Consider the following 61057-nt stretch of genomic DNA (forward strand, 5'->3'; position numbering starts at 1 on the left):
TATGCTTATTAGCTTTTTATTTTCTCGTTGCTTTTAGCGCTTCAGTTTTTTTCATTAAGCTATTTCAACTTGATATCTTCTAGAAAGCCACGTAAAAATGACCAGGAGGTCTTAACACCATTTCTTCTCATTTCTGTTTTCTTTTTTCAGTATGAAGATATAATGGTTGGTGTATGTGGTGGTCTTAACTTGTTTTAACTTTGATATTGAAAAGTTGTGCCAACAATGGCCCTGGGTGATGTCGAGGATGCTGTGAAGTAGACCTTTCAGTGACTGGTTTTAATCCATTCAAGGTGTTTCTAGTGTATTACTTCCCTCTTTCAAGTATGTAGATAAATTAGGATAAAGAGATCAGCTTATATAGTATATTTCTGTGAGAGGTCCTGAGATATAGCAGTGCATACCTATCATTTATACTTCTTTGCTGGCAATCAGCATGAGCATGTTCCCCTATTTGTCCCTGTTATGCTCTCTTCTCCTCTCTTCCTGAACGTGGACACTTGCATGAGAAATCATATGTCACTTTCTTCCGACCAATATATATTTGTTGAGCAAGGTTCCAATCACTTGAATTACAGTGGTTGGTATCCCTTAGTGTTTGACTGGTACATTGGCGATTGAAAGAACACTATTAGAAGCAGAACATGAGCTGTCGAATAATATGCCCATTATATTTTTCAGGTGAGCAACTATTGCGCAGATCACCTGCATGACCTTTTAGCACAAGAATGGAAAGAAGCTGTAGATGAAGATGGTTGGAAGCATAGGTGGGAGACAGCAATTTTAAGGGCTTATGAGAGGGCTGATGATGCTTTCAAAGATGGCCCAGATACTCCTGGTTCAACAGCTGTCGTCGTTGTTTTATCTGCTTGCCAGATCATTGTTGGCAACTGTGGGGATTCCAGGGCTGTGCTGTGTCGCGGGGATGAAGCTATTCCTTTGACCGTTGACCACAAGGTCCTTGGTGACTGCCTAATTTTGATTCTCAATTTTCATCTCCCCTTTTACATTTGATTGTTGCTGGTACATGTCATAAAATCTTGCTACTGGTCATTCATTGTAATTTGCATGCAACAATATATGTTTTTGGTTCCTACTCATGCATTCATGTAGCGAGACTTTTAAGTAGTCTTTATGCACTTGCAGAATGGAACTTTATCATAGTTGGTCACATGTAGAGTGATATGTTAATGGATCTGTGTCATTCATGAACTTTCATCTCAGTTCCAAATAGTCACTTTGGAGTCTGTTTTATAGACATGGACTCATTAAAAAGGTCTAAATGTGGTCTAAAATTTGTTCCGTAGCATTAATAAATAGTGCAATGCAAGTTTTTGGGCAAATATACTGACCAACTATATTATGGAGTAAGTTCTCTTTGCTAACCTGTGGGGTTGCTGTGCGTTCACTGTGGTTTCAGCCGACATTAGTTGGTTAACATTTCGTGAACTCGGTTTTTGAGGTCTTGGAATCATAGGGACCTAGAGAAATATAATAGGTTTGTTTTAACGTGAAATTGACACTTGAACTTAGATTCCCCAAGAAGAGATTGCATTTGTTGGTCTGAAGATGTGATAGAAGGAGTTGATAGGTAGTCATAAGTTTGCCTCTTCTTTTTCAAGCCTTTATCCCCTAAATTAGCCGCCGCCAAGTAAAACCTTAAAGTGCACCAAGTGATGACAAGTAAGAACGATCCGATAACCAGAAAGGTGAATGGAGGAGCAGGGAAAGTCCATGGTTAGACCGGTGAGCCTGCACATTCTTCACTGAAATAGTTGGCTAAATCAGAAGAAAGCATTCTAGTATAATTTATTTTGGGTTGGCTTGAAGAAGATGGAAAATCTAGGTAAACTGAGGATGAAGGTGTAGGGTATCTGGATGGAGTTCGCATATTCTCTGGTTTATTTTTAATTTAATGATTGTTTATGGGTGGTCAATAGTAAAAACCATGGGTAGAATGGTGCGACTTTTGCAGTGCTAATTGGCAAGTCAAACAAAATCCAATATTATGATTGCCTTTTCCTAAACTTGCCTGATATTTTTATTTTCCTCCTCAACTACTTGTCTGTGGCTCCTCTTCTTTCTCTGTTTGTCTCTTTTCGCTCCTATGTTTTCTTGAGCTTCTCTTCCTCTTCTTCAAGCATTTTTCATTATTCGGTTTGGGCAGAAGCTGTTGTCACAATGGAGGAACGAGAGGTTGGTATATGAATCAAGTACCTGGTGCATTGCCTCTCTGAGTATAGAAGAGAAAGGCTTTGTGTAAAAAGTATTGATCCATGTGCCCTTGATAGTTTTACATTTTGCCCTACTCCTATTACATTGGTTTTGGTCTTCATTGTAGAACATAGCCTACATAAGTTATGGCTGGACATTGTAGCAATAGTTCGTGAAACCTAAGCATGGAGATTTTGCAGTTTGACGTTAGGCGAGGTTTTTCTTGTATTTTTGTAGAATTATAAGCCATGTATTAGTTCATTAGCACAGGTGTTACTGCTTGGTCTTAGTTTTCTCCTTGGGAAATCTCTATTTGTCTGTAGTTGGACAATCGTTAGTGCAGGCATACTCCTATCTCATGTTACACATTCCGAGAATTGTCCCCTGTCGATATTCCTTATGAGCCACATTTTGCGGTAAATAATGCCATCTAAAATTCAATGGGAAGAGTGGAGGAATAACTTAGACATCATTACTTTAACAGAAAGGAGAAGGTAATTTGAGAAAGCTTGAGTTGTTCACCATTTATGCCAATACATTTTCAATTGCTGTTGCTTTTATGTATGTATTCCTGACTCAGCTAATCTGTGCATCTCTCTATTCAGTAAGCCGCTATTTCATTTTTGTGAACTCGTTGACCAGTTTTCTCTACATTTACTAGACTACTCATTTCAGTGCTCCCTGGATGGATTTGTTAGAATCATCGGTTCACTTGGTATAGATTTTGCTCTATTTGTGTTTGCAGCCTAATAGGGAAGATGAGGTGAAGAGGATCACCAATGCAGGAGGCAAAGTTCTGTACACTGACTGTGAGAGAGTAGAGGGAGTTCTTTCTATGACAAGAGCAATCGGTAGGTGCATCTCTCATAGCGTCTGTTTATCATTTCCAGACTATCAGCTGGAGAAATTTATATGTTGACCTGTATCGTCGATTTATTTTCTTCGTTTTTTAATATGTCTGGTCATCCAAGTGATGTGGCTGAAGCATATGTGGTAATTAATTTGGAGGCCGGAGTTTGTTTTGATCTTCTTACCTTATCTGGAAGTCTGTTCAGACTCTAATATATTTTATTTCGATATAGTGAGTTGTCTGTGCAAATCCCAAAAGGGGATTCTTTTTGGGTCAGCAGAAAATCATCGAGATGTTATCTTCTCCCTCCTGCCCACCACACCCCCCAAAAAAAAAAAATAGAGATAGAGAGAGAAAGAGAGAAATAACATAGTGGTCTGTCAAGTAACCTTCCCTTTGCAACAGGAAACATATGAAGCAAGCTAATTCATATCAAAGGATGAATGGTCGGTGCAGGCATTATTATTATCCTCTTTTTACTTAAGAGATATTTTCTGACAACTTTTTAATTTAATGCCTCTCTGATGAGATATGGATTGTCGGTGCCATCGCCACCCCAAGCAGCTGAGCTTGTCTGAGTTTGTAGAAGCATTAAAAATGTGGTGGAGTCATTTGGAGCTAGCTTTCCCCAGCCATCTAGTACATCTCCAATTATTCGGAACTTAATTTGAAACAAAGTTCCTAGGATGTCCTAATAACTTACGAAATAGGAAGTGTTTATCCTCGTGTGGATCCTATTTCAGTAGGAAATTGATGAGTGGATCCACAGATACGTCTTGCTTTTACTGCTACATTGGGAGTTACTTCATGGATTGCTTGACATAAAACGGATAATATCCCCCTAAAGTTTGAAGATGGATTTTCTTTATAGTGAACCTCTTGAAAATTTTCAATGAGGTATTTAGAGCTTAATTGGAAAATGCCTATTATTTTTCTTATAATCATTTTTATTTTCCACTTATCCAATTGATCTACGAGTAATACTGTACTTTATCATTACACTGAGCATATCTACTTGACACGTGAAATTTTTTAGGTGATCACTTTCTGAAACCCTGGGTAATCTCAGTACCTGAGGTTACTTTCATGGCTCGATCTGAGGAGGATGAATTTCTTATTATGGCAAGCGATGGCCTGTGGGATGTCATGACTAGTGAGGAGGCAGTTAAATTTGCAAGTCTGGTGCACAGCAGGCTGCAAAAGTGGGCAACGATGGGTTATGATGGTCCTGCAAAGATCATTGCTAAAGGTCTTCTTGCAAGTGCTATTAAGAAAGGGAGTTGCGACAACATTTCTGTTATTTTTATCGACCTCAGTATGCCCAGGAGAAGGAAGAAGCCACACAAAGAACCAGAAGCAAGTCAAGCTTGAGTAAAATAAGAATCACATGCTCCTCAGATGCTTTGTTTAATAACAATAGAACTATTATCTTTACAAGCTGTTGCTGCAGAAACATGTGGTTCCTTTTATGTCCTAGTTAATAATGCAGTGCTAACTGACCGAGGAGCTTGCTTGTTAAACATGAAGACAATTCCATTTATGTTTTGTTGGATGCATTTCTCGAATTCCTTTAGGTCTCCTCCGCCCTCTTTGAAACCCGGGGTCTAGGGTTCTGCCCACCGTTTCCGTGTTTCTGTAGAAAGATTTATCCGGCCAGAGCTTATTGAGGAAAGGTGGATTCCCTCCAAAGAGGAGCATGATGAGCAATATAGCTGCTAAAACTGCTGCTTATCTTGACAAAGCATTCCCAAATTCCTTTTTCAATTCCATGTTATGTGGTTGCGGCCTTCAAAGTTAATTCATTTGAGAGCAACCCAAGACTTGTGCTTGATGTTTTGCTTTTGTACGTGATTAATTTTGCTCAGGGAAGCGTATATAATACATCAGGATTCGTTCAAGAGTGTACTAGTCAGCAGTCGCTACTCAAGAAGCATTATGCTCTCTCTCCCTCTACAAGCATGGATCTTTTACTCTTTAGGCACGCAGAGAACCTCGAGAATGAGTTAGCTCATGAACAGATTTTTGGCCATGTAAATATTTCTGCTGGAAAACAAGAGGCTTTCAAAGCTTGGTGTAGCCTTTTAGAAATTGTGATGTGGGGACAATAAATTTCAGATTGCTATATTACTCACAAAATTAGGTCTCTACTTTTGCGTTCGTAGGAAATGGAAAATTCCAAAAGGGTGGTGTCCCCAAAAAGATACTGCTATGAACCTCAGAACTATTAAAGCACATTTCGCACGCAATTTCTCAACTCTGGGGATCCTTTTTAGATTCTCGGTGTTCGGTTAAAAGTCAATTTCACCAAAGAAAAGGAGTTTCACCTCCTACAAGGGCACCTGTAGCCAATCCCCTCCCTATGGAATAGCCTCTACAAATGCGTTCTTTATTTTTAATGTACCGGTGACCATACAGCTCGTATCTCCAATTTTCTACTTATCTTTGTCTTCTCCAGGGAGAGGAAATATCTGTTGAAAATTTTATACCCTGGTAATCCCGAGATGCAAATGATAATCGAAATTGAGTCTTTTAAAGACTTGCTTAGATCCGATTCGTAAGAGATGAAAAATTTCAAAAGGGTGGCGTTCCCAAAAAGATATTGCTATGAATGTCAGACCTATAGTAGCAAATTTCGTACACAATTCCTCACCCCGCACATGGTTCAACAAGAACACTGACCTCTTCTTCCTCGAGAAGGGAGATGGTCCTGAAGACACAAGGAAGGGAAGAAAGTTAAAACCTCTGAATTCTACTTTAACTTGGGAAATTACACTGACGCTTCACTTTGCCTTTCTCATTTTTTCTTTTGTTTTTCCCTCCTCAAGTTCATTTCGCGGAACTTCACTCCTAGGCCTTTTTCAGTCTGCGTCAGCTCATCCTAAATCCACACAGTCAATGGGGTTTCAGCATAAATACAGCTATAACTAAACACATGACTCGTAACTCCTTAAATGAATGGGTTATTTATAACAGTTCAAGGAAATCGTTGGGTGTCAAGTTCAACGTCAGCCTTGCTTGTTCCATGTCAATCCTTCACGAAACTGAAGTTTTTTTCTCCCTTTTTTTGGTTTACCTCGGGCCCAAGTTCTCTATTGCTAACTAACTACAGCGGCTATTTATGTTCACATTACTCTTTTATGGTAGAGATGTATGTGCTGCGAGGATCTTGTCTTTATCCCCCATATGGATAAAACTTTAGCAGAGCAAGCAAAAAAGCTGCTCATAGTGGGGAGTGGATGCAAAATTCTTTGCAATTATGTGTACCAACCATTGGATGCTTGCATACAGGATGAGCACAATTGATGCTGCAAAGAGGGGAATATCTACAAAAAAACGACAAACAAGAAAGCAACCTTAAATAATTTCACTTCTGCATCAATGCCCACAGGTTTGTTTGGATTGTTACAATTATTTATTCGCATGTTGAGCACATTCCTGGTGAAAGGAGAGGAGCAAAAGTGGCGATCTTTTTTCGAGAAGGTCCATAAGCAGCTAGTAACAGCATATCACCAGCTCTTTTAATTATGTAACCCCAGCCTTCTTTTCCCTAGAAGTATGTGACACGTGAAAGCCCATTTCACTTTCTTGTCAAAGAATCTCCTACCTAGTCTTTCTTCTTTTATGAAGGAAAAATATCATTCTGGGTTAGAAACCATTCTATGTTTTAATTTGTGACTAAACTGTGCTAGAACTTGAGTAAATACACTAACTGTAGCCACCATCTCTTTGAAGTTGGCTATTACACCAGAGATCAGACTTCGCGCAACTCTTGAGAATATGGCAAGGAAAATTTGGTGGATTGTGTAAGTATTTTGTGCAAATACTTGTCCTTCCTTTCGGTTATAATTATTATCTAGGTTAAAAGTTGAAAACTTGACCTAGTACAGGGTTTCCAAATTATTTGATTGACCTTTTGTTCAATCTTCTCACCGAAGCCCCTTAATGGGAAATAGAAGCAAATTACAGTTGTAGGCTCGATAAAATTATGCAAGATTCAAAGCAGAGTGAATGGGGTCACCAAGAATCAGAACCAAATGGTTTTTGTCGATAACGATTTGTGTTTATGTGCCCTGAAACACATCGTCTCCTCTATAAACCTTTCGATCCCCATTTGTAACACCCCTAGCCAATGGTGTTGGTGTGTTTTGCTTCATGCTGGGAAAAAGTGGTGCAGGCTGAAACCCAATGTCACCTGGTGCTGCACCAAAAAAAGGTGTATATCATTTGTAATTGCTGAGATTTACAGCATAAACGACCACCACGAACGTCAGCATGATTCTTGCTTAATACAGAAAAAAGGCGCAAAAGATCTCCTGCAACTCGGAGTCCCTGGAAATCTAATGTGCAGGTTGTAGCTTTTGGCTTAAAGGAGCAAGAGATGTGCTTTGCATAATGTCAGTTTCAGAATGAACTGAAAAAGCCGGAGGTTCGATTCTTGAGCAAAGAATTTGGACAGATTTGATCATATGATATTTGGCTTATTGAAGCTGTTGCAGCTGACCTCGCTTGATCATGGTGAGGGTTGCTGGACCTTGCGCTTAGCCCATCAACTGCCCCCTTCTCTCCCTTCCCCTCCTCCCCTAGGGTTTTTGCTGTTTGGTTCTTTTCATCACATCAATGATGATGTGGCAGTCATGTCGGTGTTTTATACATGTTTTAAATCAATAATCAGTATGAACAATAAAAAAAATATTCATATTTCAGGGACATGATTAGCCAAAAAGTTCCAATCGGCTTGATTATTATTCAGCAAAAGATCAAGTACTAATGTTGTCTTTATTCCGATTCGATCGATGATAAGGACTGAAGACATGATGAGAGATATATTGAATACTTTGCAGCTTCATGACTCATAAGACCCAATTACAAATCTGAGATGAACAAAATTCTGCGGATAATGAAGCAGCCTCTTCTTCTTGAGCAAAGGTCAAGGATAAACAGGACCCAATTACTTTGAAATGATTGCGAAAAAGACTATATATAATTTGCAATGATTGTGAGCTGATGCAATTTCAGCACATCAATGCAGTAGCCCCTGTTCCAAGCCAAACAGAGATGATCGGCTCTCCAGGTTGGGATTCTTATCAACATAGGAGACAGTGATGGGAGGGAGGGGGGAGAGGGGAAAGAATGACAATCTGTGCGCCACAAGAAAACACAGGAGGAGAGAAAAAACATATTCTGATCCCACTCACACACACACATTCTCAGCCCCTTTAACTCTCCTTTTTAACAAAGCTAACAGATGTGACCACGCACTCACCAGAGAGAGGGAGAGCTGCAAAATTCACCATTACTAGAGACTCCTCTCACTCTCTTCAGTGTGCCAGAGGAATAAAGGAAGATTCTCTTCCTGGACACATCTGTTTCCTTTGTCTAGAATCTATGCAGAGATGGCAGTTAAGGGGAAGTTTAGGGAGAATGGGACAGAGACAGACTTAGACATGACAAGGATCACTGACCTCAGCTGGTTGTGCTCAATCATTGGTGGGATTTTGTTTTCCTTCCCATCTAAGTGATATTGTCCTCTTTTGGCCACTTGATGATTCTCCAACATTGCAGTTGTTCTCCACAAGCAAGAATGGCCGTAGGTTATTGTTTTCCTTGACATGAAAAGTGCGAGCTCTGTTCTTCTGAAGTTGTGTAAACTGTGGGATCAAAAGTCTGATTCTGCAAAAAGCACACAATTATACTCAAGCAGCGATTTTGAGCTGCAAATCCAATAGTAACCAGCTTAGTGGCAGGTGGGGTTGTGCTTCCATCTTGAACGCATCACATCTTTATTCTATTTGAACCACACGGTGATTAAAGGAAGCAAAAACCCTTTTTTTCCGTTCTAAAATTAGCCGTCGGTAGGAACGTGAACATCATTTCAAATCAATCGCGTACAACCCATTTCTTAGGTGGATGATTCCTCCATAAATAATTCACAACCAATGCCGTCGGGCATTCGGCACGAGAGGAAATTTTTATAATGTGAAAAGAACAGAACGGGGAGAGAAGCTCTCTCTCAAACGGGGTAGTACTTCACACTAAGGTTTGTAATTGTATTACCGGCGTATAGAAACCAAAGTTGCGAAGAAAACGAAAGCGAATGGACGAGAGAAGGCACGTGCAAAGCCAAGATCAACATCGAGTCGTCAATGAGCGAATGATGTGGGCGGAGAGAAAAACAGAAAGGAGTTGACTTTGGGCTACTGGGAGTGTGAGAGCTTGAGGTCTGCAATTGCAGAACAATGGCAAGATCAGGACATGTCAATCTCCTTGCTCAGATGTAAGACTCAATTTCACATCGGTGGGGGATGGGCTGTCGGGAAAGGAAGGTCACAGTCAGTGCAGGACTAGTTACAACATTCCGTGGGCATTGGCTAAGGAATTGTATTCTTCATTCTTTTGTTTCTTTCTATGCTGCTAAAGATCGAGCATCCCTTGTACTTTTGTTCTCATTTCTATTTGAGAATAAAGACACGTAAAAGAAAACCGCATCGGGTGTATACTAAAACCGGAAAACATCGGTCCTCGGTGTTTCCATTTCCTTCAGGAATACGGAGCTCTTCTTTTGAGGCTTTACCTTGTTAAAAATGTCGACCAAGCTAGGCCGAAGTCGATCGTCTCCGGCAGGGCATCATATAGTCGACCGTCATCCGCTCGTCGGGGCTCGCCGACATCGATGGAAGACGGGGCGAAACGGAGTGTGAATAGTGGTGCTGGAGAGGGGGGTCTTTTGAAGAAAACGGGGAGGGAAAGGGGGTAGAAATGAAAGAAGACCAAATCGCTCGTACATCAATTCCATCCGGATCAAATACTTCTCACTTCCATTAACAATATCTGAACTACTTCTCACTTCCATTAACAATATCTGAACTATCACATCATGATTTTTATCATTTTTAAGTGTAAAGTAAATCGTTTTCATTGGTCTCATTGGAGGGAAAAGCTCAACTTGGAGTGCTTTTCGCTAAAAGAAGGGAACAATTATTTATATTATTGGCATAAACTTTTGGTACACAGCCCCATCCATCATCTTTGATTTGGATAACTAACCCGATCAACGACGATAATAATGGGTTCCGTAAAATGAAAGAGTTAAAGTCGTATACTTTTTGACAATGAAAAGAGTGAAATATGACCGTTATAACCTAGTCATTTATCTTTCACATGGTTAATACCACAAAAAGTCGTGACAATCGGTATGTCCATGCCACATTTATCATAAATCATTTTTCATGTCGCAAAAAATTCAAAACCGGCATACCCGTGTCACATTTATTCCAAACTAAATTTTGCGTTGCAAAAAATCTCGAACCATTGCACCTGTGCCATATTGATTCCAAAATGATTTTTGTATCACAGAATCTACTAAAATTCCTAATTTTCCTTCAAGATTTTGGTAGATGTGCGGCATAGGTACCAAATTTTGGTGGCTTTAACCCTCTTTCATGCTAGGGATTATTAAAACCATCCCCTCTTTTCACTGTCTCTATCACAAAAAAAACTAAAACAAAACAACAACAAAAATGTTCCTTTCCTCAGTACAGAGAATGGAGGAAAGCTTGAAAAAAGAAAATTGCATGTCCCCTAGCTCAGGCTGCCAACTCACATTAGAGAGCATCCTTTGCAAGTTGACGATGGAAGTGTTTCATTATTGTACTCACATCCCTCTCTTTTTTTCCTTTCTTTCTTTTGCAACTAGAAGATAGATATTTTCAGGGACACGTGGAATTCTGTCTTGTTCACTGAATGAATCATAGAGCCACCAATTCGACCGATGAGGAAAAAAGAAGTTGCTTCCCTTGAAAGGATGGAGTGTTAATTGCTTCATATGGTTAAAAGATCATCATGAAGTATATCATATGTTATATGATGCAGTTCTCTCTTCTTTGCTAATCTGATGCAGTAGCACTTTGGTGATTTGATCTGCTACCACTTAATTCATATGTTACAAGCCACCCGAATAGCATATGCCAAATTGATAGGGGGCATAGGAATATTTGCATAGTATCTTAAAGTATTTGATTAATCTCCCTCTCTTCTTTTCTCCTTTGCTTCAAAATGGTAATAGGAGTCCTGCAATACATCTTGTGCAAGCTTTTGCAAGAACACCCAAGAAAATCTTTCAGCCCACAAATATGGACCTTAATAATGCACCATGTGAAACGGCAGGTGCAACTCCAATCCTTATAAACAAGAGTTATTCTCGAGACTTTTCTCATGTTCTCCCCCTTTACAATGTTTTCCTGTCACTCGTCCTCTCGCAAGACGAAAACACGTATGATAAGCAAAAGCAAGTTGATGTGATATTTTATATTTGCAGACAGAATCAGAAAGCCCTCCATTACATGTCCTTTGCTGGGATACCCAAATTCTATGCTTTTTCTCCTTCACAGTGACATGTCCCCATTCATTAGCTCTCTCTCCCTCTCTCTCCTTCACAGGGACATGTCCATTGCTTGGATTCCCAAATTCTTTACTATAAAAACCTTCATAAACCTCACAGCATTGCATGGTCAATCAAGCCTCTACTGAACACACTAGCTTGCACGTACAACTGTAGTCACACCATTGCATACCATCCTTCTCTCCATCTCCTGTTAGCTTTTACCCAAAAACTTAGACACCTCCTTCTCTTGCACTTCCTGAAGTTCTCTCGCCGATGGAGAGGAATAATCACCTGCCCCGACAAGTTGCTCTAATGAGGCAATCCCTTTTTGATCAGGTTCATTAGATTCATTGTCTCGTTAAACAATGAAGGTGTTGGATTTCAAATAGATCTCCTCATAATAATCGTCTCTTTCCTTTATTCTTGCATGTAATAGCCTTTTACCAATGACAAGTGAAAAGAAAATTGCAAAAAGGGTGGATTGGTTTTTGTTGTTCATTGTTGAGGATACAACTCTCGCTTGCATATCAACAAATAAGACTCTTCATCAGTCCCTTCTACTTGGAAGCAAAAAAACACTTTGCACTCCTTTTTGTTTTACTTGCCTTTAAACATGTAGATGGGGAATCAATGCATATCACGGTTCTTCAAAAACTCGGTGCAGTTAGAGTTCTTTAGGTATACAGAAACTAAACGCATACTTTGCAATCACAACACAGGGATATCTTGACGAACAATTTGTTCAGTTGGAGGAGCTGCAAGACGATGCCAACCCTAATTTTGTTGAGGAAGTCGTGACATTGTATTACCGTGATTCAGCTCGACTAGTCGCCAGCATTGAGCAAGCATTGTGAGTGACAAGCCAACTTTTTCTCCTTTTGGTTTCTTCTTTTAGTTATTTTGCCTTTGTAGCTAGGTGTATGCCTTACATCCCCAAATTAGTTATTCCATTTTGGCCTTACTTCATTCAGGGACAAGAGCCCTCTTGATTTCAACAAGTTGGATAGCTACATGCATCAGTTCAAAGGAAGCAGCTCAAGGTATATACATACATACAACATACTGACTTTGTATAGCTACTGATTTTTCAATCTTTAAGCAAAAGTTCCATGAGAAAAGCAATAAAAGCATATTATGTAGGAAAGGAATCGTAAGGTATATTCACAGCTTTCTAATTCTTCTTTTTCTTGTCTATTTATTGTGATTCGTTACAGCATTGGAGGCAGAAAAGTCAAAGCTGAGTGCTCGCAGTTTAGGGAATATTGCAGGACAGGAAATGGAGAAGGGTAACCCACAATTCCATGAACACCTCTCGAACTTCTTGAATTTTGCTTCATAGGGTGTTTGCTTACGTTCCGAGACATTTCGTTAAATAGACACACACGGTCACCTATCACGAAACGATATATATGTACTATCGAAACCGTATAAAGTAGCGATACTCTATAAACACCGATATTTGCATACATACTAATGTTATCCCATTAATAGGTTTCTTTAATGATTTGTCAAGAGATTGTGGTTTTAACTCATTACCCAAAAAAAATCAGATGCATTAGGACTTTCCAGCAAGTGAAGAGGGAATATGCAACGTTGAGGAAGAAACTCGAGGCCTACTTTCAGGTGCTTTAACTGGTCTAATTTCATTTAATTTGTCGTTTCATCTACGAGATAAACCATTTTTTTCAATTTAAAATTTCCTTAAAATGCATGACTTTTTGCATTTTATTCCACAGTTGGCAAGACAAGCAGGGCCCAGAGAGGCAGCTTCTCGCTCCACATAGAAAAAACAGAGAATCTGCTAAATAATGGCTTTTGCTACGGACTTAGCTTTAGAAGAATAATCTGCCGAAAATAGTAAGCAACGGCTCGTGAAGGCTGCAACGTATGAGCGCGAGCGAGCGAGCGAGTGGTGAGCTGGTGTCTGCTTGCACCAGAAAACTCAGAAGAAGATCTTACTAGGGTTTCTATGCTTTTCAAAATTCACAGAAGTGACTTTGTAATCTTAAGTTGAGTGGCTTGTAATATATATATGAGAAAAAGATATTAGCTCTTTCTTGACTATATGATCACCCATCCAATAAGTTTTCCTCAATGTGTGATTCAATTAACCCACGGGATGAATACGCGCGACCACAAACAAGTCGAGCTTTCTTGCAACTAAAATGGCGAAGTCGAGAAACTGCAACTCTGTCCCCTCTTGGGGGCACACTTATTGTCCAGTATGTGGCTAAACAATATTGTCAATTGAATCTAGAGATATCCATTCTTAAATCAGAGTTTCAGGATAATTGAGGAACTTGTATGGAAAAAATTATCAGTTGACGCTCTAATGAAGAGAATCCAAGCTGGTAGGTTATCATCTTTGTAACGTCCTTATCTTATCTCGGGGTTATTAATTTGACATTACAAGCTTGTCGCCGTCCCATTTCTTTTTTTTCGTATTAATAAGCACATGCGAAAACGTGTATAAACAAATTCCCAAACATAATAACAACTGGAAATTAGGGAAAGCATAACAGGCAAAACACATTATTGCCATTTTACTTAGACATATTTTACAAGCCCTTTTTTCCACGGGCCGTTCCACGTGCAAATTATTTCACAAGCGAAGGCCAAGGTTAATCCTAGCTCCTCTATGTCATCCTCCATCTTACGGACCTGAAAAGGAAAAAACAACGGGGGATGAGTCGGGGAGACTCAATGAGTAAATTCACTAATACTCGTGCAGAATGATGCCTCGCCATTGTACTAACACATACAAATATTTTCCCCACCTTATGTCGATGGCAAATCAATAGCAAAGACTTTGACCTTGCCCTTGCTATGTTCACATGGAAACTCACCTTTAGCCGGTCACATAAATTCGGCTTATCAATAAACACACATACCGGCACATATATAGAATTCATTTATTACATACGGCACACATATAAGATTCATTTATCGTCATCCTGGCTCAACCGGAGCATCCCAACTCAACCGAGGCATCCAACTTCATGCTAGGCATTTGGGCTCAACCGAGACATCCCGGCTCAACTAAGGCATCCTAGCTCAACTAGGGCATCCCAGCACTAGTTTACCGAGGCATCCGAGCTCAACCCAAGCATCCTAGCTCAACTAGGGCATCCCGGCGTTAGTTTACCGAGGCATCGCCGCCAATGCTATGTGACAACTGTCACGCCCCGTACCCCACGAAGCGCGATCATCTCACCTAAGGTCGTAATGGTGCGACGTCCCCAGGTTACGTCACCGACCCAGCATCCAACGCACAGAGACCAATGCACATGCGGAAAGCAACGTATATATATATTATATATACACCCGTACAATAAACAAGACAACCAAGGATAGCACAGCACTGGAATTTAGCAGGAGTAAAAACATTTTACATTATTGCAGAAATTTATACAATATCCATTACAAGAAAAGCAACTAGAAGACAAACTGAGCAACGGCCATTGAACAAAAAGGATGGTGGCCCGGGGATACTAAACTAAGGCGGGGCTTGGTCAAAAATGGTGCGACGTGCATAGACATAGTCTTCTCGATGAACTGGGGAATCCCAAAACGGATTGGCGCATCTGCCATCCTCACTGCCGGGGATTTGAAAAGTCGGTTTCCAACAACCGTGAGATGAATCTCAGCAAGTAAATAACCCATAAACCTAAACTAGGCTAACATGCACCTCCTGACAGGCGAATGAAACACGCATAATAGTACAACATGAACATCACAATAATTGACCTAGGCTCGTGGCCCAGATCATTCATACTACGACCCTGCAGGTTAGACATTTTCTAACAATATTCACGTGCAATTCACCGAATATGCACACGGCTAACATACTCGGCACACAATTGCTATTTTCATGAATAAAATAATTATTCCGACCCGAAGGCCAACAGGTATATCGACCCGAAGGCCACGACCCGAAGGTCAACAAATATATCGACCCGAAGGCCACACCCGAAGGCCAACAAATATATCGACCCGAAGGCCACGACCCGAAGGCCAACAAATATATAGACCCGAAGGCCACGACCCGAAGGTCAACAAATATATCGACCCGAAGGCCAACAAATATATCGACCCGAAGGCCAACAAATATTCACATCAGGTACGTGCACTTTCGCACTCACAATTCCAGCCATATCAAAGCACATTATGCGAAATCGCATATAATGGCATTCAAGTCAATTATAAACATACAATTCACTAACGCCAATATGTGCCCAAGTATAATTCGTCATAACTCGACCAATTCAATACATTGTTGGCACGCCCAATTCATTCCGTTTTAGCCCATTGAAACTTGGCATTCAATACATGATTTAAACCCGAGACCAATTTATATAATTCAAGTCCGCCATTAACCAATCAATTTCGGCTACTATACCAACAACAGGGACTCACACAATTTAACCCAAACAAGTCCCATTTAGCCATTGGATCACCCAAATTAAGCAACCACAACAAGAATCCAATTAATCCCAACTTAAACAATTTTAATCCAAATTCGGTTCTGGTGTGAACAGTATCAGAACAGCCCACATTTGGGCATTAAATCACATCTAAATCATCCTGCTAGGCTCCAATTAAACCCCACAATTATTCAATACACATTCATCTATGGATAGACCATAATCGCGTCTAATTAAACCCTAATTCACCCATTTAAAGTGCAAATTAAACTAATTTGGATTTAGGGATTTAATACTCGCCTAAACCGATTCGAGTCGACGAGAACGAGCGGACAATCGCCGGTGGACGGCAAGATCGGCGGCGGCGTTCCGACGGCGACAACTCACGGCGGCGTACGGACAGCGCGTACGGACGGCGACGTACGGACGACGTACGGATAGAGACGTACGGACGGCTGAGGCGTCACGGCGACAGTAGCTCGGCTGGACGGTGCTTCGGCGGTGGCTGGTCGGTCTTCACGGCAGCGATGGGAGGAAACGGTGATGAAGAAAATGAAAGGAAGAAAGGAGAAGGAGGAGGAAATGGCGTGGAAGGAATGAACGGGGGAGGAGAATGGCCGGAGGAGAGAGAGAAAGGGGTCAAAGTTGGGTCAAATATCCCTTAGTGGATTACACATGTCATCATCCTAGCCCCCTTGACCATTTTACCCTTGATCCAATGGTATTAATTCATCTCAATCCAATAATTTAGGGGCATAATGGTAATTTAATAAATCCTAACAATTATCCACTTAATAAATCCTCAATTATTGCCCAAAAATTGATCCAAAATTAGGAATGGGGAAATTAGGGCACATGGGCATTTTCGTAATTTTCCGGTCCCGAGTCGAAATTCCATTTTTCGACCGTACCGACCCCAAATATGGTTGGCCACTCAAAAATGATGTCGGCCTCGCAAAATAATCACTTACGCTCTCGAAAATTGGGAATAAAGTCTTGAGGGGCAAAAGGGTAATTTTTCGCTTCCGGGTCGAAATTCCATTTTTCGACCGTACACACTCCAAATATGCGTGGCCACCCTAAAATGGCATCGGCCTCGAAAATCGACGTCGGAGTCCAGAGGGGCAAAATCGTAATTTTTCCGATTTCGGCCGGAATTCCGATTTTTGACTGTACTAGCCCCAAATGTATGTGGCCACACCAAAATGACATCGGCCACGAAAAATAGTCGCGTACGACTTCAGAAACCAACGTCAAGGTTTGGAGGGGTAAAATCGTAATTTTTCACTTCCGGACCGAAATTCCATTTTTCGACCATACCCACTCTAAACATGCGTGGCCACTCTAAAATGACATTGGCCTTGCAAAATAGTCGTAAACGTCCACGAAATTTCGACATCGAAATTCTGGTCCAATTTCGCGATCAAATTCGCTCATTTTAAAATTTTAGGGCCTCTCACTAACGAGCGGCTGTTTAGGGGTTACGCGTATCGACCTAGGGTTGTCCGAGTCGTGATGGCCTCGATTTTCGGGAGGACGCGAGGAGTTATCACTAGTGCCGGAGGTCGCGATAGTTCGGATTCGTTCTCCACGTGTACTCTCGGTCGTGCGGAATCACCCGCGATCCGATCGTACGTCGTTGGCTAAATCGAATCCGTCACTTTCCTAAGATCTGCCCACATTGGCCCAAAATATTTCCTCGGCGATTCTCGAAATCGGTGCCCAATTCGCGATTGGATTCCCGGTCCACGTACCGTTTTTCCTATTCAGTCATTCCCATTGGGTTAGTATCCCATGAGTGATCAGCTCTGGACAAGACTTACTAAAATTAAATGAGAATTAATATACACTTTATTGGTCCCGGAAACAGGTCGAAATTCGGGATGTTACAACAACGGTCTTCTTCTTTTATTTAGTGATCACACATCACGGGTCACACAAGCCAATTTATTATCTTGATTTCATTAGTCCTGCAATTAAGCCCAAAGGCGTGCCGTGCTTGTGTAATCACGATCTCTAGAATATTCGCCTAACATGTGAGTCGCAGTCGAGGGCACGTGGTACGGTCCGCCATGCCGAGCGCCGGCTCGGAGCCAAACTTGGCCTAGATCCACACATCCCAATGTAAACCCGCACCAAGCTAAACTCGTCCAGTGACGCCACAACATGAGTACGAGACCATACGACACCCCGTTTCGTGACTCGTACGTCCCTTGACTTACGATTATGAAGCAAAACAAGAAGCATTCATACAAACATCGAGCATCACAGACATGGTCACTACTCGAGTCAAACTCGTAACACCACGTCCTATCCGCTTATAAATCAACAAACATGGATGAGAACATCAAGCATGGTAACAAGCGATACGTGCAACATCGAGACAAACAACAACACGCAAGTCTCAACAAAGGCTTGGGTGAGAACTCAAGCCAACAACACATCATAACTTCCTATCCAGAGATTAGGGAATCCACTTACATGCCGCGTTACAATCACGTAACACACCGCCCTATCCAAGTGTTAGGGAATTCACTCACATATAATCACAAGAAAACGTCTACGGCGGTCGGCGGTGGCAAATGGCAAGAGAGAGAGAAATGTTTGGCGTGAGGGTGAGAGATGAGAGAGAGGCGAGGAAGTGGTGTGTGGTAACTAAGGGGGGCAACTAAGCCTATTTATAGGCAAGCCAACTTGTTCCCCAAGCTTAATCATGAAGAAAAGACAAATGACATAATGAAATAGTCCCTAAAGTCAAGTGCCATCATGATTATGATCTAGAAAATCTTGATCATTAATGACATTAATGGAGGAGAGCCAAAATGAAATGATGAAACAATCTAGCAAATCTTAACAATTAATAGCTCTCTCTCTCTTCCCTCCTCTCTCTCGGCTCTCTCTCGGCTCCCCCTTCTTGGCTGACTTTCTCATTTGTTTTTAGCTCATTATTGGTGACAATGAGTCACCATGCTCCACTAATGAGGGTGGACAATTCAGCTATTAAGCAATTATGTAGAGGGACACCTAAACATGACTCAATAATGCTGGCTTCAACAAGAAGAATTGGCCCTCGACTTGGCCAATTTCATTTTCATATCTCCCTCCTTCGTGTAACCTCCAATCAAAGCTTATAGCTCATTTGAAAACTCAGAATGGGCACATTAAATCACCGGAAGACATCAAGTCAAGATTCCAATGTTCTCATATAGAAAATGATGAATATTTGAAATCTGATAAAACTGGTAGTTTTTGCACTGTTCTAGAAATCGGGCTTAAAAACATAATAAATGAACTCCGAAAATTCCCAAATTTGAATATGTCATAAAAAAGACCTTAATAAACATTTTCCATTGAGAACATAAACTCTGAATCTTTCTGTAAACACAGCTTTTAGTAGCTCAAGATAGACTAAAATCGGTTTGCCGGAACAGAATTTTTGCTTCTAAAAGTAAGCTCTTTTCATAATACAAATAATTTTCATAATACAAATCATATCCAAAAATTACCAAATTTATATATGTTATAGAGAAAGAAGTTCTCAACAAATTTTGTGAAGGAAGTTTATTCAAAATCGACCCAGAAAAGTTTGTAGAAAATCGAGAAAGTGTGAACATCACAGAAATACCCATTCTGGGCAATTTTACATGGTCTAAAATTAGGCTATCGTACTACTCATATCAAGTCCAAAAATTATGAGATTAAAGTATGTAAAACTTCAAGATGTTTGGAGAAACTTTTAAGAGGGAAGTGTTTAGAAATTCGGATCACAAAAGTCTCCTAAAAAATAACAAAACAAAAAGAGTACAGAGGATTCGAATCTGGGTTTTCCATAACAAGAGTAAAATTGGCTCTGATTAGAAAACCACCAAATTTAAATCGTAACCATTTCTCAGGGACTGAAATTGAGGATGTTACAATCTTACTCACAGACTCGAACACGAACGCCATGCAAAAAGAACATCAAAGAAGCAGCTTCGACGATTTGGATTTCCCATACGTATATAAGGAAATTCGTCAGCAACAACTGCATTAAACACGAGACGAAGTTAAATTGCCAGAAATAGAGGAACCCTAACTCGTTTGCCATATGAGGTAAGAGCAAGGTACATTACTAGAGCCTTACATTCTTAGGTTGAAACTATTCGAGATAGATTTTCTTGAACCTTCCATATATATAATCTCGGTTCACTGCATTTTATATCATGAACGTTGCAATTCGGTTCTATTGAAAGCTCAAAACAATATGAATCTGGTAAATAGAAACTCGGTACTCTTTGTTAACTCCATCAAACAAGCGATTCACAATTTTTTCGTTCCTCGAAATTAATCAGCATCTAGGTAGATGATGCAAGACACCTTCCTTACCACATCAACAATAACAACAGCTATAACTATTTAAAGGACACTTTTCAATCTTAAAAAGGTTGACTATATGAAAAATCGGTGTATAGACTCTTGATGGGCTTTTGACTTGGGCCTATTGGAGTCGGACCATCCTTTTTCTTTTGTCCCTTTCTTTTCTATTTTTCGCATTTCCGGAACCGCGGTGCAGGAAATTCCAGTGGGCCTTGTGCGGCCCGTTATGCCAAATTTCAAATTCCTGATAGGCCATTTGATGATTTCCATTGTGGCATGGGTAGCCCCTTCAAACAAAGTTTCATTGTCCTCTGCACTGTCCAAATTACCAAGCGTGTAGCAACCTTTAACCCCTTTTTCCTCTTTTTCTTTTCCTATTTTTACATTGTTACTACATTTTTTTACGAGCTTAAAATCGGCGCCGTTACGTTAGGAACAGCTACTGTTGCCACCCGATTGATTGAGTTTTTCGGGGATGGGTTTATGAAATGACTAAGGGCGTGTTTGTCTTGAGGAAAATTTCATGATAAAAGAAAATGCCTTCTGAGAAATAATTTCGCAGGAAAATGTTTTGCTCTTTTCGGGTTAGGGAATTTACTTTCCCAACTTTAAACAAGCATATTTTAGTTGACCGTAAATGGTTTTTCTCTGACCGATCATTTTCGCCAAATCAAATGCGTGAAGATTCAGAAAACTAATTCGCAAAAACATTCTGTCACTCAAATAAACACACCCTAAGGTGATAATGGCCGATGAATTTGTTGAAGCATTGCTTTTCTGAATTGCATATTTGAACCTCTCTTCTAGCTATGGTGAGACTTAAACCTGGCCTGCTGATGGGTAGGCCCACGAGTGGCCCAAAGTGACTTGCCTATCCTTCTCCTCTCCCCACACAGAGTTCAAGACTGATAGCTATGGGAAGTCACGAGCCGCAAAATCTCGGCCCCACGAGGCTCGCGCGAACCCAACGAGCTCTCATTTCTTCCACGACGGTGATCATAGAGACCACGCCTCGATATGGCAGCGATTCAATCCCTCCAGCACGTGATTCATACGGTCTTAAACAAGTGCCTCCGGTAGATTCATGTTTCTTGAAGATAAGAGTCGATGCAATGCCATTCTGTATGCCGCGCATTGTATTTTAATACTGCTCGTACATCTGCACGACCTCTAAATAACGCCATTCACGAGTGTTTCCCCTCGTCATGTATGAAGCTTTAGTATAGATTTAGACTTATCTCGCAATCATTAGCCCGCGATTACGAAACCACTTCACTATCGTGCACCTCTCAACATGTTTGATTCTCGTTACAAATATTTAGGTTATGCTCGACAGATACCGTCCTTACCGTGTTTCTCTGTTGCCTACAGTTATTTTTCCATTTTCTTTCTCTTCTTTTTCCTTTTCTATTTATAATCGAAATTCCGAAAACCAGTTGTACAAGAGAACAATGCTATTTAACGACAAGGATCTAGGCCTGGTCAATGAAACAATTCCCTTCAAGTAGCAGTAGTAGATCCCCCCCTCTTTGTCCCCACCCCCCAAAAAACAAAAGTTTTGGATAAAGAAATTGGGAAAGTGAAAGCTTACACGATTTGCCAAAATGAGAAGATATATAAAAATAAAAATAAAAAAAAAAACAAATAATAAAAAGAGAGAGAACAGTACATGCGAGCAAAATAGACACACACACAGCAGTCGCCGCTGCTCTCGAACATCTCCGGCATGTCCAAATTCGGGAGCCGGACCAAAATCTAAGCGCTCGTCTCTCTCCGCCGTTCATATAAATACAGAGCTGATGATGCTGATGATGATGCTGATGGTGGTGGTGGTGGTTCAGTGAGTTCAGTCGCTGACGAGAAGTTGGTCGTTGTCGTCAGTCGAGAGCTCGTCGCTCGTCGCTCTGCTCTGCTCCTTCCTCTCTGTGCACATGGCGTTCAACGTTTGATCTTCAACTGGCGTCGCGGATTGATTCGAGCGAGGGCTTCTTGGAGGGAGGAGGAACCGGATTCACCGATCCAATCGAGGCTTTTGGGAGTACTTGGGTCGAGGAACCTGGGCGTCCCGAGATGAGTTCTCGATTCGAGATTTTGGAGTTCGCCTCTCGGTGTTGAGCCTCTGGAATTCGAAGCTTGGATGAGGTAGGGTTTTGGTTGGAAGGCCGCCTTGCCTGAGTTTCGCGGCCTCCTCTCTTCTCTCGGTCGTCCGTCGGAGGCGGAATCGGTCTTGGTTGGGGTTTTTGGTTTCGGCCGCGGTTTTAGGGTTTAGGTGGGGAGAGGATAGCCGTTTGGGAAATCTGTTGTTCGTTCGTTCGAGCTTTTTGGTTTGGCCCTAATCGAAACGTTGCTCTCTCCCCGGATTTCTTTCCTGATCTTCGGACCTCGGAGTCGGAGCTTCGGTAGTAGTGTGTGCTCTGTGGTGAGATTCCTCTCTTCTAGGGTTTTTCTTTGATCGGATTGAATCTCGGCCATGGCCTCTTACAGGCCGTTTCCCCCGCCATCCTCATTTGGTCCGCCGCCGAGCCAAAACCCACTCCCGCCGCCGCCGCCGCCGCCGCCGCAGCCAATTTCGCAGCCACAGGCGGGTGCGCAGTATTCGCAGAATTGGGGTTACGGCGGCAGTGGAGGTGGTAGCGACGTGCCTATGCCATCGGCTGCTTCCGCTGCATTCCCTCAAAACTACAGCCAAATGCACCCGAATTCTAGTTATCCCCACCAACCTTACAATCCTTCAAGACCTCAACACCCCCCTCCTCCCCATTATCCGTACCAGCCGCCTCCGCCACCTCCACCGCCAGATTCTTCATATCCTCCGCCCCCACCTCCGCCACCTCCACAGAATTCAGCAAGCTTACAGCCTTCTCCACAACCACAACAGCCTCCGATGTATTACCCATCATCTTCGCAATACACTCAGTATAATCCTGCATCAATGCAGTCATTGCAGCCACCACCGCCTCCGCCTCCCCCATCATCTCCTCCTACTTCTGCAATTCCACCGCCACCGCCACCCCCAAGTTCGCCTCCTCCTCCTCCTCCTCCTCAGAGTAAAGAAAGTTCAGGCTCTGATAGGAAATCCCTGGAGCGCGATAAAGGTGCTTCGAGAGAACGTGAACCTGGTAAATATGATCGTGGATTTTCCGTTAAACCGCATAAACTCCCCGCCCCGATGGTGAAAAAACCGAATGGGAATTCGGGGAGGGTGGAGACTGAAGAAGAGAGGAGGTTGAGAAAGAAGAAGGAGTATGAGAAGCAAAAGCAGGAGGAGAGGCACAGGCAGCAGATGAAGGAGTCACAAAATTCGATATTACAGAAGACCCACATGATGTCTTCAGGGAAGGGACACGGGTCAATTGTCGGTTCTAGAATGGGGGATAGGAAAGCAACGCCATTCTTGACGGGTGAGAGGACTGAGAATAGATTGAAGAAGCCAACCACTTTCGTGTGCAAGTTGAAGTAAGTGTTTTTGTGTATACATTTATTTCAGCCTGTGTTGCTTGCTAAGATAATGCTGGCTGCATGTGTAGAGACTTTTCTTTTTGCCTAACATTCGTAATGCCATAAGCAAGTTTGCTGTTACCACCGCATCTCCCACTACGAGATTTGATGTTTTTGCCAGTACAAGATTGCAAATTAGTAGCTAATTTTGTGGTGGCTATGTGTATAAATCTTCTCATGAGTTTTGGGTGGCAGTGCACGATTCTGACCAACTTTGTATTTATATGGTGTCCTTTGTTGTATCTGTCTGGATTCTGCTGCACGTGATTTAATTGTCCTTTGTGCCCATCCTATTTGAATAAATTTCAATAGTAAATCAGCTCTTGTAGATTTTTCAAATTATGGCATCCTCAAATTGAAGACATTGCTTAAATGATGCAGGTACACAGATGAATACCTTGGTAAAGTAGATATGTGTAGTTGCAAGTCTAGTGAGGGTGTACATACTGATTATGATGACTAAGATTTCTCTTTAAGGTCTTAACATGTTTCTCGTGCTATCGAATTTAATTAAAGGGGGATATGTGACCATAAACGGAGAGCATCAGCATCAAGTCAGAAGGCATAATGGGGGGATGAATATGAATGTATCTTTTGCAGAATGTTGACTTGGTAATTTATATTATATATGTATAGGCAGACTTTTTATAACTATATGAAGTATTAAATCATAAGTTTTGTTTTAATTTTTGAGGCCACAATCCATATTCCGGATTTTCTTTTTGTTTGGATTAGTGATAACTACTCTATGCCTTTTCCTATCCTTTATTTGGAAATCATACCATGAAGTGGCCATGCCTTTTTAGATGACCTTCTCTTGTGTAAGGATATGTTCTTTGGCAAATGTTCATGCATTCTAATCACTGAATTAGCTAAAATGATGCATGATTTGTGAGATTAGAAATGCAACTTACCGAGTCCTAATAGCATTTTGAAAACTAAAAGATATAGCATTATCATATTTGTTTCCAGTTTATGTAATGACAAAGACTGATATTGTTTTGCAAATTCTGGCTGAAAACTTCTCTTGTACTTTGTCGGTTTCAATATTTTCATCTGAACAGTTCGATTATTGTAGATAAGGAGCGACGATTTATTGATGGCCTAATGATGACAAATAGTATCTTCAGCTTACCCTTAATTTGCTTTCTGTTTTTCGAAGATTTCGAAATGAGCTTCCAGATCCAAGTGCTCAACCAAAACTTATGGCTTTCAAGAAAGACAAGGATCGGTATGTAACATCATTGTGCTGCTGAAATCGATTTTTTCCCTGGGTGCATTTATGAGTAATTTTGCCTTAATGTCACTAAGCTAATTACACCTGCTCTTTCAAGAGTATTGCATGTCTCATAATGTGCGATATAGTTGAATTTGGGAAATTAGTAGGAAAGTGGGGAAAGAATTACAGAAAGAGCATTCATTCATTAAGGCTTTATAAACCATTCAGAGGATCGGTATAGAAGTGCAAAAGGTTGTAGTTATACAATGATTTCTGTGATATTACTCCATCAAGATTCGTGACAGTAGTTGGATGGTCAAGGTAATCCCAACAGAAGACTGAAATTTCACTTTTTGGATCATTATCGTTACAGTTTTTGAAGAAAAAGAAATTGGAGCTTTACATGATGCATGATCTTATTTGAAGATAAACCCTGCTATTTTTTCCTTTTTGCAGATTTGCTAAATACACCATCACATCTTTGGAGAAAAGTTGGAAGCCCGAACTTCATGTTGAGCCTGATCTTGGCATACCCCTCGACCTGCTGGACCTGAATATATACAAGTATTTTCCCAGCCTCACTAATATCTTAAATGGTGTCACAATTGTCTCATATCATCAGTCATCTGATTTCCTTTCACTTTTTTACTAGTCCTCCAAGTATTCGCAAACCCCTTGATCCAGAGGACGAAGAATTACTGCGTGATGATGATGTGGTGACACCAATAAAGAAGGATGGGATAAGAAGGAAAGAACGACCTACTGATAAAGGTGTTTCTTGGCTAGTTAAAACTCAGTACATATCTCCTCTCAGTTTGGATTCAGCGAAACAGGTGGATGGCCTTACTGATATGAACTTTTTTTCAGCAAATATTGGTTTGGTTTAGTTATTGTTAATTGCATTGCAATTGCAGTCTTTAACTGAGAAACAAGCAAAAGAATTGCGTGAAATGAAGGGAGGTCGCAACATTTTGGAGAATCTCAATGACAGGTTTTCTCTTCTGATCATTTATCAGGAAATATCCTTATCGTAGGATTGTTTGTCGTTTTCTTTTTGCTAAAGGAGCAATCTAATTCCAGGGAAAGACGAATTAAGGAAATCGAGGCATCATTTGAGGCAGCTAAGTCAGCCCCTATTCATGCAACCAATAAGAACTTATATCCAGTTGAAGTTCTGCCTCTTTTACCCGATTTCGATCGGTATGTACTCAATCTATGCTTGTATTATGGCTCATAAGAAGGAATCAGTCTTGATAGCTTCTCTTGCATGAGACTTGATCTGCTATGGAAAACCTGTTTTTTTCTTAATTCATCATCTGATGTGTATGCATGTACTGATTCGTCGAACATGAGGGGTTGCTTTATGTTGCATGTAAAATGGGTTGATATAGAATTGTCTGGGCCGAACACCAAACGTTTTCAGCCAATGGTAAGTAATCTGTAGTTGGGGCCAATGGTCAGTTCATTGACTAGGCATTAGCAGAGACTGCTTGGATTTAAATTTTCACTGGAGGCATCGTATGATTACTACCAGTCCACGATGAAAAATGTTGCTGCTAACTGATTTCATATTACATGAGAGTGACGATGACCATTTAGCGTTGTCTGTTACACTTGATGCAGGTACAATGATCAATTTATTGTTGCATCATTTGATAATGATCCCACAGCTGATTCAGAAATCTACAATAAGTTGGAACAATCTGCCCGTGATGAATATGAAGCAAAGGTGAGTTGTAGGTCCTCTTGCACAAATGGTCAGGAATAGTTCTGTTTAGTAGATGTTGTCATGGGAAAAAGGTTAAGAATATTTTTCAGTTAATATGTTGCTTGGAGTATTTTACTCCACTAGAAAAACATGTTAAAGCGCGATAATTACTGGGTAAAAGTACTCTGCTGTTTTCCTTTAGTCTCTCTTTTCTGGTTTCCTGGGACGTTTAGCCCTTCTTCTACCCGAGTTTTTTTTTTTTCATTTTAAATTGTGTGCAATATCCAATTACTTGAGGGGTAAGCAACATATCATCATGTCCATTTCAGGCTATCATGAAAAGTTATGAGGCCGTAGGCTCTGATCCATCGAAGCCGGAGAAATTCTTAGCCTACATGGTCCCATCTGCAGATGAGGTAGACTCGTGTAATTGCTTCTGTTTCTGGCTATCAGTAAATACCATTTAACCGTGGTGGATGTTTATGCTAGTCACAATGAGTGGTCTTATTTATTTTTTGATGGCAGATATCGAAGGATATGTATGATGAGGACGAAGAAATTGGCTACTCTTGGCTTCGGGAATACCATTGGGATTTTGTATGTGAGAGAACCTACTGTGATGCTTGATGGTACATCTTGCAATATCTGTTATTAAACATACAATCTCCCACCTTGTGTGCAACAGGTTAGAGGCGGCAATGACGCAGAGGAGCCCAGCACATACCTAGTGTCATTTGATGAGGGTGAAGCACGCTATGTGGTAAATATCGACATGCTTTTTCTTTGGTTTTTAGGATTTAGACCATATTTTAGTAGCTTCATTTATTGTCGTCACAATTCAGCCTCTTCCCAAAAAGCTGAATTTGAGGAGAAAGAGAGCAGAGGGAAGATCCAATGATGAAGTCGAACATTTTGCAAGACCTGCCAGTGTTACTGTGAGGCGCAGACCAACACCTGCTACTATCGAGTTGAAAGAACCAGGGGTATAGCCACAAGTGATTTTTATGCTGTCAGTTCTTTGATGTTTGATTTTCGGTAAACATGGTCCTGGTCTGGTGTCCTACAGGTCTACTCAAATTCAAAGAGGAGTGCTTCTACTTCTAACTTAGGGGCTTTAGAAGACGATGAAGATGATCTTGGATCACCTGAGAGGGTCACACAGGACGAGCATATGGAACGATCTAGTGGAGCGGAAGATGACATGTCTGAGTGAGCAGGTTACCTGGTGGAAGTAACGGTCCAGCGTTGGAATGTGCAGTTATAGCACCCTGCTCTATACAGAGTTTGTACTGAGGTTGCTTTTTCGTTAAGATAGGTTTTTCCTTCATCACCTTAACGCTAGAGGGAAGCTGTGCAAAAAGATAAAGATACAATAATGTGATGTTGCAATTGTAGTTAGCAAATGCCAATCTTCATAATGGCAAATGGTTCTCCCTTTCATCTTCATTTCTCAGTGCTCCCATTTTTTTTTTGGGCGAGAATCGATCGCCTGGTCCAGAGTTTCAAGCCTTTCTAGGCCCGTTCCACATGAAAATTGGTAGGATCAGCTAGCTTTAAGGACCCGAGATCGTTTAGAATGTTTGGAGGAGTAATTTGCTGTTGGGCTTGAGATCAGCTCAGTTTCTTACCGAAAGTCCGATCTGGGCTAGGCCTTGCGTTGCCGTAATTCCCCCACATTGGGGCCCAAATGTGAGCTACATCTCTAGCGGTCCTTTTTCCTGTTTTAGTTTCCCGGTTCTTGTAGTATTGGTAATCGTAGAGCTTAGAAGAAGGAAATAGCCAAACTTAGACTTTTAACTTCAGATGGTAAATTTCAGGTACTCCATCTCTGAAGTCCCCATAAAAGAGCACCCGATGCATCTGAAAGATTCAAGCTATCTAAGTAGAGGTTAAAGCTGTTGTCGAATATTACAATGATGCTCGTTGTTTGGGGAATAAATGAGAAAGAAAATCAAATAACTACACATGCTAATTAAAGAATGTCCGGGTGAATATTTACATTTCTTGCCAATTATCAATAAGGGGGTGTGTATCTAGTTGGAAAAATTTAGGAAAACTTATGGTCAGCATCGAACTCCCCGAAACTAAGTTGCTGCAGGTGATGACCTGCGACAGTCGAAACACAAACAGAACGGGGGAGTTAAAAACCTCATGTAGCAAATATCATTGATACCAATGTCTCACTAGACAAGTAGGTAAAAAGACACGGACCAGGCTTGCCGACATCTGACGGCTTGTAGTCGCACAGGCCTCTTTGGATCATCAAGTGCCCTTGATACAGCTTGCAATACCTAGAGAAAACAGACATGGTCTCAGATTAATATGTACATACTCATTGGATGGGGACATACACAAGAAGCAAGCATAACCTACTTGTGTTCTCAAGGGGTAAATCCTAGAATGGGGCAGCATTGACATGGCAACGAGACATTGAAGTGCTGTCTCTCGAACAAGCTACGCATGCAGAAGATATATAGGAGTTATGAGTAGCAAAAGGTCAGTAAAGAACACTAGATGCTTTATCATAATTACTTGTGCACAGGGAAATGGAAACAGTACAGACAAACGTGTCTAGGTGCAGAAGCATGCAAGGAGGCTGTTTCTGATCCCAAGTGGGTAAGCTCACTGATATGAGAAGGCTCGACCTCGCAAGAAGTAATAAGAAAGTACTTGCACCAATACAGAGAATGATGTTGAATACAGTACTAGTGACGATACAATCACCTAAGAGCCAAAGGTTACAACAGAGAAGTGTCACTGCGGCAATTGCTAACTCAATGTTCAGTCTTCTAAGCATCACAACTAGCTGAAAATGTCTCTAGCAAGAATTCAACAACATGCGTATCCAATGTCTGAGGACTACAACTAGATTATGTTAGTATCTCCCTGGATTCTCGAATAACTTTTTTTTCTTGATTTTAAGTGACTGGATCTACTTTCGGTGTATGAGCTTATACCCCCTCATGCTATGTCCTCACCAACCTATGAAACGTGTCTAGACTGAAATTTTCCCTCTGTTTTTCTACTCGCATTTTGATGTAGAGAGAGAATAGTGATACTTTAAGGTACGGCCGCTGCCTGAGTTGTCCCTACTGAACAGGATGACCCTCAGGTTCCAAAACCTTTGCTTTATTACTTTAGAAACAAACACCTATTGCTAAGGAGGAACAAAATGTTCAAGGGTGAGTCAGAAGTGACCTCACCCATCCTGCCCTGCTGTTACATGCGATTAAAAAAGACAGAGTGCAGCTGCATGCACAGAGAACAGGCAGTGGAGCTGATTATTAACACATGCAAGGCAAGCAGAACATTAGTGTGATCATTTGGCAGTCGCTAACTTTGAAGACTGTAGGATGGCTAGACGAACACGTCGAAACCTTTGCGCATTGCTGGGAGTCATCTTGACAGAAAGAAAATAAAATACAGGATCTAATGGGCCAAAAGCAAATTCCAGCATTAAATATTTCTAACTTTGGGGAAGAATCACGAACCATCATATGGGGATAGCTAACCATCCTGGTGAGGCAATTAATAATGATATGTGCATTCTCAATGACAACCTCCTGGCCTGCAATGCAAAAGTTTAGAATTTCAATCCTAGGCAATATTTGAGCAGCTAGTGACACAAAAGACAGGCTTAAGGACATGGTATACATGATGATAATCATAAACAGGGATAAATCTTGTTCTAAACCGCCGCACCATCCAATAACCAACCCCCATCTGGATCAAGATGATCCAGACATAACATCTTTTTTTTTTCATCTCAAAGTTGGCTTCAGCAATCGAATGCAGAAGCACAACAAGAAAAGACATCTCTAGTCTGTCATAGGTATTTCATAGCATCCGTAGCATCAATCTTCTGCCAGTGCCCTTTTCTCACAGTACAATCAAAATCTGTGTCACTCACTTAGTAGCTATTCAATTCACCTATCCCACTACACGGACACCAAGGAATGCACCCATTTTTCTTTATTGTAAAAACCTAGAAATGGATATGTAACAACTGGGGACACAAACCTAATTAAGTCACTCAACTTTGTTTTTTTGCTTTTCTTTTTTCTTTTAGATCAGGACGCTGAAGAGATGATTTGAGATATTGGAGGATAAACTATTGACAGGGAGACATCTCAATAAAAACAGCATCATGATCCATGAATTTAAACTAAGTTTTACCACCCAAGAAAAAAGCTATAGTAACAGGCTCGCATAAATAACACCAATAATCTGGCATGCACAGGAACTGTTTCGCCTAATTATTACTACTAAAAACATACAAGGACAATCTACAAAACCAGGGAAGTAAAAGCACACTTCACAACACTCTTCACCAATCACTCCAGACGAACACGATGGGTGAAGCTATTCTTCTACTCAGGGCAATCATGACATCTAAAGAAGTAAGAACTTCGCCATACCAGTCACTAAAGTCTAGTTAATGATATGAACAGTCTTACATGAATCAGTACAAAATCCAGAATGTGAACAAGTTTCCCAATCAACAATATTCATCCTGTAATACATATACATGATATTGAATATGACATTCAAATTACACAATCAACCTATTGTCTACAAGTATTTCCCATTAGTTATATGCCCACAGAAGGAATCGGGAATCGGGACTTCCTGAATTTACAATTCCCAGAGAATGAAAGAGCAAACGAGAGCACATTGTCAGAACTCAATAAATAGATAGAGTAGGTTTCACTTACTGCTTTTGTCTGTCAATATTCCAGACAGGAGCAACAGAAGACTGTACATCGTATCTTTGTCCTGATTATCCTTGCTGAACATCAGTAAGGCATCTAGAATAACTGGAGTGAGCTACCAAAGGAAGAAACATGTTCTTGCTTCAGATTGTCAGATTGTATATTCTAATAGTAATAGCATTTGGAATAAATATTATATGCACAGATCTCATAAGAAATAACTAGAGCTCTGAGGTTCTGGATATAAACCTTTTTTGCTTCTCCCAGGACAGCAACTAGGGGAGTCTCGGACATTATGTATGCTAGAGCCCGACAAAGAACAGATCTGTATTAGGAAAAAGTTTCACTTTCAGCATATAATTATCATAGACTGTCTCAATAATAAAGAGTGCCTCAGCCAGTTTAATCAAATGAATTGACCGAATGATAAAAGGCAAGACCATGATAATAGTCAGAAATATATTACGCTTCACAACAAAACCAATAATAGGACAAGGTAATATGAATAGTAACATGGCAGCAGTCCTGTAGCAATTCAATGATGCTCAATACACATTTCACAGGGACCTGAAAGGGTGTCCTACATGCAGAAGTGTAGGAGGCTCTGCTACACGTTCAAAAAAAGTAAAGCAGGTGACATGGCTCGAACAAGTACATATTGAGCCACAGATCTCTCCAGAATAATACAAACATGGTGAGGACAAGGCCACATTATGGCCATCTGTAACTTCAAGCTTTTCTGTGCATACAGACCCTGGAAGATTCGTGAACCTTGTCTAACTAGAAGCTATGGCACTGAAAGAAAGCACATGGAAGGGCCTCCACTATTTCGATAACAATGGAGGGCTGCCAGAAGAATTACAAAATTGGAAAATGAGAATACTTTAGGGGGAATTGAGAAGGGTAATCGTACCTTTTGAACAATGAATCAGATTTAATGATCAATGCTCGAAGTATGGGCATCATAGTCGAGAAAAACCGTTGCTTGTAGAGAGGTCGTATAATTGCATGGTATCTTCGACTTAAACAAACTTCTGAATCACTCATCATGACATGAAATGCATCTGTCGCATATTTCATGACAGAAGAAGATACATCCTGCTCGCAATTTTCCTGTCCAGAATCTTGTCTCAAGTGCCTTCCATCTTTGGATGACAAACACTCTAAAAGTATCATAACAATATCTTTAACCTTTTCATGGCCACACATCAGCAAACCTTTTCCTATCCATGCTAATCCAACAATGGCATTGATTTGAAGCGGTGTACTGTTTGAAGCACCAAAACACAAATCAGTTAAATTCATTGTGCTTTTATCGCCTATACCCGTAGAGATCCCAAGAGCACTATCTGCATGGCTAATACTCTTGTTGAAAATTATATCCATTGCCTCTTCCAAAGGACGATCATCCAAAGTACTTTGGCCATTGGACTTGGAACCGAATTTGTTCACCAAAGAGCCCAGTGCTTGTGCTGATGGAAGATGCCCCTTGAGGAGCATTTCCATGAATAGCAATAGTGTAGCTCTCACATCAGGAAGGTGAGTCTGGGGATGTATTGCCATTATTACAGATGAAAATAGAGAGAGAACCCATCTGTCTCTAAAAGATAGTTTTAGCTCGTGAGATATATCCAACCCTCTCATATCAATGGGATTAACAGCAGATTCATTCCATGAAAAGAAATGGCATGATGAAACAACTGCATAAGCCTTCTCGACAATTACATTCTGGCTTGTCTCTGAGCAATTTGAAACGGCAAACTTCATAGCTTTCGTGGTTGCCTCAAAAATATCCTAAAGAAATGCAGCAGATTAGTCTCAATTTTGCAACAAAATTTCTCAAGTGTACAGCAGCCGCAGTCAACAGTCTGGCATTCGGAAGATACTTGCAGATGCTTTTGCTTTGAGAACTTTTTAAGAAAACAAGCCAGAGGGGAAAAGATTGCAAATTAAGAAAACAATATTCAACTTACCTTTTCTTCCAACCTTGTGCTGCAATGCTTGCAGCATTCTATTTGTTTCCATATATTGATCACAAACTGCTGAAGAACTTCATCAAAACCTTCTGAGTTGTTAGTCCTGAAATCAACAGGACTCCATTGTGGGCATCAGAAAGTACATAAGGTGCTAAAGGAAAGAGGTGACTGAAGCCATGCTCAGGTCAGCAGTTTAACTCATGGAAGCAGTATAAAGGAACTGATAAGTATCAACCACCAACAAATCAATTTGGTAAAGGAAACCATACTTTTATCTAAGGGAAGGAGAGTAGAAGAGAAGGAGGCAGTAGACAGACAGTTTGATCCATTCAAACAGAGTAGGAATATTTGACAACACTAAAAACTTTTAAAAGGGACAGGAATTCTAACAGATGGAGAAACATCATGAAGTAGCATATGTAGAGAGTACGTTGTGTACCACGGAAGAACTTTATTGGTGTAGCATTCCAAAAGCTGGACTGTGTCTTCAGCTGGCCCCGTATCTCCATTGACCTACCCAAACAGAATGTTCAATTAACTTAAAGTTTACTTGGTAGGCGAGCATTTCACCATCAAGTGGAAGATACAAACAACAGTAGAGAGAGACACTTCTTTAGTTGCAAGAGTATTTGGATTCCAACCCTGATGAATACATTAGACTTTTCCAGATGCTCAGTCTAATATGACTATGACTATTAGCAGAAAACCACAATCTACAGCAGTCCATGTTCTTAGCATCGACAACTACCCAATCAGTAGACACGTACCCATTCCTTCAAGGAGAAAAATTTAAGACCTTTTTTATTCAAGAATCGTCTGTGTGCCAAATGATGATCAGATGAATACTCACATAAAGATCTGATAGATGAGTGAATATGGCTTCTTCTAGTCTGGGAACAACTTTTAGCATATAGTTTCTTCCACTCATGCCAACCTCAGAAATGGCCTCCAGTTTGCGAGAGTAAGGCATCATACATTCAGCTGCAGCCAGTAATGAACCAATCTTCTCAACAACAACCATATAGGATATCTCTTTCTTGGACTCATGGTATTTCTCTATGTATGAGCCAACATTGACAAGTGCCTTCAAAGCCAAGTTCCATGAAAGAGTGCTCTGGAAATTCTCAGTGATAATTGAGAGGAGTGCTGTCAAAATGTGCTCCAATAAGGACTCCGGTATGGGTACAAAACTTCCAGGGAATGTGGCCAAAATTTGCAAGCCTTTAACTGCACAAACCATTAGAATTAGAGAAGGAACCAAACTCACTCCATTTATTTTTGTGAAATTAATCAGTGAAAATAATTAGTGGAGTTTTTTTTTAAAGATAGGTATTTATTAATAGAGAAATGTGTTCATGTACATCCGGAACATACAAAAAGAGGCAATAAAACTGATAAGACAACACTAACTCACAAAAGTCAAAAACTCAAAGTCCATTAAAACCTAAAATCAGCAAAAACAGGACCAAGAGAAGATTCGGATCGATCCTTTTTTTTCGGTCAAGAGATTGATCCCATTTGAGAGGGCAACAATGATGAAAATAATAAACCATGACTGACAATACCCTTGTATGTTCACATTGGATATTCCAACTCTGTTCTGGACTACTTATCTCAGTTTAAGGGTTTAAAGAAAAGAAAAAACCAGAAACCGGAATCCTCTGGCAGATAGAGGTAGGACAAACTTCCATAAAATCGAGTCAATCCGTCACAAGGATCATGAGTATCCCACATAACAAAATTACTGCCAGGGGTTTGCTTTATCAGACAGGTATCCTCATGATTTAAAGATCCTTCCATGATCCATGATAGCAAGATTTGCATAAAATTAAGTTCATGCCACCAAATATTTGTTACAGGTAATTTTTTGTTTCGAATAGGAAAATTAGCTTTGCTGCCCACAGCATCGAAACTTCACCAAAACTTAGACAGAAGGAAGATGTCATTTTTCTCATATGGCAGAAAGACCAAGAAAATTATAACAGGGAGGCTATTGACAACAGTGCCAACTAAACCATTTACCTCCAAGGAAAACGTCTGCCATGGATGTCTCATTGCCCCTCCCCACATTAGAACTAAAAGCTCTAGCTAGTGAAGCTGAACAACTCTCAAGCATGCAGCAAAATGTCTCATGCGCTGGAAAAGATGCCACTTGAGCAGAGCCCACAATCAAGTCTCTGCATGCCTCAAGAAGTATGATACTGAGGTAAAGAGCCCCAAAATTAAGTGTTCCGGAAACTGCATGCTTGCCACTGGGAGACATATTTTCAGATGGCTTGAGGATTGAAAGCCCCAGAGCATTCATCAGACGGGGAAGGAAGCTTTCAAATATCCGGTTGCATGAGGAAATAGAACTTCTTGCAGCAGTAGTCAGGATGCAACCAACTCCATGTATTTTCTGCTGCTTACTTTGCAATGAAATATCACTGAAGCTCTTGTAACTATTGATGTTGTTAAAAATCAGATTTATATCCTCATCATTAACAATCAAATTTAAGAATAAGGCACCGTTTTGCATAACAACCTTCTCCAGAACTGTTAAAGCCCCTTTTGCAATTTCATCATCTAAAAATCCAATGCGATCAAGAGATTCAGAGTCAAAGCGTAAAACAGGCTCTTGAGATGAAGAAAAGATAATGTTTCTCAATGATGACCAGATTGCCTCAGCATGTTTTTCCATTCTGTCTGTACCATACTTTAACGTACAATCGCTGAGATACTTTAAAGAATCAATCTGCAAGCAAATGAAGTTCAAATTTAACACAGTGACCATATAAAAGACTAAGAAAATGGGCACAATCGTGAAATGGCTCCATTGCAGAGAAATTGTGATAACAAGAATGAGAGGTTCTAACCTTTGCCAGCGGAAGAGAAGACGAAAGTTTTTCAAGAAGCAATGGTATTGCAAATGGCTCAAAAAGTGGTGTAGAAGTGAACGCAAACTGTAGAGTAAAAACAAGTTAATAAAGATGTTAGAGAACATACCAGACATACAAGTGTAGGAGAAGCTTAATTAATCCACCAAAACAGTTCAACAGCGTATATGCCACCTTCTGAAATGCCTAATGTGGTTTAAGTGCTTTAAGCAAGACTCAACTATTTTTAAGGATACATAGCACATGTCAAAGATTGACCTATAACTTCTCTTAAGAATCAAATCTCTCTCTCCATCATATACCTCATCTATTTAATTTTGCCAAAGCAACGGTGGGATGTATGCTTGCAACTAAATGTCATCTTAGTTTGTCACAATTTGATCATAATCTGCAAAGTTTACTCAAATGCTCTAGTCACACAGCAAAAATGAGCACCAAGATAGATACCTTATGTTCTAATGGAAAAAGACCTTTTCCCATTTATATTCTCAAGATCTATCATTTTTTTCACAAGTCTCATAAGTTCTCTGCATTGGTACTACACCTTTAGTGACAATAGGACACTATAACTGCCATAGCATGTGCATAGTGTCTATTGTGCTTTATTAAATGCATTATACTGAAATTTCATACAAGTAATTTGAATTTATTGACCTTCACTTCAGAGTATATCAAATCTCATACTAGATTGAGTAGTAAATTTTCCATCACTTCACATGATTTATATGATTCACTAATAATCAAGTTCACTAGAATTCAAACATATATGTGAACAGTGATACCCTGGCAAAGCTCAACGTCATCAAAAAGTCACAAAGATGCATTATAGGATCAGCAAATACAATTAAATATTTTCTATTCATAACCCAAATAGCCAAACACCTGCAAACTTTGATCGAGATGCCTCCTAATTTCACTATATGTCTCTGTGTAACTTCAGTATAAAGTCATTAAAAGATAGTCTATTAATACTTTAGTCATGGTGGCTCATTGAATGCCCAACGTCCAAAAATAAGAAATCCTCTGGGAATACCGTGGGCTCATCCACCTTTCATAGTATCATTTTTTTAACTGAAAATCTCGAAGATGCTCGGTATTTGATGCATGACCATGTTTCATTGAAACTGCTATCAACCAACAGCAAGATTTAGCTAGTAGTATAGCTTCCAAAGGTGCTCAGAATACTACCTCTACCACGACACTTACTTTTTCCGGTCCACAAACTTATACGTTAGAGAATTCTATAGATATGAATAGGCATTTGGGTTTGGAAAAACTAAAACACAGATCATGCACATTAGAACTTCAACTGTTCACCTTTTGTGGAAGTACATAGTGCATCCTAACATTGTTTTCCCCTCTTTACAAATATTATAACGACATTCAACAACAGCTCCTCTTTATTGAAATTTTTATGGACACAATTCTCTTCGAAGAGCTTTACAATGGCATTAGCAACATTGCCCTGACATGCTCGGACTGCAACTAGTGCACATTGTAATTTAAAGCCTTATTCTTATGAAAATGAACATCCAAAACTTAATGAGTATATGAATGAAGAATCAAATAGCGTGGCCACAAATTCAAGAAAAACAACATAAAACAGGTTAAAATATATAGATATCATAATGGTCATGATCCCCTACTGTATAAACTTCAAGGTGCATAACGTCTCAAAGTCTCAATAAGCCGGCCACTAGCGACTCCTAGGCACAGTAGATAAACTATAAGGCTGCTATACATGAATATGAGCGAAATTATCAACTGGCAGACGAGTAGAAGAACTCATAATAGTGCTTCTACCGTTCCTAATTATCCTTCCAGGTTCTTTCCTTCATATTTAAATACTCACTCAACTAATTGTGCAAAGCCAAGAATCAAAGATGAGAGAGAAGGGACACATGCTAACAATTTCAAGACCAAATTGAACATGGTCAATACCAATGTTGTCAGGCCCAAATAACTTTAAAATGAATTAGCTCAGAATTTTAAGATTCTCCCGAACATCCAAGGCATTATATCATTGGTTCCAGAAAAGCAATGTGATGCAGGATTGCCAAATTGCCATCACTGATTATACACTAAAGGTGCTACCTAGTCATTACTGCATCTGTGTGTGTAGTGAGAGAGAGAGAGAGAGATGATAACTCAAAACTCTACAAGCAATAACTCATTATAGCACTGATAGACTCTGAAACAAACGAATTTCACGTCTATGAAGTGGCAGAAAAGTCTCAATCCAATCTAGTACGTACCATTAATGCCCGGGAGAGCTCATCCCTCGTGATATCAACATCCTCGCTTTTTGGCTGGATTTGGGAAAAAATGAGAAGAAACTATGCATCAGCTAAATAACATGCAAATTGCTTTGAAATGGTGTATTTAGTTCACATATTAGAAAGAGTCTCAAAGCAAACCAAAATTTCAATGCATTAAATGTTGCACAGGCTAAAAGTCGCCTCCCTCTCATTAACAATGTCGGCATCTTATTTGTGATATCCCCATGGGACAACATTATAGTGAACACGTAACAGCCAACATATTCATGCTCTTTTCTACAGCTGATAGAGCTCAAAATGAAGTTATCGCTCATCTGACTCAAGACAAGAGGATAAGGTGAACATGATACCACATCAAATTAATTGCAAGCCAATTGACCACGTACAGTGTTTACCAAATCAACCTAGAATAAGCTATTAATCAACCTGATATAATGTGAACGGCCAACCTCTGATTACAGTCTCATTAAAAAAAAAAAGCCAATTTTATAGTTAAGTTCAAAAAAAAGGGTCAACATGACCAAGTAAATTCTATTCTGCAGAGATCAGCATACAGCGCCTATCATTTCGTATTAAGTTCTTTAGACTGTTCCCAATGGAAGCTTGGTGCAATGTTGCCAAGGTTGCCAAGCCAGGGGTACCACTTGGGTAAAAAGAATAGAAGTATACTAAATATAGTTTCTTGCAATGATGAATGACGTTTAATCTGCTCTTCCAACCCGCACTATTATATGATTCTTTAATATCAAGTAAACAGTAAATTACAAAGCCAAATATGCACATGGTTCCTCTTAGTTTAGCTGATACTACCAAGCTACACACAGATTTGGTGTTCAATCAGACAATATGAAAAGTGCACATCTCTATGCATTCAAACAAAGACGTTACATGGCCACTTATCTCGACAAAAAAAATCCACATGCTATTAGCTATGATTGAATAGTACTAAAGCCCATATCTTTTTGGACTTGTTAAACAAAACCATATTGGATAAGACCAAAGGTTTTGGCTGTTGGTCAATTAAGGACTTTTAAGGTTTTATCAAAGTCAATTGAGGATTTAAGGTTTTAAAAAAGCCCCAATTAGCTCTCAAGCTCACCGCCGGTGGAATTCAAGCATCAGAAATTGCATAGCTCCCACATGGAATTTGTTCATTTGCCACGTGTTAATTCTGACGCCTAAATTCCACTGATGTCAAGCTCGAAACCTGATTGTGGCTTTTTTAACAACTTAAGTCCTCAATTGACCAAAATAAAACCTTAAATCCTCAAATCCCCAACAATTAAAACTGAGTCCTGTGTCTGCATTTATCCCAAACATATCATTTGAAACAAAACATATACACTAAGTAAAATGTAAGTGTTCGACTAGAAGGATGCTATAGATTGAAAATGAATTAAAGGACATGAGGACATTTTAAACTAAAGCCAAGAATCTTCAAGTAAACTAATATCCTAAGCACAGTCGACACAAAACTTACGTGTGTGAAATGGATTGGAAAGTAGCGGCCCAATATGTCAAATATCTCCCCAACTGAGCCATCGGGAGGACCACATAAATCTGGAAATAGGCGCATCGCAAGTTCAACAATATGAAATGCCACTAGTAAGCATTGAGGGTCCTTTTCATAATCAACAGCTTCACATATTGCATAAAAGATTTCATTGCCCTAGATTGCAAACAGAATACGAGTGACTGATACGACAGGATTTATATCTCAAGGACATTAAAAACCCAACCAAATATCAGCAATAAATGCACACAGGAGAGATCAATCAATATGTCATTAATGCACTAGAACAAAACAGACATTTATGCCTACAAATGTGCGGAGATGCCAAAAGCACATAAGCGCACACACAAGCTGCAATCATTCTCAAGAAAAAAAATGTCAAGAGTAGTGTACACTAATTCACTAAAAATTGCTTATTTGATGACGTTGCATCATAAACTAGTGTTAGTTTGGTTTTTTAAATATGCGTCAGATGTATGGTAGTAAACAGCTTTATGTATAACATTAAGCACCTTGGCATTTCTCATTTGTAAAATAGCACATGTTTTAAAGTATAATAACCCATAAGTAGGGAGTAGCACACCTAATAAAAGAAGCAAATGTTTCTGAGATGGAACCTTTTTGGAAAACAAAGGGTTACATAGGTAAGCTACATACAGTTTGCAACACGATGGAATGTGGAATGATATCAAGTTATATTATCTTGGCTGTATTGCATAAGAAACAACATTCTGTAACATCAAATGAAAAGGAAATAGGTTTGCTTATAAATGTAATCTCTGCAAGTCACGGCATAACAAAAGAGAGGTAAAAGCATTTACGTCACTATTTGGTAGGCACCTATAACATCTAAAGGTTTTAAACAAGCACCAAAACAGGCATTTCAACCTGAATCACACAGCAACGAGATTTCGGCGGCACTGAAAAATGTTTGATATATAAAGGTTCTGATGGACCAACAGAGATTATTGCTAAGTCTTTGAATTAACTTTGCTTTATACCATACTGAACTCAATTAAGTTCAAGATGCAAGGCCTACTTTTCGTCATCATTGAGATGAAAATATATGGCTTGGACAAAAATATTTGCAAGTAATTTACCTCTTACCTTCTTCATCAATATATGAAGACGGAAAAAATGCACATTTACTATAAAGCAACGGTACGCTACAGAGAATTGTTTGAGGAAAACTTAGATAAGAATGATACCACCGAAACAATGGCATCTGGATAATTTTCCAGCAGGCACTCCAGAAGTTCAAAGCAAAGCTGCAATATGGACAAGTAAAATCAAGTAAGCAAGGCTCCAGAAAATAGCTGAAAATAGACAAAGGAAAAGCTTTACTACTTTTATTTGGACAAGAATATTCAGATAATCAAACAAATAGACGTGAACGCCCACCTTTCTATCATGATGTGCCAAGGACTGGACATGTAGATTATGAACATATGACTTCGTAACAGCCATTGCATCAGATATGGTTACCATGCCCACCCCATCCTTTCTCCGCATCAAAGCCAGGCAACCAACAAGTGCACCTCGCAAAGCTTTCCAATCCGCCTGACACAAATATGATTTGCTTTTCTTATGACTACAATTTTTTTATATTACAGTCATTTGAGAAACATATATAAACAGCCAAAATAGAATAGGATAACAACAAAAGACCATTATCGGCTTTCTTTCAAAACCTTGCATGAATATACCCTTTAGTTCTCCCTCTATAAATCCCGATGCCCCCTGAACTGCAATTGTTGGATGACCATGATTCATGACCCTGCTTCTTATGGTTTATATACAGCAATATTTTTATCTCTCTCCACACTATAATTATGCCACCTAGCTTTTAGAACAACACATCTAGCAAAACTTTGTGCTACTAAAACTTAAATGGAACGAAATAATCTAATTGAGACACACATCCCCACATATAATGGGATAGTTGTAACTCAGACTCCCAAAAACTTACATTCAGTAAATTTAACATAATTTTTAAGCAAGTCCTATAAATATAACATATTCAATGGATTTTTGACAAGCTCCTACCCTTCCGCCACCACCCTGCACCCCCACCCCCCAACCCCTACCCCCAAAAAAAGAAGGCTTTCACAAGCATCCTCTCACTATGGATCAGCAACTCTTTTTTATGTGTGGCATATCCATTCAAACAAGTTAATCAATATAGATATCAATCTAGCAGTATCAAAAAAATTTAAAACTGGACTAGTCAGGTGTCCAATCGGAATTAGAATTTTCAGTTGATCAGGTCAAACCAACAGTCAGGTGGCCTAGTGGTAGTCCAGTCGATCGGACCATGGTTCAATCGGTTCATACATAAGATGTGCCATCCAGTGATGTGCCCAACATATTAGCCCAGCGGTCTTGCCAGCACACTTATTATGACCAATGCGTCCCAGTTACGATTCCACCAACTAGCCCCTGCAACCTAGTTTGATTGCTTTGTTGCAAATTGCAGATATGCAAGACAATTGCAAAGCACACCTCCAACCCATGTAAAATCTCCTATTATATCGGAACTCAAGACTAGAGGCGTCAAACCTATCTCACCCCCACCTCCATGACAAGCCATAATGACGAACCACTGACTTAAAACTGGATTGATCCAATTCCCAACCGGTCAGACCAATGGTCAAACGAGATGAACTCAACACTGAACCGGCCTCACCCAATTAACCAGACTAGACCACCAAGGAAATCCTGTTTCAGCTAATCCAACTAGGTAACTCGCGCCAGTCTGAAATTGTCAGTCAAGAATGACAAATATGTTGTATTGTTGATCTTGTCATCTACACTTCCACGAGCATAAGATGACAATATCACTAAACAACAACTGAAATTATGATCTGTTCTTTTCAAAAATCCGACTTCCTTTCAAGAAAAGTTCCTCCGCAACAAACACCCAAAAAAGAAATGTCCGGCAACCTATTAATTAATCCATTTTGCTAAATACAGCTACTACAATTTGCTCCAGACAAACCTCCAACAATTTCCTCACAATCAATCTCTATTGACCCAAATTACTGGGAACAATGCACCCTCGGGTGTTGCTAAAGTGCAACAATGTTAAAAGATCCATGCAAACCTTGCCTGTTAAATCATTGAATTTCCAGAACCCACTTCCAAAGCAGAATAAAAGGTGGAAGTAAGGAGAGACGGAAGAAAACAAAATGGATACTGATAAACAAACAGAGATGAAATGTTATGCTAAATAAAAGTTTCACAACAATATTTTCTGAGTATTTCCAGTATACGAGAAAGTCCTTTGCTCACCAGTCTATCTGCGAAGAATATTATCAAGCTGTGGATAGTGGATGTCTCCAAAGGCTTTGATGAAAGACAGTCCAGCATTTCAGCTAGGAGAAGGATACCTGAAGAACAACAAAACCGTGCTTAAAATAGCTTGTTTCAAATTTGGATGCGACATGAAAGACAAAGGATAATGATGCACTAGTTCATTGAGTGACGAGATTTGCAAAAGAATTTTAAGTCAAAATGCTTCAAATGACTAAATTCACCATCCACTTGCATGCCGATCCGCTTTCTATTCATAACCTTACGAAAAATTGTGAAAAATTGGCTAGAATAACTGCGGTGTAAGAAAGAAACAATTAAATTAACAATTTAGCATGTTAAAGTCACTGAAATATACCTCTACAGCGAATAACACTATCTGTAGCTGTCAAATACAAGCCCATTTCTCTGACCTGTGATAGGAAAAATGGAGAGCATTGACCAAAATAAACCAAAAGAGGCATAAAGATTCAGGTTACAGAGTAACTTGCATGTCTCCTTCACAGAGAGCATCTGAAAGGGAGGTTACCAATATCTCTATAGATAGGAGATCCTTCTTCAAAAGGGAAGTGATTGCCCGTAAACTTGCCACCTGTTGCAGAGTAATCAGAAAACTAACAGAAGAGAAAGCATAAAGAAAAACTAGATAGACAACATTCACAAGCTAGAGGACTAGTTGCCCCATATATTGTGCTCAAATTGCACGCTCTCACAAGATGATCGAATTTTATGACATTGCAGCCCTCATTGTTTATGGACAACTGCTCTTAATCTGTACCAGGAGACCTCATCGACTTTAATACAGTTACCGTGCACCCCCATAAAATAAGTGATAATTGTGTTCCATGATCCCTCCATTTTTCTTTCCTTTCTTTCCTTAGAGAAGGTACATCATACAGTTCATTGAAACTGTGAGGGTGCATTTAGCAGTAGAGCCTAGACATTTTTTTTTACCGTGAAATATATTATTTATTCAATTTCTACTTCTTTTCTACAGATAAGTTCCAGTCATTGTCTTCACTTCTATATGCATACTCTCCTTTTCTTCGCTGATTTTTCAACCTGTTCATGAAGTCCCAGTTTCCTTCTCATTTATATCAAGATATTTAAAACAGATCATTGTTATTCTGCTGTCATCTAGAAAACCAGCAACCAACGAGTTTAGTAAGAGATTATTTCCCAAAACCAACCACTCAACCACACCCTATTTCTCAATCCAAAACAAAAATATAGGTGCTCAAGGCGACATAAAGTACTTCTCCGACAACAATCATAAACAATTGAAACAAAGCAAATGTCCAAGAACTCTAGCTCCCATCAAAATCCCTCATCGCCGACAATAAAACCCAGTTCACCTCCTCAGGCCGGCTCACCAAACATAATCGCCCATAAATTTCCAAACTTTTGATCATCTCGCACGGTGCATTCATTTACAAGACCAATTAGGCCCATAGAATCCGTACTCACTCGCCCCTAGTGTCCTAATTGTGCCGAAGAACCGAGTCTCAGACAGTTTACACTCAATTTTGAAACTTTACGTGATTTTGCACCTAGCTCCAACTGTTAAACTTTCTGTGCCTTCCTTAATCGGCATCCACGGAGCACGGACAACAGATCAATGAACCGGAATCCAAACCGAAAGAAACTAGAGAGACGGAGCAACTAACCTGCTCGCTCGGAGAGCGAGAAGTGTCGACGTATGATTCAATGTGACGAGTCAGCTCACTGAGTTCCGCCATGAGCGAGTTAGAGAGGGAGGGAGAGAGAGAGCTCTAGGGTTTTAGCTGGAGAGAGAGAAACGGAGGGTGGGTTTATGACGTTTCAGGAAGCAAGGCGCTGGAGATGGCGACGCAAGAGCGCGCGGCAGCAGGTCCGTAAGAAGGTTCTATTTGCGTTTCGGTCCCTGTGGATTCGTGTATTTCTGCAATCCCCCCCGTTTTGTTATTTTTATAATTAGTTCTCGGATCGTGCCAGTATTTTCAGTTGCACCCTTGTTGGATTACCGGATTTGACGGATGAAATAAAATCGACCTTTAATATAAGTACTCTATACTTCTCAATGAGTATGGTCACTCCGGTCCGAGCGATTTCAACTCCAATGGTATAGCACAAAGCCTTTTTTAGCTACTCAAACATTGAGCGAAATACTATCCTTCGTCCCTTAATAGTCGAAGGAATAGTGATCCGCAACTCTTGTTTTTAGAAATTGTCTACAAAGTTATAAACTTATTATATGATGACGGACAATTCAATTATAAATGAATTGTGCCGATTAATCATAATTTTTTTATCGATTTACCAATTTAGTCCAACATCTTTTAACGAATTGCCAATATAGTCCTTTCAATTAATTTTAGCCTGAAATCGCTCCTGTGACGGTCCAGTCAGCGCCAGCCAAGCCGTCCTATGTGGTGTGGCCGATGTTGACATGGATAATTTTTAAAATTTTTTAAAAAATTTCTAATTTTTCCTTTTTTCCTTTCATTTTCTTTTTTTTCTATTTCTTTTTACATAGGGCCGACGATCCTCGCTATGGCCGACAAGGGCCTTGACCCTCGCCCCAATGACCGGTGGCCTCGGCAGCCCTTCAAAAGAAGAAAAAAAGAAAAGAAAATAACAGATAAAAATTAATAAAAAATTTAAAAATTTAAAAAAAAAATTGTAAAAATTATCCACGTCGTTGATTTCCAGATAAAATTAGTCGAAAAGACTACATTAGCAAATCATTAAAAGGTTTAAGATTAAAATGGCAAGTTGTAGAAAAGTTTATGACTAAATTAATATAACTTAAAGGTTTGTGACTGAACTGACCGCCGTACAATTGATTTATGACGTTTTGGACCATTTTCCCGTTATTTTCATGTTACATCGCAAGCTGAACTAAAGTTGTCTTCCATAATCCGATCAAAGACGGGTTATCCATAGCCTTGCCCCCCGAAGGCCACGTGAAGCTCACTCTCAAGGCCCGTGGCCCAACTCACAATTTTTTCACAGATTCGGCTCGAGCCCACTTAAGCCCCCACATGTATGTCAACCCGCGCCCTGTGGGCCTACGCGCGAACTCGGTGCATGACACCGGACCAATCGATACGCCAATCGTCCAATTGGGAAGGCCGTGATGGCTTAATTGTATTCAATTGCGCCATCATGGCCTGCTTTTGAATCCTCTAGCCTAGCCGTGTAAGCTATAGGGGGCGCATCGTGCGTTCACACGAGCCATTCCGGGCATAATGGCTTTTGTGCGTAGTGGCCACAAGGGCATATGGGCAAAATGTTCCATTTGATTGCCTTTTGCCTCCACAAACCAGGACATGATTATATCTGGATACCCATATTCTGTCAATCATGGCTTATAAAAGTTAGAGGTAAGCATCGATTGGTGTCGTGCCGAACTAAAGTCGAGTCGAATCGAATGGAACTAGTTTAGTTCGAGGACAAAGAGGTCGAAACCGAACCTAACTAAGTAAGGATTTGGGATTGAACCACAACAAATTAAATCACTCGATTCCGTTCGGTAGCAAAGCGACATTCTAATGACGAGAATTATAATCTATTCCAATACGGTGGATTAAAATTAATTATTATATCTGACGTGGCTTATAATTTCGACAAAAAAGTGCTATGAGTGTAGAACCAATTATTCATTGTTTATATAATTAAAGGACAAGATGGAGAGGTGAAAATTCAATGAAGTAATATGATCGGGTTAATTTTAAGACGGAGCATTTTTGAACCCAAATGAGATCATATGCTTCGATATGGGAAAATTATCCAAAAAGTCATAAATCTATTAAATAGCAGCCAATTCAGTCCTAAATCTTCAAATCATGTCAATTTAGTCTTAAATCTTTTGTTAATTGCTAATTTAGTCCTAAAACTTTCAACGATTTGTCGATCTACTTTTTCCGAATAATTTTGGCTGGAAATCGCTAACATGACAATCTAGTCAGCGTCAGGCATCCTACATGGCACGGTCAGCGCCGACATAGACAAGTTTTGCAAAATTTTTTTAATTTTATGAATTTTCTCTTCTTTATTTCCTTTTTTTCTTTTTCTTTTCTTTTTTGTTTTCTTTGTCACTTTTTCCCTCTATCGGCCTCGAGCGACAATTGCCCTCGCTTGGGCTGGCGAGGGCATCGAGTCCTTGCTGGTGACCAGCAAAGGAAAAGAAAAGGAAAAAAATAAAAAAAGAAGAAGAAAGAATTCATATAATCGAAAAAAATTACAAAAATTGTCCATATCAGTGCCGACTACGGCTAACACTAACTAGATTGCCACATTAGCAGTATCCGGCCAAAATTAGCCGAAAAGACTAAATTGGTAAATTGTCAAAATGTTTAGGACTAAATTGACATATTTAAAAGGCTTATGACTGAATTGGCCATCGGCCCGTCGTACAAAAGGTTTAAGACTTTTGGGACAATATTTCTATAATTATATAAATTTATCACTTACAAGATGAGCTTTAATTTAAAGAAATGCCACCTTTGAGGCGGTTTTTTCTTTCGAGTAATCTTGAAGATAGCTTTCTCGAAGCATCGAAGAAGAAGAACGATGTAGGCACTTCTTACATAGAAGAGATCTAGGGCCTCTCGTCTTTGAAATTTCACTTCGTTAATATGAAAAGTAGAGATAAATAGAACCAATTTTCTAATTATGAATTCTCTTCGTTTCAAGATAATAGATTGTGCTGGTTTTTGTTCTTGAAAATAACCCACTTTATCTGTAATCATCCAAACGTCGTTCTGACGTGAAAAAAACCGCTTTTTTTATGTTTTCAACATCAAAAAAAATGTTTATGTAAACGCAATGAAACGAGCTCTTAAAACGGCAGCTCACTGTTCATGGAATCTCATTATGATCTCCACGCTTCACCACCTTCAAATCGCGAGCTCTTCCAATTCGTCCATGACCCATAGTTTGGATAAGGATAAACCCAGGTTGCCAAGGCCAATAATCCTTCACTAGCGTGCCTAAGAAATCCCACTAAGTTAAAAGCACTCGTTATCTTTTTCATCTCACGTGTGCTGCTGAGTGACGTAAAGAGAGAAAGTGTGTTTTTCGATTTGGTTGATGTGAACTCGAGTTAATCCATAATCATAACTGACAAAGCCAAAATATAAAGATAAATACATCACAAGTCTTAAAGCTTATCACGAAAATACAAACGAGTTATAGAACTTTCAAAAAGTGCAATCAAATCCTAAAACTCGTTGCAAAAGTGCAATCGAGTCCTGAAATATTAAGAAAATGCAATAAAGTCCCAAAATTTTATCGCGAAAGTACAATCTGAGTCCCGAAATTTCTAAAAAGTATAATTAATGGAAGGATTTTTTTTAAATGGAAGGACTCGATTGCATCAATTTAACAAGTTATAGAACTTGATTGGACTCGATTGTACTTTTTGAATGCTTCAGGACTCGGTTCCACTTTCGTAACAGGTTTTGATATTTGATTATACTTTTTGAAAGTTTTAGGACTCCATTACACTTTCGTGACAAGTTATAAGACCCTCAATATAATTATTTCCGAAATACATATGGCCACGAGTCATTGGACTCGTGACTGGAATACAAGGTACTTCAGGGACATTGATCTAATCTCAGTGCATGAACGACGGTAACATCAAACATGCTACGAGACGAAATGTTCATGGATCACGTCTCCTTTAGTACTTTTTACATGATTTGCGCATAGACCAGACATGGGCCCGCGCGTTGCACGCATGCTAGTGAAATGTTTTGCTGAACTGAACAGTATGTTTGGGGAGCCCCCGCTTGCGTGCGTTTTGCTCTTGTTCTAAAGTTCCTGTTTTAGGGGGTCCTTGGTTTAAGGGACTCTCTTTCTCTCTCTCTCCCTGTCTCTGTCTCTCTGGTTTTCTCCATAATCATCCTCCTCCTTCCCGGGTCATTGTCCTACAAAAACTCAGCAAAGCGGGCAGAAAGAAGGGGAAAGCGTGCCAGCACTACAAAGAAAAGCTTGATATCATTCCATTCCACCCTCCTCTCTCTCCCTCTCTCTTCCCCTGCTTTTTTACCTTCTTGCTCTCGTGATACTTTCTTCTCTTGGGAAGGTTTATGCCGGTCACAATTTTTAGTCGTTCAGGTTTCGAGTCCTGCGTTGTTTGGCTCTCTGTCTCTTCGAAGAAGTGGGTGCTCCTAAGTTGTGCTTCTTGTGGCTCTTTCAAGTTTCAATCTCACACCTTTCCCTTGGTTTCCAACCATCTGAGCATCTCCATCTTGTCCATCTTCATGCAAGGCTTGGTAGTCTGGTCCAACACTCGGAGGCTTTAAGGGAAGCTACTGATGGTCTCTCGGACTGTTCACCGTACCTGTGCCTATTTCTGTTCTTTTAAACAGATCTATTAAAATTTCTATCTGGGTGCAGAATTTGAAGTAAAAGGCTGTTTCTTTCTGTCCACTCCCAACTGGTAAAACTCAAAACACTACACGCATGGAGCGAGTTTCAAGAAATGGGGAGGCTACTCAGCTGCTAGATTTCGTAGCAAAGGAGAGAGAGTGGCTCATGAAGAGATTTCAAGAGCAAAGCCATGGCACTCCTCCTCCAGAGGACAAGGCGCTGGAGCTCAAGCTCGGCCCGCCTGGTGATGAAGACCAGTCCAACAAAGACTTCACCATGAACTACAAATTAGAAAAGGACGAGTCTCTTCTCTCTCTTGGCTACTTCAACGGTGGAAATCAAGCTCAAGCACAGAACTTTGCTCCATATCTCCAGTTCTCACCCTCCACCTCTCAGACCCAATTGCCTGTTTTGGCAAAGGATATATCTTCTGACACGGTGGACTTGCAGAACAATAATGATGCAGAGAAAAAGAAAGCATTTTCGCCAGCTTCTGCTGCTGCAATTACAGCTGTGCCCAACAGCTCTCAGAAAAGGTACACACGACACACATCAGTTTTCTTTTTCCCCCCTGTCCCTCTTGCCAATTGTCTCCATCGGCCGAGCATATTCACTCACAGGACAGTGAGTTTTTATTCTATTTGTGTATGCTTTAAATAAGAAAAAAAAAACAGAAAAATCACGGATTAGCGACAATACTCATGACATTATGGGAAGTTAATTTTTCTACCTATTGTAGATCTACATGTTGTGGTCCATGGCTCAAGTGTACTGGCTTCAGTACTTCATGTTTGCAAAGTGTCTAAAGAAATACGTTTGCCTCTATGCAAATGTCAACTAATTTATATTTTTGCATTTTGGAATTTTGTTCCATTACCTGGATGGCGATGCTTTAATGTTGTATCTTTCTGCCCATTAATGCTGGCGTTTAGCTTGTTGTGGCAATAAAGATTTTTATTTCTCGTGCTTGTATATATCCTCTTCCGAAGGAAGTTTTGCCCTTTCTTTAATGACTTTGTGTATGAGTTTTCGTACTTTCCTGCCTTTTCCCTTTTGTCCCGGGGCTTTTGGGCCTATTGTATGGTTGATTTATCATTAGGACTAGTCATCAGAGAGGAGAATAAACATTTTAATGATCTGAAAAATTACTTGATCACGAGGACAGTCGTCGTCTGAAGTGTTCACAACGGTATTATGGAAAAATTCCATTCTATTGGCTGAATGTATTGATGTTGGATGACGGATATGCTTTCTTTTTCTTTGGTATCGCGACAAGATAATACCTCGATCATTAGTACTTTGCTGGTTCAGCTTCGTCTAGTATTGTCTAGTCTCTGGATGCATTTTCATAGTCCTACTTATGCAATTTAATGCCCTCGTGAATGTTCCTAATAGGACTGCTCCAGCTCCAGTTGTTGGGTGGCCGCCACTGCGATCGTTCAGGAAAAATCTCGCTATCGGCGACAGCCATGGAAATCCAGCCCCCAAGACTCATCACAACGCGGTCTCGAGCAAAATAGTCAGTGAAAAGCCTGCTGAAAGAAGTGGAAAAGGCTTGTTCGTGAAGATTTACATGGACGGTGTCCCCATTGGCAGGAAAGTGGATCTCAATGCCTATGACAGTTACCTAAAACTGTCTGCTGCTGTCGATGAACTCTTCCGAGGCCTTCTTGCAGGTTAAACATTTTTGTAAATAAATAACTATGTATTGTTCGCACTTGTGTTGTGGGAAGGCACAGATTTTAATTCTTGCAGCTAAAAGTAATTGAGTATTGAGATTTGGTCGCATCACCTCCCTATGTCTAAGTGTCATCAGTGTCAGTTCTCTATAGTAAGTTTTCACAAAGTAATTAACGAGTCAATCTAGTGATTTTCTAATCCCTTTGTAGTCATGATGAGTTCAGGGTTTTACTTTTGCGAAACTATCAAGTGTTCCTGGACTATATTCCCTCCTCTTACACAAGAGTACCCCACCCATACGTGTAATCATTATATATTGAAGCATTAAGAACCGAGAATGCGAGGAAAGATTCTTTAATCTGCAGTTTAATTCAAGAATTCTTATCAATCTCTTTGTGATTATTTCCAACACCATCTGTCATTATACTGAGGCTCAACTTGTACTGTACTTTGCTCATGTCATGTTTTTGTCCTTCTCTTCTCTGTTCAGCGCAAAGAGATTCCTCTGGCTGTGGAATCAAGAACACGCAAGAGGAAGAGAAGCCTATTACAGGTTTACTTGACGGAAGAGGGGAATATACTCTTGTTTATGAGGACTACGAAGGAGACAGGATGCTTGTTGGCGATGTTCCTTGGCAGTAAGCATCTTCCCACTCTGGATCTGATGCATTTACAAAATATGTACTTCTGTTTAATATTTGTGCACTCGGTGATTGAGCCTTTGTTTAATGGTATCATGTTTCTTAGTTGTCCTGAGAACAGCATCAGATTCTTAATCTGGTGTCATTTTGTGTTATTTTAGTACGTGTACTGTCTTGGCCAGTGCAATTTGTGGGACTCAATGCAGTGTGGCATGTTTGCTTGGAGCGAGAATGAAACACGAATATTCCATGCCAACACTGATTTCCAAGAACAAATTCATTTCTGGATGTCACTGTGAAGACACTGAATTTTGATGTTTTGCCTCTGTGTTGTGATCTAATGTTTCATCATGTGAATTACAGTATGTTCATATCGACCGTGAAGAGACTGCGTGTTTTCAAGAGCTCTGAGATTTCTGTGCTAAGTGGTAAGTTTATGTGTGTTTCTTCGATCTAAAACTTTGGTCGTGCATAATTTATTCTTGATGCTTCGACAATGGTAAAAAATCTGAAGCTGTGCAAAATGTCCTTGCAGCCGGTGGACAGAAGCAAGACAAGACATTGTCGGATTCTGCCATGCGATGAGCAGACTCTTGAGAGGGATTTTCGCATGAAGGAGGGATTCAGTTCGGATTCGCACTCAATATTGAAATGCATATAACGATTGATAGAGTATCAATATCCTTATCTTATCTTACCGCTTGTAAGTTCACACTTTTTGTGAGGACAGATTCAATTGTGTCCAAACACTTCTCGTATTACTCGGCCTCATGTAAGAAATGCATTTTTCCAGAGCCGCGAAATCGGGTCACACGCCCAAGGCGAGTAGATCTTTTTTTTCCTTTTCTGGAGTTGCTGCTGTGTTGGTTATGTAAGGAAGAACACGGGTTTCTCTATGGAAGGCCTAATGATGTTCTTAAGAGATTCTACAATTTTTCAACTGGACAAAAGACTGTCAAAGTATGTGCTTGAGGGATTAGTCATGAAGAAACTGCGGACGGTTCACCCACTGAACTCCAAATGATAGGTAGAAGGCTAAGGAGGGTCCACATCCAACTGTCTTCTGGGGTTAGATAACTGTCATGTACCTGAGTCAAAGGCTTTTCCTCCAATTGGTTTTTGACTTGGACAAGAATCATCAGATCCGGTTCTGCACGGGATGCATTGGATTAGACAGTTTCGTATGTCACTCGTGGGTCAAAAATCAGGTGAAAGGGTCGACTACCAGTCCAAGTTCCATGTTCATATTCCTCACTTAGGTCGGTTAGGTGGTGAGTGTGAGACCCAATAGCCAAATCTGTCTATGTTGCCACCCTCCCACTGAATTTTTCTTTCTGTTTTTCATCCTCAAAAGGATGGGAGAGCAGAGAAAATCTAAGCGTCCTCACACGAGTTTCGTACCTGTTACAAAATGTTTAGCTGATTTGTCAGAATACGTGGGCTAAGTACCACATTGACTCCAATATTCATATTAGAAGTACGTTTTCGTAATCAACTCTGGGGTGGTATGCAAGTTCCAAGGACATATCTTTGTAGATTAGAGTATTAGTTCATGTTCCGTGATTTGTCTTTTTCATTTGTAATGCGTGCACACGCCCTAAAACATGGTAAACTTAAGTCCGCTAGCTAGACTAGGCGTGATTACAGATTTACCAAAGCACTCGTCACATGAGGGAAAATTATCCAAAAAGTGTTAAACTTATTGCATTTTGGCTAATTCAGTTCTAAATTTTTTAATTTTGCCAATTGAATTCTAGATATTTTCATGTTTTGCCAATTGAGTTCATCCGGCCAATTTTAATCAAAAATCGCTGATATAGACACCGGTAGTGGTATATAGGATGGTCGGCACTGACGTGGATAATTTTTTATTTCTTTCTTTTCTTTTCTTTCTTTTTCTTTTTTGTTCTACTAAATCTGGCGAGAGCTAGCTGACCCTCACCAACCACAAGCGAGGGCCAACGACCCTCGTCGGCCACTAGAAGCCCTCACCGGTAGCGGGAGAGGGTCGTGGCCGTCGCCCGCGGCCAATAAGGGTCGGCTGACAACCCTCGCTGGGCTTGGAAGAAAGAAAAAAGAAATAAGAAGAAATAATATAAAAATTATAAAAATTGTATACATTAGCGTCAGCCATGTCACGTAAGACGGCTAGCATTCACTTCAGTAATTTCAGGCTAAAATTGATCGAATGGACTTAATTGGCAAAACGTGAAAAAGTTTATAACTCAATTGATAAAATTGAAATGTTTATAATTAAATTGGTCAAAATGCAATAGGTTTAACACTTTTTTAACAATTTTCCACATCATATGGAGACAATCATTTCATTTATAGACTTTGAGTCCCTTTGTTGGAAGGAAAACTATTTCCCGAAAATTATTTTCCGATTTTTCGGCATTGGGATGATAGAAAATTAATCGATTTACGGAAAAAAAATTTCATGAACTTCATAACAAGTTTAAATTTGGGGAAAACGACTTCCTCTTCCAGCAAGAAAGAATCACTCTCCCTAAATCACTTAACAAATAAAAACTAATCATTTTCCATCGAGCGCGCATTGCTATACCACAATGCCCACCTGCCTAGAAACCTCGTTGGTCACCATATTTGAAATATTCACCAAACACCGATACATATTGAAAGTGGGCCACCAATCAACTATCAGTTCTCATATCAATTTGTTGGGAGAGCAAAGCAGAAGTCTAATACCTTTGGCTAGGGAGATTGCCAAGAGAGAGTCGAAGTTTGAACTTATTAATAATTGGATCCATCTTCACTCAAAAGTTTAAGCTAATAAGTAATTGATCAACTAGAATATATTAACTGCTTTAGACCACACTAATTGTCCGACGTGAGACTTTCAAACACTACTCACACGTCCTCTCTTCTCTACATGACAAACTCACATCATACAACTTCGTGAATTTGGGTAACTTCTCGGAGCATCCATGTTCCTCAGTCGTACACACCTAAATAGATTGGGACTGGCATGAGCATGAGGAGTCGAACTACTCTCCCTGGGGTCGAAGTCGAACAATCCATTCATCCATCACCATCACCCTCTCGCGACCGTGATAGGTGATTTTCATTATCCTAATCAAGTAATCGCGGGATGACACACGATGGCACAACAAGCCTGGCGCCAACTTCGGAAGAGGAGTCGACTCGTACGATGGGCGAGGCCGGGATGTATAATTGCAGGAAAGTTGTTGGGTTCTTGAGAGTCAATACGCGCATGAACGAAGGGTCGTTTCCGATGAAAGAAGCGTATGCCTAACAAGGGGGAACAGAGCAAAGAATTCTGTCTCGGAAAGTAAGCCAAGCGTGCGTTTGGTTTCCCCCATGTGTGCTTGGTTTAGCCCAAATTTCTGTCCAACCTCGAACCAAAGACTCTCCTCGTTTTGGTCTGGTTGCTTTCAAAGAGGAATTGCGGCTAAACATATGGACTAGCCGGGTACGCCATTCTAGCCACTTGACCAGGTATTTGAAACCCCCGTTTGAGATTCACTATCCAACCATATAGTCTAGCAAGAAAAAGGGTATATATGGAGTGCAACTAGGGTCCAATTGAGTTAAATGGATTCTGATGTAACATGGTAGCCAAACTCCATCTCATTTTTTCTCAATCGGAAATCGAGTTCGATGCGATCCTGAAAATATGAGCCTTTTTTCCTTCCTAACGAATAGACCAGGGAGGGGCAATGGGCATGGCTGCTTTATAGATGCGTGTAGTGAAAATGACATACTTGTTATGGAATGTTTGGATCCGAGACTACAGAGAAAAGGTCCTTCATGACGACTCACAACTTTGTATTCAAACGGGGCGATGTCACCGTAATCGTGCCATCAAGACGTTAGAGGTTCAGAAATTATTCATGAAAGCGAAAAACACTGCACTATTATGGCAACCGGGTTTGAAGTCGTGACTTACTTGGTATATTAGTCCGTATCATCGTACCGTCACCCGAGCGATGAGAAAGGATGACGAAAAAAGGAAAGATATGTTGCACCATTGGAGCTCCCCATAAGCTTGTGTTTGAACTCGTTCATCTATTATAGATCAAAAGGGAAGGGCCTCTAGTAAAAATAGCTCGATTTCTACTTGGTACGTGAAGCCAACAGATGTATCAAAATAGATGGGCCAAGCCCAAGAGAACATCTGTATAACTCTTATGTTTGAATGCCTACTTACCAAGTTATACCAATTTGTCAATCAGTGTATCCCTTCCCTTGCTCTGTGAGAATTCCTTTGACCGAAGAATGGGAGAGACAACTAGCCCCAACTAGAGAGGCAGAACTAGGACCTGCCTTGGGCTGAGGAAGTAACGTCGAAATACGAAAATCGAATGGGAATTTTGTTTGTGTAGATATCCTAAAATTGATTTTGCAAATTAATTTATTAAGTGATGCATTGGACTGTGAGCGACTTTTTAAACAAGTGAACCGTATTTAACAACCAATAATAGTTTGACATATCGGTTTGCAAATCTTGTAGATTGGTCTTAATAAGTCTAGCATGGGATGTTTACACCATTTCATCTCATACCGTTACAAGTCCTTTATATGAATGAAATCCTCATCACATATGAAAGGAAGGTGGTATATGTCAAATATACCCAATGATCTCCATTGCACGACGAGTCGGTGTACGTGCTTATGTTCCGAATTAAGAGATCAGGGAATCATATTTCAAATTCAAATTTCAATACTTAATTGAGTTCCGATCTCTAGAAGGGTTCAACATTAGTTAAGAATTGTACATATCGTTTGTATATATGCCATAACCAGTCGATTGGACATTGAAAAACCATAGAAATATAACTATCATCGATGCCGATAATATATGCAGATAAAGAATCATCGGCTAAACAACCTATTCAAACATAAATAACTTGGTGAATGAAACCTACCATCTTGTAGAAAACAAGCAGAAAACATGTTTTTCCATGAAGCTCAATGCCCAGGATTCTGTCGATCTCCTCGGTCTAATATAATCATTAGCCAAATAGTTTCTCTCTTTTGAGCATATAGCTTACTGGTGATTCTTGAGGAATCAAAACGGCGGAAAACAGAGCAAAGGACAACAAAAAAAGGTCTAGGATCTTTGCTTTTGTGCCCTTCACATTGAATTTCTTCTTAAGTCATCAATATAGGAATTGAGAGTGCGCAAACTTGACAAAGTGAAATGGAGACACAATCATTTGAAGAACCTTCCCATGCCTCATATCACTTCATTTCTATTTCCTTTCAATATTTAGCTGAAGAAATCAAAATAAGAGAGTGGACTTAGGTAGGGTTTTAAAAAAAAGAAAGAAATGAGATGGTGCATGCAAATCATCCCTTTTAATTTGATAAATATATTCATTAAGGTAAGAACAAACGCGCAACGTGTTGACTTATTGATCACTTAAGGAGAGCGACAAGCTACGCGCTTTGGCATTGTTAGGGAGTATCAAAAGAGGTTCTACGTTGAATCAATTTCCTTTATTGTTTTCTTATCGTGCGCATATTTTGGGTTCGCAAGGTCCAAAAACTTGTGATTCTTTTCTTTATGTATGAGGGATGAAGGGTAAGAATTAATACCTTATAGTTGAAGAAGAAGGATATATTAGACACAAGAAATTCCTCTTATCACATTCTTCAAGATTGTCATTGAGCAGTAATTCCCTAAGGGAAGTTGAGAAACAAACGTATGCTGAAAATGAAAGGGAATGACAACTTGTTCCAACAATTGTCTGGTTTAGTTTGATGATCATCAGATATATAGAAACTGAGGACTGTCCCTTTTTTCATGCGAACATCATCTGAAGAGGAGGAGGTTGCACAGAAGAAAAACACTCCATTGAGAGAAAATTTAAGAGCAACGAATTAAAGAAACAAAAAGCATATGTTCCTACATATCTGAATTCACTTCACACCAGTGCCTAACCCTAAACAAAGGATAATCGCAACATACAAGGACCTTCTTCAAGAAACCTGAAAAATAAGGAAAGACGAGAAAAGGCCGCGAAGAACCTGAAGAGCCACATCAGAAACAGCGACAACTAATGAACGAATTAATCGAAGAGGGAAGGGGAAAGAAAGAGCAGGAAAAGAAACCTCAGGATGAGACGCTGAGATGAGACTACTGCACGTGTGATATCCATTGATCACATGCATTGCTGAATCTTGAATAAGCTTGTAGAACGAACACGGTCATGCAAAATATATTCTTTTCAGGTAATATCTGATAAGTAAATCTGCTCTGCCTGGCTTAATCCTGTGTGCCACGTCCATGGGTGTTACCCTCTATGTTATGATCATTGGTGGAAGAAGGCACAGCCGACCAAGCGATCTACCACCGCATACTCCGCCTCCACCGCATGCGGCGTCCGTTCTTGGGAAGCATGATCCATCACCATGATGGATGTCAGCCATTTTGTGTGCTCTGTGTGTGTGTGGGGGAGAGAGAGAGAGAGAGAGAGATTATTGTTCTGGCTTGCTCTCCTTATAAGTGGAAAAAGGAAGGTACTATGCTATTTTCTTTTCTTCTCCCATTTGTACGATCACTATATCTAGATGCCCCATGCATTAGAAATCACATAAAATTCAAACAAGTATTCATTGATGAACTAAAGTCCGCACATGCATGTCGTTAGGTAATCGATTCGAGCGAAAAAATTAATCAAAAATTTCATCGACAAGGTGAGTATCAATACACATAATAGCTGCAATTAGATAGGTAATTCGTTGTAAACATGTTCGCTTCTAGCAACTTAAAAGACAAACTTTTTCCCCGGGCGAGTCAAACGAGTCGCCCACTTTTGACTCGGCCCAATCAAAGTGTTTGTAGGCCTAGTATTCGTATTCAACTCTGCATATGATATCTACAGCCCCAACAGCAAGTGGAGGTGATAAGGACGCATCGTAAAATGTTCGGAAAAGGTTTCAATGGCGAATTCATTCTGGGTTGGACTAACTCCTGATGGGAGAACAAGAAGGCAACAAAGTCGGGGGGCACTTCCATCTCTTCTTTTTCTTATTGGAGAGCACTTTCTTCTTTGGTCAAGAAATGATCAATATGTCATGCCTTTATTCCTTTGCACGTAGACTTTTCTGTGCAATGGCTCAATGCATATACAAGATAAAGGGCACGATGATAAAATTAAAGAAAAAAAATTCTTATTTTTGAAATCTTCGATTTGAATATGTCTATGTTCACAAGGGATACTCACAATGGAATATATCTCTAGTGTCTCATATGATTACTGTGCTAATTAGTTCATTAAGCCATCCCATTACAGGTTGTCGTAATCCTATGAGGACCAAGTTTTGTGCAGTGGCACCAAACATCATGCACCGTGTATCCCATCCAAATTCCAAAGTTAGATGAACAAAAGTACTGATGCTTAGGTAAAAACCGAGCTTACCACATATATCGTGTTCTTCGTTTCATCAAGTGCCGACCGATTTCTTATTTAGATCACTCACTCGGGCGTTTGCGCGAGTAATTACCCGATTCGTAAGATTAACCGGGGTTGCATAAGCTCATACTGATTATCTACATAACTCTTCAGGTCCGGTTCCACGTCCCAGAGAAAGTTCATTCGATTCAAAACAATTCGAAAGAGAAAAAGTTCTGATGGGTCGATAGGAATTTGGAATCTGACCAGCTTTCAAAGTAATCATCGCTTTGTGCCGAGTTGGGCTTTGGACCTACCATGGACTAAAAATTAAGCCTATGAAATTTATGGACCGGTTCCAAGACAATCATGTCCGAGATTACTTCTATCGCTGTCATAGGATAGGCCTCCGCATGACTAGCAATAAAGAAATAGGCTCTTTGTTTTCTTATGGAGACATAGATGGATTGGACGATTCCATGCTTGCCCATTCAATGTGAATACTGCAACAGATGGATCAATAACCTCAGAAGTTTCTCTGTACGGAAGCCTCACAATTGGGTGCCCTAAAAAGTTGCCCAATTTAGCTGTTAAACTATGGTTTGATCTTAATTGGGTCTATTTTACTAGAGACCTAACTTTCTTTTTCTAAAAATAAAGGACAATGATCAACAGGGGCCATGCTTTTTCCACTCCATCTTTGGCTTATTGGCTTATACACAATGTTCGGGGAGTGTACAAGCCAGAGAGGGATGGAAAAAGCGCGGCTCTAATTACTTTCCCTTTTTTTAGTTGCTTTAATCGCTCATAAATTAGCTCTGCCTACTTAGCCACAGAAAAAAAAAAACAAGAAAGAGGAAAGAAAGCATCACTGCTAGAATTACAAGCCAGACTATTGAAAATTTGTTGTTTGAAGTAGAATCTGAATTTGTCATAGGGTTTAGGTGTTCTACTAGGGTCAACACGCAAATTGAATTGAAGAACCTCAACAATCCTAAGCTATGGCTACTTTTCTTTTGGTTTTTTCCGTTCAAGCATAATTAAGCTTCTAGCTAGTAGCTAAGTTGAAATGAGGAGCTTTAGGCCTGCTCTGTGCTGGGCCTGGTGAGTAATCAAAGTCCAATCATTTTTGCAACACCGGGTCTAGGTCTCGCACGGTTCAACCGCTTGTAATACTTCAACGGGTACTCATGAGTGATGTTTCAAAATTCAAAACCACAACCCATAATTTCGATTTGAAAACTTTAAGTCGAAATCAAACCAATGAAACGGAGACTAACTGGAACAAATTGATGATCTTAATTCACCCACTTTGATCTTTCCTAGGCACTTGGATTGACCTGATATTTAAATCCGTCCCGCTTTATTATCACACACAAATCTCGTAGAAAGCAATTTCTCAGTACTCCGCATACGCAACTTCAGCCTTACCATTTTCAAACGGCGTAGCGATCATAGTCAAGTGAATTCGTCACGGAAATGCCATTGATGTTTGATATAGCATGTTAGGGAAATAAAAGACAGAGATATTGTTAAACAAACAACGCTCATGAGTCAAAACTATGAGCACAGAAGTGAGATCATGATAATCTACGAGGGGTTTCCGGTTTTGTCAATGTTTTAAGTATGTTAATCTAACATTAAACTTGACAATATGACCACGAGTTTTATGATGAT

The 61057-nt window shown here is 40.0% G+C and overlaps 5 protein-coding genes and 1 long non-coding RNA gene across 8 annotated transcripts; 4 read left to right on the forward strand and 2 right to left on the reverse strand.

Annotated features, from left to right (window-relative positions):
- Positions 1 to 225: 225 nt before the first annotated feature.
- LOC115662976 (protein phosphatase 2C 56-like) lies at positions 226 to 4620 on the forward strand. The gene is made up of 4 exons (XM_056311661.1): positions 226 to 252; positions 682 to 957; positions 2960 to 3065; positions 4101 to 4620. The coding sequence occupies exons 1-4, from the start codon at positions 226 to 228 to the stop codon at positions 4433 to 4435; spliced, it is 744 nt and encodes a 247-aa protein (XP_056167636.1). The 3' UTR covers positions 4436 to 4620.
- Positions 4621 to 11407: 6787 nt separating this feature from the next.
- LOC115662619 (histidine-containing phosphotransfer protein 4) lies at positions 11408 to 13508 on the forward strand. The gene is made up of 6 exons (XM_030584737.2): positions 11408 to 11780; positions 12164 to 12294; positions 12416 to 12484; positions 12659 to 12730; positions 12995 to 13067; positions 13181 to 13508. The coding sequence occupies exons 1-6, from the start codon at positions 11718 to 11720 to the stop codon at positions 13226 to 13228; spliced, it is 456 nt and encodes a 151-aa protein (XP_030440597.1). The 5' UTR covers positions 11408 to 11717; the 3' UTR covers positions 13229 to 13508.
- Positions 13509 to 21965: 8457 nt separating this feature from the next.
- Positions 21966 to 28095, forward strand: LOC115678395 (protein PAF1 homolog). The gene is made up of 12 exons (XM_030601781.2): positions 21966 to 23680; positions 24885 to 24953; positions 25398 to 25505; positions 25594 to 25774; positions 25856 to 25932; positions 26022 to 26141; positions 26565 to 26670; positions 26979 to 27065; positions 27175 to 27246; positions 27335 to 27409; positions 27492 to 27632; positions 27716 to 28095. The coding sequence occupies exons 1-12, from the start codon at positions 22695 to 22697 to the stop codon at positions 27860 to 27862; spliced, it is 2169 nt and encodes a 722-aa protein (XP_030457641.1). The 5' UTR covers positions 21966 to 22694; the 3' UTR covers positions 27863 to 28095.
- Positions 28096 to 28504: 409 nt separating this feature from the next.
- Positions 28505 to 45148, reverse strand: LOC115678394 (MMS19 nucleotide excision repair protein homolog). 2 transcript variants are annotated; one of them, XM_030601776.2, is made up of 20 exons: positions 44985 to 45143; positions 43847 to 43909; positions 43676 to 43730; positions 43297 to 43394; positions 41407 to 41565; positions 41214 to 41273; positions 39973 to 40161; positions 38469 to 38522; positions 36193 to 36279; positions 35360 to 36071; positions 34188 to 34564; positions 33777 to 33850; positions 33335 to 33440; positions 32275 to 33155; positions 31611 to 31686; positions 31365 to 31476; positions 30141 to 30217; positions 29023 to 29103; positions 28861 to 28940; positions 28505 to 28755 (listed from the first exon to the last, which is right to left on the reverse strand). In XM_030601776.2, exons 1-20 carry the CDS (start codon positions 45054 to 45056, stop codon positions 28734 to 28736), a joined length of 3435 nt encoding a protein of 1144 aa, XP_030457636.1. In that variant the 5' UTR covers positions 45057 to 45143; the 3' UTR covers positions 28505 to 28733. The 2 variants fall into 2 exon arrangements, 1 of the variants encoding a protein (XP_030457636.1); XR_008816716.1 differs by lacking the exons at positions 28505 to 28755; positions 28861 to 28940; positions 29023 to 29103 and having other exon boundaries at positions 30183 to 30217; positions 31365 to 31466; positions 44985 to 45148.
- Positions 45149 to 49145: 3997 nt separating this feature from the next.
- LOC115678398 (auxin-responsive protein IAA26-like) lies at positions 49146 to 52920 on the forward strand. Of its 2 annotated transcripts, XM_056311978.1 has the most exons (7): positions 49146 to 49465; positions 49576 to 49625; positions 49705 to 50213; positions 51073 to 51353; positions 51848 to 51995; positions 52362 to 52426; positions 52534 to 52920. In XM_056311978.1, exons 3-7 carry the CDS (start codon positions 49771 to 49773, stop codon positions 52581 to 52583), a joined length of 987 nt encoding a protein of 328 aa, XP_056167953.1. In that variant the 5' UTR covers positions 49146 to 49465; positions 49576 to 49625; positions 49705 to 49770; the 3' UTR covers positions 52584 to 52920. The 2 variants fall into 2 exon arrangements, with proteins under 2 accessions (XP_056167953.1, XP_056167954.1); XM_056311979.1 differs by lacking the exon at positions 49576 to 49625.
- Positions 52921 to 57677: 4757 nt separating this feature from the next.
- LOC130138269 (uncharacterized) lies at positions 57678 to 58457 on the reverse strand. The gene is made up of 2 exons (XR_008816669.1): positions 58098 to 58457; positions 57678 to 58013 (listed from the first exon to the last, which is right to left on the reverse strand). It is a non-coding gene; the product is annotated as an uncharacterized LOC130138269 (long non-coding RNA).
- Between the last annotated feature and the right edge of the window lie 2600 nt (positions 58458 to 61057).

This window comes from Syzygium oleosum, unplaced genomic scaffold, assembly GCF_021117445.2.
Source record: "Syzygium oleosum isolate NSW1041296 unplaced genomic scaffold, Sole_v2.1 Sole_v2.05, whole genome shotgun sequence".
Taxonomy (NCBI): domain Eukaryota; kingdom Viridiplantae; phylum Streptophyta; class Magnoliopsida; order Myrtales; family Myrtaceae; genus Syzygium; species Syzygium oleosum.

What these genes read in the sequence shown, in the direction of transcription:
- LOC115662976 (XM_056311661.1), top strand. Translation starts at nt 226, where the DNA reads ATGGCCCTGGGTGATGTCGAGGATGCT. An exon ending in TGGGTGATGTCGAGGATGCT is followed by an intron (nt 253 to 681) that starts GTGAAGTAGACC and finishes TATATTTTTCAG; the next exon opens with GTGAGCAACTATTGCGCAGA. An exon ending in CTTTGACCGTTGACCACAAG is followed by an intron (nt 958 to 2,959) that starts GTCCTTGGTGAC and finishes TTGTGTTTGCAG; the next exon opens with CCTAATAGGGAAGATGAGGT.
- LOC115662619 (XM_030584737.2), top strand. Translation starts at nt 11,718, where the DNA reads ATGGAGAGGAATAATCACCTGCCCCGACAAGTTGCTCTAATGAGGCAA. An exon ending in GGCAATCCCTTTTTGATCAG is followed by an intron (nt 11,781 to 12,163) that starts GTTCATTAGATT and finishes ATCACAACACAG; the next exon opens with GGATATCTTGACGAACAATT. An exon ending in TTCAAAGGAAGCAGCTCAAG is followed by an intron (nt 12,485 to 12,658) that starts GTATATACATAC and finishes GATTCGTTACAG; the next exon opens with CATTGGAGGCAGAAAAGTCA.
- LOC115678395 (XM_030601781.2), top strand. Translation starts at nt 22,695, where the DNA reads ATGGCCTCTTACAGGCCGTTTCCCCCGCCATCCTCATTTGGTCCGCCG. An exon ending in ACTTTCGTGTGCAAGTTGAA is followed by an intron (nt 23,681 to 24,884) that starts GTAAGTGTTTTT and finishes TGTTTTTCGAAG; the next exon opens with ATTTCGAAATGAGCTTCCAG. An exon ending in CTTTTACCCGATTTCGATCG is followed by an intron (nt 26,142 to 26,564) that starts GTATGTACTCAA and finishes CACTTGATGCAG; the next exon opens with GTACAATGATCAATTTATTG.
- LOC115678394 (XM_030601776.2), bottom strand. Translation starts at nt 45,056, where the DNA reads ATGGCGGAACTCAGTGAGCTGACTCGTCACATTGAATCATACGTCGAC. An exon ending in CTCATCTATCAGATCTTTAT is followed by an intron (nt 33,851 to 34,187) that starts GTGAGTATTCAT and finishes CTGTTTGGGTAG; the next exon opens with GTCAATGGAGATACGGGGCC. An exon ending in TCTGATTCATTGTTCAAAAG is followed by an intron (nt 31,687 to 32,274) that starts GTACGATTACCC and finishes TTCCTAATACAG; the next exon opens with ATCTGTTCTTTGTCGGGCTC.
- LOC115678398 (XM_056311978.1), top strand. Translation starts at nt 49,771, where the DNA reads ATGGAGCGAGTTTCAAGAAATGGGGAGGCTACTCAGCTGCTAGATTTC. An exon ending in CTTCCGAGGCCTTCTTGCAG is followed by an intron (nt 51,354 to 51,847) that starts GTTAAACATTTT and finishes TTCTCTGTTCAG; the next exon opens with CGCAAAGAGATTCCTCTGGC. An exon ending in GTTGGCGATGTTCCTTGGCA is followed by an intron (nt 51,996 to 52,361) that starts GTAAGCATCTTC and finishes TGTGAATTACAG; the next exon opens with TATGTTCATATCGACCGTGA.